Source organism: Coptis chinensis, unplaced genomic scaffold (assembly GCF_015680905.1).
Source record: "Coptis chinensis isolate HL-2020 unplaced genomic scaffold, ASM1568090v1 utg1407_pilon_pilon, whole genome shotgun sequence".
Classification (NCBI taxonomy): domain Eukaryota; kingdom Viridiplantae; phylum Streptophyta; class Magnoliopsida; order Ranunculales; family Ranunculaceae; genus Coptis; species Coptis chinensis.
In genome coordinates, this window is record NW_028238103.1 from 134,833 (window position 1) to 206,921 (window position 72,089).

At 36.4% G+C, this 72,089-nt stretch overlaps 1 protein-coding gene and 4 long non-coding RNA genes across 5 annotated transcripts; 2 read left to right on the plus strand and 3 right to left on the minus strand.

Moving 5' to 3' along the window:
• Window positions 1–7,388: 7,388 nt before the first annotated feature.
• On the plus strand, window positions 7,389–31,785 carry LOC147474001 (uncharacterized). The gene is made up of 4 exons (XR_015210185.1): window positions 7,389–7,485; window positions 7,592–7,694; window positions 29,925–29,988; window positions 31,430–31,785. It is a non-coding gene; the product is annotated as an uncharacterized LOC147474001 (long non-coding RNA).
• Window positions 13,773–14,660, minus strand: LOC147474002 (uncharacterized). Its single transcript, XR_015210179.1, has 3 exons — window positions 14,467–14,660; window positions 14,269–14,322; window positions 13,773–13,989 (listed from the first exon to the last, which is right to left on the minus strand). It is a non-coding gene; the product is annotated as an uncharacterized LOC147474002 (long non-coding RNA).
• Window positions 14,872–16,226, minus strand: LOC147474003 (uncharacterized). Its single transcript, XR_015210178.1, has 3 exons — window positions 16,094–16,226; window positions 15,826–15,878; window positions 14,872–15,011 (listed from the first exon to the last, which is right to left on the minus strand). It is a non-coding gene; the product is annotated as an uncharacterized LOC147474003 (long non-coding RNA).
• Window positions 31,786–47,398: 15,613 nt separating the features above from the next.
• LOC147474004 (putative F-box protein At5g55150) lies at window positions 47,399–48,825 on the plus strand. Its single transcript, XM_086586780.1, has 2 exons — window positions 47,399–47,792; window positions 47,858–48,825. The coding sequence occupies exons 1-2, from the start codon at window positions 47,399–47,401 to the stop codon at window positions 48,823–48,825; spliced, it is 1,362 nt and encodes a 453-aa protein (XP_086442906.1).
• Window positions 48,826–55,026: 6,201 nt separating this feature from the next.
• Window positions 55,027–55,706, minus strand: LOC147474005 (uncharacterized). The gene is made up of 3 exons (XR_015210180.1): window positions 55,596–55,706; window positions 55,191–55,480; window positions 55,027–55,099 (listed from the first exon to the last, which is right to left on the minus strand). It is a non-coding gene; the product is annotated as an uncharacterized LOC147474005 (long non-coding RNA).
• Window positions 55,707–72,089: the final 16,383 nt, after the last annotated feature.

The window sequence follows — 72,089 nt, forward strand, 5'->3', positions numbered from 1 at the left end:
AGCCGGACATATTATGGGCAGGTGGGTTTGCCAAACATGGTCGTGTAGCAAGTGTGGATGAACTAGCCTCTTCCCACACATGCAGCATACCCAAAAACACCATTGTTCATACTCAGCCGCAAAAGAGAGGGACTCCAAGATGAGCTGCAGGGCAGAATCGATGCCTAGCGTTTCGTAGTAATTTTTTAGGCAACCTAGGCCGACTTTCATTATTCGACTTGAACCTAGCCAGTAGTCCAAAGACTTGCTTCGCATCAGGTGTATGTGGGAAGTCGAAGTATCAATGATGTATGAGAGTTTAGCTTTCAAGAGATTGATTCTTTCTTGGGCATTTTGGTTCGGTTTTTGCGGGAAAAGCAGGTTTTCCTTAGACGGATCGTCACTCGCATCGCCAATGGCGAGGGCTGCTTTGGATAATTGAATAGAGAGTCGGTAGTCATTGAAAAGCATGGATTCTTGGGCAACTGCGAACTGAAGATGCGCAAGATACCAAGCGTACTCAATTGAGGATGGGGCAAGGACAGTGGCTCTTCTTGCACATTCCATGGCAAGTGTGAGACAATCTTTTTTTCCGCTCAATGGAAGTTGGAGACTCTTTCTACTCTGTTTCCAAGTCTCAATTCTTGCATACACCTCAGCCTCGACGCGGTGAACTAGAGCATTATTCGGATGATCCCTATGTAGTGAAGGAATGAATTCATAAAGAGAACTTCTATAGCTTTCTTTGTGGTCGGCCGCTTTAATAGCCCGGCTGATAGTTCCGATTGCTGGACTTGAAGTGGGTTTCTCTGATGATGATGATGAAGATGAAGCAGTGGTGTGTTTGGGGTGATTCTTGTTATAATCCATTAATGGAGTTGATGGCTATTTCTTGATTTTGATTGGTGAAGAAGAACTGAGGCAATGGATAGTTTCTTGGAGAAGAAGAAGAAGTTTGAAGTGAGTGAGAATTAGTTTTTGGTTATGTTCTTATGTCTCTGTTGAAGTTGAAGGTGAACAAGCATTGTTCTAGCTTGTTCTTGGGTGTGAGAGAGGAAAAGAGATGAAGTATTGTTATTTGGTGTGTGACGTGAGAGAGAAATAGAGAAAAGAGATGAAGTCTTGTTCTTCGTTGTGAGTGTCAGGTCGATCAGTTAGTTATTATGGTTATTGAGGCGGTTTTCTGTTTTTTTTTGTCTGTTTCTTGGAGTGGTGTGAGGTCTTTGAGTCTTTGGGAACTGGGACCCGACCCAAACATTTGACCCGGATTTTGTGACCCAAAACCAAACAAGGGTACGTATGTTTGTCAGTATGTGCCACTCTCGAGTCTGAAATACCGTTCCAATTGTTACTCTCAGCGTTCAGCTCCAATTCCCATTCTTAATGTGTCGGTCAAAATTGATTTGTTTTTTGGATTTGGGTGGTGTTATGTACACAACAACAACAAGAAGAATGTGGTTCCCAGGCCACGACCTCATAATACTTACCAAGAAATGAGGCTCAGCCCCTTAGTTCTAATTCGGTTGAGTAAAAACTCCCTCCCATCGACCCATACCACATAACCTCCCTATTATTTAGGTCTTGTTAAATAACCTCCCTGTTTTCCAAAAAAGAGATAAAATCTAGTCTGTTTTTATTTCCTATTTTATTTTCTTTTCTTTTTTACCCTTTTGGAATTGAAAATTTCTCAACTATATGTAAATGTATTTTTACATAGTCATATGTATATATATAAAACTCTATTTGTGTAGTCATTGGAGCAATAAAAACTTAAATTTACATAGTAACTTTTGGGATTGAAAATTTCTCCCGACACCTGATATAATATATATAAATGTATTTTTACATAGTTATATATATGTAAAACTATATAGTCATTGGAGCTATGAAAACTTAAATTTACATAGTAACTTTTGAAATTGAAATTTTTCCGACACCTGACAAAATATATATAAATATATTTTTACATAGTCATATATATGTAAAACCATATTTGCATAGTCACTAGAGCTATGAAAACTTATATTTACATAGTAACTTGATCTATGTAAATTTAAATTTATCTGATAACTTGACCTATGAAAAATTAAATTTTCATAGAGAAAACAGTCGATCATAACTTATGCAAAATTATTTGAAATGAACAAATGATTAAAAAAAAAGATTTCATTTTTGAATTGAAAAAACTTAACTTTCATATTCAAAATATTCAAAGAGATTTCATCTTTGAATTTAAAAAGTAGACAATTCTCAGATCCGATTTTGAGTGGAAGAAACAAAATTTCCAAATCTTGATATTGTTTCTCAAATCTAATTTGTTTGGTTGGAGAACAACAAATTTCAAGAGAAATTGATTGAGAGAAAGAAAAGAAGAATTTCGTATTTGAGAAAAATGAAAGAATGAGAGAGAGTAAGAAAGGAAGAATTTTGGTTGTTTTGTCATCTTATCTTCTATGTTAATTTGGTTTTGCAGGATATCTAGGGTTTACAAGAAGAGAGGATGCGGCAAGAAAAAAGAGAGAAGATAAATTTGAGATCTAGGGTTTTATGTGTGGGGGGTATTTTAGTCAGTTTGGGTATTTTAGAAAAATAGGGGGTTTTTATGCCGGATATATATCAACCAGGGAGATTAAACCCAAAATCTGTAATACTTACTGCTTTAGGTATACTTTTCTATCTATCTTATGTCTTCTACTTTATATGTGTTGTTTGTTTTCCAATTATTTATAACTAGTAAACGGGCACGTGTTACAAAGATAAAATCTAAGTATGTTCAGGAAAAATTTGAGCACAATCATATAATTTGCACTTGTTACCTAAAACACAGAGATCTACATAAAAATTAGAAATCCAATATGCTCAAGCAAGTTCCTAATTTGAGTTCTTATGCTTCAGTTATACATCCGTTACGTGTCAAAATTTTGTGGAAAGAGCTTATAGATTTGTAGGTAAGCATGGTTCTTTTACGTGCTTCTTACAATTTTTTGCACCAAAATTAGGGGTTAGCCGTGGCCAATATTTCATTGCACATTTTCATCTATATGTGTTCTTAGTCTCCAAAATGAATGCCTTCGAAACTAAAGGCTAACAACAACTGTATGCGAACCATCTTTGTAGCTTTTTCTAATTAATCTTTAGCTTATTCATCTCATTTGATGTCATTTGGCTTTTCAAAAGACATGGTTAGCGTGTCCGAAAGTTATGCTTCATTTGTTTCTTTTTTTAGCCTTTTAGAACATCTGAGGGCACTAATGCTTCTAAAATTCTTTAGCATGCCCTCTATTTAGGAAAGATTTTTGTGGTTAAACCTTTTTAGCCTATTGCACCAAAGCTAGGGATTGTAACAATTGCTGGGTGGGATTGATTCATGAACTAGTGTACCCAAAAAAAAAATATTAAAAAAAAATTACTTTAAACTAAAACGACGAGGAACAATGTCGTTAATTGACTCCCAAAAATGAAATGGCGACGGAAATGCATGTCCTAAGCTTAGGACACAAATTTACGACAGCTGGTTGAGTTCTAGTTTTGAAAATATGCAGTTCAAATGTAAAGGAAATTTACGACGGTTTTGAGTGTCCTAACTTTACCAACGACATAAACCGTCTCACACCCGTCGCAATTCTAATTCATCTTACCACGCTTTTTCTAGTCGTTAATATTAACGACGGACTCTGGGACATTATTTCCCATCGTAAATCTCGATTTAGGACGGATTTAATCGTTGTTTCCGGCCATTTCTGGTGTTGTGTTTATTTCTTTTTCGTGTGAAAGGAAATGCTGCTTTGAGATTGGCTTAGTGATTTCTAAGCCAAGTGTTTTGCTCTACACATCCTAAATTGTTGTGAGTCCTGGACAAAACTAAGATGGTTTTTGATTAATTTTCTAGGTTATCAAAAGATCGTGTTAAATAGATGATGCACGTTATTGGGTTTAATTCTGTAGATTTCTTTTTCTAATCCCTTTTCATTTAGCGGGTTACTTATGAAAGGGCTTTCGGCATAAGGGCTTGGATTAGAGTAAGTGCACAATAATGAAGATGGCCTGCCCTGCGAACTGAGCTTGATAGCTAGTACAAGACTTTATATTCCTTTATATCAAATCCTATTATAAAATGAGTAGAGGTAGGATTTCTTCAACGCCTACCTTTCTTGACAAATTTGTGTCCATATTCTTTCCATTTTCATTCTTTATGTCGTGCACCATGTTTCCTCAATCATGTTTTATTTTTTTATTTGTTTATTCTATAATTTTATTTTTTTTGTAGATCTTTCTGAGTTCTTGTAATGGCTAATTTGTCTTTATGATTTTTCTTTTTCATTGGTGTTGTTGATGTTTTTTTTTTTTTTAAAGAATATTGTTTATTTATTTTATTTTTCCTCTCTTTCGGATTGCAGGAGTACTACAACGTGAGACCCCAAATAACTCATTGTACCCTTTCTCTGGAAATCTTATATTCCAAAAGCAAAACACCTCCACTTTCACTATGTCAAGTTTTATGTACTTAAGGTATGCTTTGTCATTTTATTTTTGTTTTTTAATTTATTTTATCACTATATATATAGGGAAAACTTGCCTCCGTTTATTAGTTCCCGTATTTTCGGTTTTAACCCAATCTTTTGGTACAAAAGGGTACCCAAAAGTTTCACCCACGAAATTTTCTACACTTCACGTTCGAAGGGTAAATCAGCAATTTAAAATATTTCCAGAACTATAAAACTCAATGTCTTCAGAAAACAAGACACCATTTCGCAGTTTGCCAATTAAAAAAAAAGTAACCCGTTGGTTCGTGTTCTCCGTTCCTGATATTCCCAATACAAACTTTATTACCATTACCTGAGTTTATTGCCTCTAATTGTTTGTATGCATTTTCTCTCTCTCAAATCTCCGCTCATAATTAAAGCATTCCTCAAAAAACTTAAAAGGCATGGATAAGAGAAGCAATCAGGTATGGGTATTCACTTCCTCTTTCCTATCTCTTAGTTTAAATCAAATGATCTTTTTTTAAATTTTGCTATGGTGTTCGTGGCGGTGGTGCAAATGAGCAGTTTTCACGATTGAATCATGAATCCCCTGGAATAGTTATTGTTTAGCTTTTGTTGATGCATCTACACAACCTTTTCTTGCTTACCAAAAATCAACCAAGGTATGAATTCATGAGAGAGGTCATATATAGGCATAATATCATTGTCACGCACATTTGGAAAGAAAGGTAGGAAAAGAACACAAGGAAACAAGTTGTCCGATATTATCTCATCGGCCTCCCTAGCATCCTCCTAGCCTTAGGAGGTAGAATTGTTGAATAAGAAGTTGTAGGCCACAACCTCTCTCCATTCATAGGATGTAGGAAATGTCCATATGCTTTCTTGTATTTCTCAATGTCGAAAGTAATTCAAAACAAAAGTATCGAGGGATTCTCTTTTTGAAAGAAACATAGCTGATATGGCATGGGCACATGGAATGCCACTAAGTTCCCACATTCTAGGTGCAACTCCTCTTCTTTATATGAACAACATAATCATCACCATTACTCTTTCTCACTTCAAACTGTCCATCACCAACAAATAGGGGTTGCTTAACCTTGCTTCATCTTTGTTTTCCTCCAACTTCTTCCTAGCATAAGGAGTTATGGTGTTAACCCAAGTTGTGAACAACTCCCTTTTCTTATGCATTCTAACCATGTTTTTCACCCTTATTTCTTCTAGTATTCCAATAATTGACTTATGCCTTGCTTCAACAATGGTAGAGTTAACAGTCTCACACATATTGTTCTCCACAACATCACACCTACTCCAAAAACTAAAAAAACCCTACACCACCACATAGGATTTTGTTTGTTCTTTAGATGGTCAGCAGCCTCAGGACACAATACTTCTACCTCTTTCATGACTGTTTCAAACTCTTGAGGTGTAGAACTCTTGCTAGCTCTCCAAAACAAGGATTTTAGTTGGGTGCCTATACAATATATAATATAGTGAAATGAAGAAACAACGTGATTTTCAATTATAAACTAATGGAGCGAAAAAATTAAACTATACAGTATATATTTTTTTCTGAAATTTTCATAAATGTGTCTTGCACACATTTTATGCTCAGCATGAGGCAAAAGGTATTCCCTTGTAATAATAAGTCTTTTTCTCGATCTGAAATAATTGTCAAGCCAAGCCCATCGGTAATGTTAAGCTCACTTAGTAGAAAACCAAGGAACCACTTACAACTATTCTTGCTTTTCGGATTCTACAAGTTGCTTGAAGCAATTAGGAACATTTGATTGTTCCCATCTCTTTCCTACTGCAGTTAACAACTAACCTTTGCAAAATCCTTTCAAAAATACCTATCAAGACCTATCACAGTGTCTGCAACCAAATTTATACCCCCTTCTTGATTGCATCAAAACACAAATACATCCTCCTCTCAAACTTTACCTCAAAGATCATTTATAGGATTAGATTCTACTTCAAATTTGCATGTTGTTCCAGGATTTGACCTTAAGATCTCTGCTGCCTAACTCCTCAATTTAGCATAAACTTCTTTCAAAGTGCTCTCAACCTCACATAATGCCTTCTTCTTAGCCCTAGAACATGTCATTAAATTCACATGCAAAGAATAGTTATGCAACACATCTCTTTGGAAATCTGCTAACTTCCACTTAGGATTATCAAGTATTCTCTCATAATACATTTTTGCCAACCATACTGAATTAGCAATTATGATATTCCAATGTCTCACACATGTTTGTACAGTCTTGAGTGTCTTAATCTGAAAAGTGTGTTCATCTTTCATGTATGAAGCCCACAACCTGAATCCACAGTTAGGTGCACATCTAACTAATAGTTTATTGCAATTGTTCTTCTTAAATCTAAGTGGATATCCAAATGCCATAGCAAAATTCTTGATACACTGTTTTAGTTGTTCACAATTTGCAAACTTCAACCCTACCTCTAGTTCAATTTTTTTCATGTCAATCTTGGGATTAAATGTAGGATAGTTCTTCCGTAAGTTCACCACATTACTTGAACACCATCTTCATCTTCATCACTTGAATCAAATTCAAAGGGTATCATTATCATCTAACGCTAGATAGTATGACTCATACTCCAATCTAGTTGCAATTGATCTCCCTAGGGCATCTTCATATCCCTCACTACACCCACAATAGGGATTTTCCAACAATTGCAATTTTTAGTTTGTTTAACACATACATAGCCGTTAGTAAATTAATAGCAGTTAGCATTCCGTTACAAAACTAAGTAACTGTTAGTAAATTATCTAAATTATTTAGTGACGTATGTTAGATATATTAACTAACGGTTATACAAATGTTACGAGTGATAGAAAAATTAAATAGCAAAATTGGGAATAATTAAAAGAAAACATAAAACCGACTGGATTGTTTTCATTTCACACTCATTAGGTCTACTACCCCTCAAGTGAAAAAAAAAAAGTAAACAAAAAGAGGAAAATTTGGTGTTAGTTATTGTTGTTGCTGCTAATATTGTTGTCAATGTAAGTGTTCATCTTCCTCCTCGTTTCTTCTTTCATCCATTTCTTCCTCTTCTCTATCTTGCTCAATTCGCGACTACTAAGAATATTTTTTTGCTCGATCTCGTAGGGTTTTTAAAGTTAGTTGTTGTAGTGCCGAAAAGGACAAACCTTTATTCAATATTTTAGCACAAAACTGTTTGATCTATGGAAGGAAGCTTGCTTTGAAAATGGTAAGTAATAATTAGGGTACTTAGCTTCACTTATTTTGTTTTCGTCTGGTTATTAGTATAGTTATAAAAAGCACTTAAATTGTTTGATTGGGTTATGCTTATGAAGTTCGGAAGTGTTAATGAAGATGTTTGAACAAGAAATTGGGATTGAAAAAGATGAAATATTGGAACTGTTTTGCGTGATTTATCAGATCATTTGGGGTTTTGGGCAATAGCCATTTGCGTATTGATTCACACTATAACACTTTCTCTTTGTTTGCCTTTACTTTTTTTCTTTGAAGCTTTTCAAATTCTTTACGGTATTTGTCATTTGTGTTTTTCGTGCTAAGACTCTTGGTGCCTCTCTTTCTTTTTGGATTGTCATAAACACGCATTTATACACGTTTTGGTTTCAGTTACTTATTTTCTTTAAGTCCAGGGTCCACAGTCCAAAATCCGAAGTCCAAAGACCCAAGTACAAAGTCCAAAGTCAAAGTCCAACGTCCGGTATAATTAAATGCGTTTTAGTCAAGTTACCTTACTCACGTGGGTTTGGTAGGATAGGTCGAGTAAGGGTTCGTCCAAACCTTAGGGCTCGGATAGGTTCACAACTGGAATTACAATTTTTGGTGAGTAGGATTTTTAGGTTTTTTAATTGGTTAAATAAATTTTACGGTAATGCAATTAATGTAAATTGCTACGGTGATTTTTATGTAGGTAAACAAAGGTGGAGAAACAGGGAGAGAGTTAGTCATACTCATGCGAGAATCATTTTTCAACAGTTTATATTACCACATCACTACATCTCTAATTCGTCTAGTTTTCAGAGACGACGTCGAGTATTGATCCCTAGTGCATGCCCACATCTCTAGGTCACATTTCACTAGCATAGTTTCAATAATATCTCATCTACGGTATATTATTTCAGCTCTCGCTCGATTTCACATCACATTTGGACTAATTGGAGAGCTGTCGACACCAAAGAGTCGCTTGAGACATTTTTCGACGCGAGCCGATTCGGAGCATCAAGAAATCCAACTTTGTGCTGATCTCGATCATTTTGGGACCGGATGTCAAATCTAAGCCTAATTCCTAAGTAGTGACTCTAGAATATTAAAGAGTCAATCCGATTTTACACGAAGTAAAGATAACCCTCCCCGAGGGGGGATTAGCTTCATAGTCATAGAAGGAATAATAAAACTTCTTTGTATACATTAAGTAAATAAATGCGGGACATGAATTAAACTAGAAAAGAAATGACTATTATTAAGGGTAAAATAACTTACGATTATTTAATTTCTTTGGAATGGAAAATGAGAATGTAAATCTTGAAGAAATAAACTAACTAGGCGGAAGCTAAATCATTAATATCTTTGAAGGGAAATAATGAAAGCGACCCCTCATATATATATTGGCTGATGTCTCGTGAAGCCTTTAATTGGGTTTCGTCATTTTGCTAATTTAGACATTCAAAACTTTGTATTGTCTCCATGTAAATCAATTTGATTCAAAGTTTTGTTCTGAAACAAAACTTTCATTTAAGGTTTTGTCCTTTTGTGTTTTGGCTTTTGTCTTTTTTGCCCAATTCAATTCAAACATTGAATTGGTGCGTGTCTTTCCTCTTGCAAGGTGGCACCAAATTGAACCCATCACTTGCCACTGCCTATCTTGACTTCGTTATGCCTTTGGGCCTTGAGTGGGTCCACTTAGTGTGTCCAATCGATGGCGCCGATTTTGGCGTTTTACTTACTTTCGTCGCTTGCGAGTTAAATTCGCCGCGTTAAGCTATATGGCAGCTTTACTAGCCAACGCGTCGGCATCTAGATTTATCCGATTTGAGCCGGAAGTTTTTGCTTCTTTATATGTGGACCGTTTAGACCTTTGGTTTTGTTCTTTTGGAAACTTCGGCTCTAGTCGGGCTTTGTTGGGCTTCGGGGGGTTGAGTGGGAAACTCCAAATATTCCGTATTCCGTACTTCAATGCATGTTTTATCATTATATTCATTTTAATTGCGGAAACCCGCAAATAAAAAATATAATTATTACATGATTATTAAACACATAATCGACCAAAATGCTATGTCTCGGGGTTTAATATTACAGTTTTGGGTGCTTATCACACCACCCCCATAAACATCACTTTGCTTGTCCTCAAGCAAAAGGAGAGACATTAAAAGGATAAGTGGTCAAAATGTGTTGTCTAAGCTAAATCTCATTTAGCAGAGTGCGGTTGCATTGACCGTATGCAACAAGGCCTTGAACCACTAGGAATTCCCTAGTGGACGAGTTATAACCTCGTGAGAGTTTTTCGAGAGAAGATACTCACAAACTTCATTTATACTACAACGACTTAGTAAGCGAAGGCTTGTTTCCTTAATTAATCTCGGTATTTAGACATCTCACTAATGGGGAAACAAGGATTTTATTCTTCGAAATTCAAGTTAATATACATACAATAATCGAAACATCTACGCATTATGAGTATGCATCGCGATGATCTAATAATGAAATGTAACTGGCGGGGCCGTTTACGGATCCTTTGGATAAGCGTCCTTAAGTAGGTTCTCACAAGTATGTGTCGAAACACAATTTCTCTCTTATTTTTCCACTCAAGCTTTGCTATCTCCGGTGTCGCGGTGGGCACACGTTTCCTCACATACTCAATAGCGGTCGAGGAGTAGAGGTCGAGAAGTCACAACTACTACTTATTATCACACTATCCTATTCCTAATTGAGCTAGAGGTCTTTATTAAGTGTTATGGGGCTTAGGTAGTAGTGTAGAAGAAAATGTAATGGAAAATTCAAAAAATGATAAGTATGAGAGAATAAGGTCTTGAGATATTTATCTTAGAGAATCCTTATTTTCTTTCCTTCTCTAACATGGGTTTCCATACTTGAATTTTTTCAAGCTTTTGTATTCCCTTTTGATTTGATTTTTTTTGGGGAAATTCTAACCTTGATATTTTTTTGATTTTTGGAAGCATATTTCTATTTTTTTTCTTTTTCTTTTCTTCTAAAAAGCAGTGGCGATTTTGATTTGTGACAAGGTTTTTTCTCTTCATTTTTCTCGCAAGACTTCATCCTATTTTCATACTCATCATCTAGGTAGGCTTATTTATTTGTGGTTAATAGATGGGTAATTTTTTTTTTTTTTGGTGAAGTAGAAAGGATTAATGAAAGGTTTAGTGGAGCGATTAGCGGTAAATTTTTTACAGGTGTGAATTTTTGGCTATATCGATCCAAAGAAGGCCTAAATTTCGCCTAGGATTTGGGTAGTGATCAAGTAAGTAGGCGTGTGAACTTCTATTCGGAAGAACTCCTCTCCGTGTCATTACTCATATATCACACATTTTGAGGCTTTTGGTTAGATTCTTGCGGGATATGGAAACTAAGTTGTCTAACCGTGGGTCCTTAAACTTACTCATGTGTACATTTAATGATAGTCGGTCATGAATGCTCATGAAAAGATGTAAAACTATTGCATCACATTATTAAATTAAGTTTTAAGAACAAGTCCTAATTTTGATCTTTGGGTGAGATTTCTAAATATTTTTCATCATAGAAAGAGAAGCGAGAATTTGTCACTAAACACGTTTTATTTAGACATTAAGTAAACTATATACAACTATCGCATGCCTAATTTTTGCAAAAGGTTCTCACCACCCACAAACAAATTTGGACACTGTGTCCTCAAAGTGTTAAAGAAAGAAAGTATACCCGAGGAGGCTTTGAAAAGAAAAATAAAGTTCGACATCTTCCACGAAATTTATCAGAATACACTATATATTATACATCATAAAAGTAGAAGATTAATCGTTAGAGTAGAAGACACTACACTACTATAGAAAAATCTTAAGATAGCATCAAAAACGCTATGGTTAGTGTCCATAAGCGTTTTCCAAACTTATTATTAATGACGGTGCTATGCTTTTATTGATAGCGTTTTTTGAAAAACGTTATTGAATTAATAAGCGTTTATTAACAAATCTTTATGATATCTATAAGCGTTTTTCCTTAGCGCTATTACAGACCGATAGCGTTTACTATAGAAGTGCTATGCATTTCAATTGCGTTTTTCTTTAGCGCTATTCCTATTTCAATAGCGTTTTTTTTAAATGCTATACTTGTTTTGTGACGTTTTAGAGATCTATACACAGTTTCAGATTCCAGTTTTAATTGATTTCAGAATTATAAATATCCATTAAAAAGAAATTCAATTGAATCTAGATGGATTTGAACCATCAACCTCTCACTATCATTAAGTGAGCGCTCTTCCCATTTTGAGCTTATAGATCCACCGAAAAGAAAATAATCTCAATAGATTTGAATGAAAAAAATAATCACTACAATGCACGTACTACTAATATAAATATCTAGAATAGTATAAATAAATGACAGTACAATATAAGTTACCAAATATTTCGAAGGTGCTCCTCTTTACTCACTTATTGAATCCCAGCATTCGAAAAATAGTTAAAAATAGTTGAAGGCTCACCAACGAACGTCACATTTGCCCGAGGTATTAACTCTATGTATGACAAATAACTTAACAAAAGGTATAGCAGACTTAACTTTGAAAGATGGATCATCATTTCGTGACCTTAATTAACAAGTGTACATACATTGCTATGAATACTTTGTGAAATTCTAAGTACTTGTATTCTCCCTATCAATAGTATTGCACTCATATGACAAATTACATACTCCGTGAATGAATCCATAAAATGAAAAAATACCAGCAGTAAATTAAAGGTTGAGTGCAAGATCTATCTTTGCAAGAATTAAAGGTCGAGTGCTCCAACAGCAGTAACAAACATGTGTAAGAAAAAAAATACCAAAGGGAAGCAGGTCCATGGCAGCAGCACCAGCGGCAGCAGCAACACCCGGCAGCAGCACCAGTGGCAGCAGCACACACTCCACCCAGCAGCAACAGCACCACACCACACAACACCACACACACTCACCATACCAACAAGGCGCGAGCATCCTCAGTACCACTAAATTCTCAGAGGCAAAAAAATAAGGAGTAGCAAAGTTACAAAATCAGATGTTTTATATATTCCCTCATTGCATTCCGACTTGACAAAAGTTGCCAACATACTGGTTAAGTCGATAAATGCCTCAGCATCAGCCACCTATTCTCTAGGCATTTGAACCATAAACCAAATTTCGATAAATGAAAAAAGAAAGCACTCACCACCACCTACACACACTCACATACACACACACACCAGCTAGCAGTACACTCACATTACCACATCCACACACTCACACACTAGCTAGCAGCACACTCACATCACCACCTGCACACACTCATGCACTAGCTAGCAGTAGCAGCAGTACCCGCAGCACCAGTCCAGTACCACCACGTGTCACTCGGAACAAGATAACCATACAAATATACAGCTAAGTTAATGTGAAACTTTTATTCAATTTAATTATAAAGAACAAAAAACCTGAAATTTGAGAAAACAACCCATATACACTTGGGTCATGCATCCATATGCTAGGTTCTTAGACCAAGTAAACAACTCAAAACATATATGTTTAAGGTAATAGGTATCAAGAGTTCCAAGGGTGAAAGAAATGTAGTAACAAAGAAGCAACAGACATAAGAGCTATAGTTACTCGAAAAGAGCTATATAGATATTCTAATTGACCAGTCCAACTTGCATCTAATGTGTTTCACAATCCAATAGCTAAAACTAACTAGTGGGTGTGACATACATAATTGTGGCAAGAAAAATTATCATTATTATATGACATTTGGGCATAGTAGAAATGGGATCACCTATTGATAAATTGAAGATAGATTAGTAAGAAGAGTTACACAAACCTGTAAAATGTGTCATGAATAAAGGAATGCACAAAATAATATCTAGATGCATAAGACATTATAAAGGAATAAAAGACACGCATTAGTAGAGACTAATACAAGAACTACTTTTTCCAGACCTTCAGCGTTTTAGAAAAAACACTCAACAGCCAATACACCCCACTCACATACTGGCATTATGCATTCAGTGAGTAAAAACCGTTAATATATATATATATATATATATATTGTACTTTTGGTATGTGATATGCTAACCAACATTCATATTTTGGACAAGCAGCTAGGGAAGAACATCATGTCAATTTCTTACATAAGGTCTGCATCATCACAAAGTCCAAAAACAATACTGATACAAAGTTACAAACAAGGTGTCTAAAACAAGGAAAGCGAACCTCTTCAGGCGTTAACTATCACTTAACCATGCAAGTTTCCGCGAGTCATAACCTTCCTTTCCTTCAATTCTGTATTAATTGGCCCAACCCTTCAAAACCAGTAAAAATATATATACTTAAAAATCAGAAAATGAAAATGCTGCTTAAATTCAAAGAAGATGTCATTGTTATTTACATGGTGCCTAATCCCAATGTGTTCTTAAGAACTTTAGGTGCAAAACTACCATTGTACTTCCAAACCAACAAGGCGTGAGAGTACCACTAAATTCTCGGAGTAGCAAGCGAAAAAAAAGTAGTAAAGTTACAAAATCAGATGGTTTTATTCCCTCATTGCATTTCGACTTGACAAATAAAAGTTGCCAACATACCGGTTAAGTCGAGAAATGCCTCAGCATCAGCCACCTGTTCTCTAGGACTTTGAACTATAAACCAACAACAAAATTCAACATATTAGCCAAAAAAATGGCATAAGGTCACCACCCCCATCAAAGTGTGAACAACCATATGTAATTAGTTGGACAGTGTATTAATAACTCGTGTTTAGATGATCTAAGTGTCTAACTTACCATGTGCATTTCATAGAAACAACTAAACACCATAAACCATGTGTGCCTCGCATATATGCTTGGATTTGTAAGGTATTCCTACAAAATTCAACAACTTTTGGGCTATTCTCAATTTAAATAGCATAAGTCGTACTCTAGGTCAATCTGCCTTAGAAATCTTTTGCAAGCTTAGCATCGTCAATCTTTTTGCTTGCCTGCAATTAGATAGGGGAAAAAAATTCAGAACTAAGAACCACTCAGTTACGAAGAAAGCAAACTTTTGAAAACCATGTAAACCTAATCGGCAGTTAACATCAAAAGAATCAACCATGTCAGAGGTAAAAAATCAGTTTGAATAACTCAGCTCGCCACTGAATCTTCTTGACGACCTCATTGAATGAAACCATTATTCTTATAGACCCTTACATGTCTACCTGAGTCCTTGTTAAAACACCAAGGCAAAATTCAGTTGAGCGACTGACCACTTGAGCGTGCTTATCTTTTGTTAAAGAACAACCCATAATATAGCTAACAGAGTATCATCTGGTTAGTTAAACTTGAGCCACCTGAAAAATAAACCAACGCCAAAACTAAATAACAAACAAGTCACTTAAAATAGAACAAAGAAGTAAACAAAAATTGATCACACTATTGTGCACTTCATAAAATGATTACACTAATAAGAATCAGGCCTAACTTTTCTATGAAAAGAATCACTTGAACAAGTTCTTAAGTAACTCAATGAACTCAAGAAACCAGTAAAAAGTAACCTTAGTTCACATAAAAAATCACAAAGATGTAACATAGGCAGCAACATAGTTTTCAAGCCCACGGTCAATGCTCTTTCACAAAGCTTTTGAGCTAGCCTTGTACTGATTCTTTAAATGGCCCCACTGATAGTAGAAATTTTCACAGCAAACTATACAAGGACACATAATATTTGACAAAACGATATCAAGCCATAGCAATTAGCAACGCATGTATTGCCATGTGTCAACAACTATTCTAAAAATAACTGTCAGAACCAAAAGAATATAACTAAGCAATGGATCTACTAAAGTCACATAGAAGTTGTTCCTACGAATTATACAATGTTGCAAGCAGATGCAAATACTGAGACTTTAACAGTTGAATAGACAAAAAGGACTACAACTCTTACCCTAAAAAAAAGGATTACAACACTTAGTAATAGAAAGTGAACAGAAGGCATTGAAACTTAAACAAATAACTTACAATATTTGATGGCGAAAGTTTTTATTATATATCTTTACACAGGAATAACTACCCATCCAAATTACAAAATTATTGTTCAGATTCAAAGAGTTCAAATCATTGACAAGAGCGATGGGTACAAAAGATGAATCGATAACTATCACGTACCTTGTGCTCCTTCGTAGATCCTTTATACAGGAGTTCAACCAGTATAAAATAACCTACAAACACCCAAATTTTAACAAAAAAACTTAAATAAATTCCATAATTTTTTAACAGATTTCTCTTTACCCATTTTTCAGAAGGTGGAATTGGATCTAGAATTTAAAACAGAAATGTGAAACTTTGAAAAATGAGGCGTAGTTCGATTTGGAAATCTTGACATGGTCATGTATATAAATCTAAAATAGATAAGGGTTCGAAAAGAGATACGTACTTTTCTTGTAACAACAAGATTGATTCGTTGGTTTCAAAATTCAATCTCCAAAATATTCAAAGTTCCATTCTCAGATTTTGGACGTGGTGGTGGAGAGAGGGTTTTGCCGATAGAGATGGTGGTCGTTGTTTGGGGAAAGAGGGAAAAGAGAGAAAAAGAAGTGGGCCTCTTTCTGTTTTTGGGAATTTCAGTTGAAGTGGGCTGAAGTCCGACAAAGGCCTACCCTTTATAGCACTAACCAGAAAACGCAATTGATTTTATTGAATTTTCCGTGCAAACGCAATTGTTAGTCTTCCAGTTACAAACATACCATAGCACTAGATGGATAAACGTTATTCTTCAAAATGCATATCGTTTTTTTATAAGTACTATTAAATGAACGCTATTTTATTGCATTTTTGTAGTAGTGCTGTTAGGTTATTTATTTATTTCACATCAAAACGTAAAACAAATATGCATACGTCATCAACTCACATTGCCCCAACCTTGAACCTGGGGGATAGTCCCTCCTTGCCTCGTCCCCTGTAGAAATGTCATTCCTTTGCATCCCGCTAATCTATCATAGCTTTCCAAACTTCACTCCACTTCCTCTTCTTTGCATTGTCTAGATGAGCTATCATTTTATCATCATTAGGGAAAGAAAGAACTTTCTTAAGATACCTTGCGAGATGCGTGTCCATGTCCGAAATCGCAAAAAGAACGAATTATCTTGTTTGTTGGACACATAAAGTCGACCTTTTTACCCAAACGAAGGTGGCCTTAAACCGGCGAGGGAATGCGTCCTCACTATCCCGCATCTTTGTAATTGGCGGGGTGATATAGTATTAAAAAACCGAGCCTTCTTAAGATTCTCAATTACTAGTTTACGAATGTTGAAGGTGGTATGTTCTTTGGGCCAATGCATGGAATGTCTTCTGCCCGACTTTGATGCGGTGGAAAAATGCCAATCCCCATGATGTTGGAAGAATAAATAACATGGCGGTTCAACATTCATGGTCATACTAGCTAGTGGAATAGTGAATTAGGCCATCGGCCCGACCGCGTTCTTTGGCGTGGGCAAGGCCATCACCATACCGGGTAGCAAAATCTTCCCTAGAATAGTCATTAAGGTCATTCTCTATCATGTATTGAATGGGGAGATCCGGTGAAGAGGAGGAAGGTCTAGAGCCATAGCCTTTGTTGGCTCATAAAAGCGTGTCGGGTGTTACTAATCGTGAGTGTAAAACCATTCAAAGGGAAACCCACGGACGGTGGTAGATCTTCCATGTGATCATAAAATAAATTGCCAAACACAGGGGAGTATATGCGCTCGGGGTGTAGAATAAGAGAGTTCCAACCAAATTGAGTGATGTAGTCTCGAAAAGATGTTCATATCTTGGGAGAATTTAGCAACGAATGGAAAGATTGTTCGGAATCATCTTTGGAGCTTCCATTGTAGAAGATGTGTGAAAAAATGTGACTGTTTAGACAAGGATAAACAAATATTAGAGTATGATGAGAATAATTAAGTAAAAACAATTACCATACGAAAATTAAAAACTAAAAAAAAATGATAAATAATATAAAATTGCAAAATTTAAATGGTTTCATTGGCCCAAGTGCTTGGCGAGGATCCTTTTGTGGAAGGGATCGGTTTATAAGATTTTCTATCTTTGTCAATCGCGTGCAAATGACTGTTGCAACATTTTGCTTTAAATGCGGTAAAATCTCGCGTGGTTCTCCATTATGAGAGTGTGATTTGCCAAGAATTGGTTGTGGGCGTGCAAGAATTGTGCTTGTTCCTCTTCGTTTATTGTCCGCAGATCCTTAAATTCAAGAAGAAATTTGGTGATAATAATGTTACGACGTTTGAATAATGTCATCGGTCCTTGTTGAATTAAAGCGAAGCCCTTCCATGGGATTAAATACGTTGCATAATGCATTTTGGTAAAGATGTTGTCGGTGGAACAATCTTCGTTTGTTCCGCACCGACATGGTTCTTTGCAATGTCGGGGTTCGAGAATCCGTTCCTACATCTTGAGTGAATGGTAAGAATGTTAGCTGTTGAAGAGGTGTATGAGGAGAAGTACTAGAAAAACCCCAATGTATCATGATAAGTGTCACAATGGTTGGTAAAGGAGCTGCCTTTTTTCCGCATCGCGTCTTTCGCATTCAAAGAAATTTAATAATGCAAAAATCATTGCGGTTACTCTGCAAGACCCGAGTAAATGGAGGAGGGTTTGGTTATTTAGGAAGTCTTAGATGTGCCTAGGACATTATGAGCTATCCATTGGATCCGAGATAATTGGTTCTTTTGTAAGGATGCCGATAAACAATACGGTTTTCGGTTGTATTCGGCCGTGAAGGATAGTTGCAAACATCGGATCTTGGGATGATGAGTCGAAGACGCGGGTCGACCGAGGAGGAATGCCCGTGATCCCGGATAGCAACAGGTGTGACTTCGTGGCATTACACCCTCGACGGTGGTGACCAAAAATGGTCGCCATTAAAGCTCCCATTGTCGTAGAATTTCATCACCAAATCCTTGGAATAAAGCCCTCCATTGGCATATAACAAACTCTCCCATCCTCTAGAGTGAATTTTCGTGACAAAGAATGGAGCAAACATCCCGTTTTCAAACAAATTTCCAAAAAATTTCAACACAAATCCGCCTATTTCCGGCCATTCTTGGTCTTAGAGAGAGGATGGCTATTGATTCTTGATGAGGGGAAGAAATGGGATGTTACGACGGAAGGAAAACTTGGTAGGAGATGTGAGGGTCTCGCGAGACACGGTTTTAGTGTGGGCCTATCTCGATGCGAGACTATTTCGGAGAGGGGCAAGATCCGTTTTTTTAGGAAGAAGAATGGTGTGTTTGTGACGCGTGTTTTCCGGTTTTTTGTGTTTAAATGGACCGAGAAATCGGTATTTTGGTAGGGCCAAAAAATTTCCTGAAGCCCAAATCAAGCCTAAAGCCCGATTTAAACCTAAAAAAATCTAAATGCTTACTCACGACTTGTTTGGACTCGAATTGGACGAATGAGATACGAAACGATCGGCACGAAAAATGCTATCCAATTGTATGAGTCATTCTTAAAGGTCACAAGGTTTTTTTTTTTTTTTTTTTTTAAAAGAAGGTGAGTGTTTTATTTATAAACAAAGGTTTTTTTATATACAAAGGGAGATATCGTGAAAAACACTTTGGATGTCTAGGAGAGTCACCATCTATAATCATAGAGACAATGTTGTCATGTCGACTCTGAGGCGAACCCAATCCGACCCGGTTTGTGGCTTCACCTCTATGTATTATGGGATTAGAGGCGGGGGCGGTACCATCACGGGTGTGCGCCTTCTGACGGTCTAATAAAATTGCCCTTATTATATCGGCTATTCTCAAACCGCCCCAAAGGGACTCAAAGTAACCAATTCTAGGGTTGGTGCGGTGGAATCCATTGCCCGTTTGTGTTCCAAGTATGCAACATCCGAGGGTGGACCACGAATCTCATGTGCAAAACTTAATGCAAAGGGAAAAGGCAATAATATAAACATATCTACAAGGTGAGTCTTTTAACGTCGGATCCTCAAGGCGAATCCCAACCTCGTGGGAGAAACGCTTGGAAATGGCGATGAAGATTATCTTCGGTACTGGTGTCGTGCAAAAGTATACCTTAAAGCCGGCTAGTATCGGATAGGAAGTCGGGGCCTAGGCGAGGAAGGGTGTTTGGCAATGCATACACCAGCCCATCCTTGGCGCCGACGTTGTTTTACGAGCAAAAGAACTACGACCATTCCCTATTCGTGATGAGTGAGACTTACACCAAATGATTAGCTGAAGTTCGCGAGGTAGAGAGTAGAAAAGGAAGAGAAGAAGGAAGGAGGTGAAACTTTAGGTACCCATCGTTTACCAAAAATCACGTTTGCTCATGTTGCGAGAAGACATTTATACTCAATTCTGAAAAGAGTTTTTCGTGGACTAAGGTTCGGCTACTTGCAACCACACACTTCAAAAGAACTTTGGAGATCATAAGATAGAAGATGGCCCGGCTACCAAAATGGCATTACCCTCTATAGAAACAAGATTGAAATGCGCCAAGCGAAACATCTAGTCGGTGTATCTTGGATTACGAAGAAGAGTCCATTCAACATCGGTGGCGTAATTTCGTGGTAATGTTTTTAGGCGTTGTCCATTGACATGAAATTCAACTGTTATCTTTTGGATTAAGCAAAGAGATTGCCCCATAATGTTTCACGGTGACCACAATGAAAGAACCGGACCATCATGTTTTCAATTTACCGGGAAAGATGTGTAACGGAGTTGTACTGATAAAACTTTTGGCCAATTTTGAAATCCTTACGCAAAAAATGTGTTTGTGTGCCTTTGTTTTCATATTAGCTTTGTAGGATTTGAGAGATCATAAGCATCACTCGAATCTCCTCCGGCTTATTTAATTGCGGTTTTAAGCTTTCGCTTTGCCTCGATGATATTGTAATTAAGGCTTTTGATGGCCCAAAGCGGCACGATGCTCAAGTTCATTTGGCGGATGACAAGGTTTTCCAAAACAATGCGGTAAGGAGACATCCCTATAGGTGTCTTAAATCTTTATTCGGTATGCCCACAAGGCATCGATAAAGCGGAGAGACCGATCCTTTCTTGATGGGTTGATAGTTTTCTCCATAATAGACTTTATCTCTGTTGGAGACTTCTTCTTTGGCCACTCGTTTGTGGTGGTGGTATGGAGTAGCAACCTTGTGAGTAACTCCATATTTCTTCATTAAAACCCAAAAATTTTGTTACAAAAATGTGTACCCCCATCACTGATGATAGCTTTGGGAACACCAAAACGAGAGAAAATGTTTTCTTTTACAAATCTCACGATAGTCTTATGGTCATTTGAGCGACATGCGAGTGCCTCAATCCATTTGGACACATAGTCTACAGCGACTAAAATGTATAGAAAACCTTGAGAAATAGGGAAGGGTCCCATAAAATCAATGCCCCAAACATAAAAATTTCCACAATCAAGATAGGATTTAGGGGGGCATCATATTTCGTTTGGTAATTCGACCTAGGTGTCGACAACGAGAATGCAAGCTATGCAATGTTCGTGTGCATCATCGAAAAGGGTAGGCGATAAAAACCACATTGTAACACCTTAGCCGCAGTTTTCTTTCCATTTGAAATGACCTCCATAAAGATTGTTCATGGCAAAAGGATAATATCGTCGGTGTGTTCCCGGTCGGGAATGCAACGGTGACGAATGAGTTGGTTGGAACAATACTTAAAGAGGTAGGGTTCATCCGAAATAATATTTTTCTGATGGATAAATACTTTTATGATCGGGGCGTGACCAAAAGGAGGGACTTCCTCGAATAACTAGGTAGTTAACGATATCCGCGTACCATGGGGATGAGAAAATAGAGTACAAGTATTCGTCGGGAAGGAAGGAATCACCGATAAGCGGAATCACTATCGATGTCACCAACCGGCCTTGATAAATGGTCGGCTACAACATTTTCGGTTCCTTTCTTGTCTTTGATTTCCAGGGTGAATTCTTGTAAGAGGAGGATCCAGTGGAACAATCGTTGTTTTTTCGTCCTTTTCATGCGAAAGTAAGTACCGAATGCGGCATGGTCGATTATATCGATGGTCGATGTTTCAACTAGGTAGGGCTTAAACTTATCCAAAGCATAGACAACAGCTAGGAACTCTTTTCTCGGTTGTGGTATAATTACGTTGGCGTCATTAAAGAGTTTTACTAAGCGTAGTAAATGACAATGGGTTTGTCGTCCGTCGTTGGCCCTAGCACGGCACCAATAGCAAAGTCGCTAGCGTCACACATCGATTCGAATGGTTGAGACCAATCGAGGGGTTGAATGATAGGAGAGGTAGTCGAGGCGGTTTTAGAGTATCAAAAGCTTGTTTGCAATTGAAATTGAAGTCGAATCTGCATCCTTAAGCAAAGAGATTGATTAAAGGTCGAGCAACTTTAGAAAAATCTGAATGAATCTCTGTAAAACCCACGTGGCCTAAAAGGCACGGATATCCGAAGTATGCGTGGGAAAGGTAGCGAAGAAATTTTAACAATTTTAGCTTTATCAACCTCTATCCGTCTTTTGAAACAATATGACCTAGAACAAGTCCTTCGGTAACCATGAAATGACACTTCTCCCGATTGAGTACCAGATTTTTCTCTTCGCAACGCGTTAATACTTTAGAAAGGTTGGATAAGCGATCGTCAAAGGAATTTCCGTAAATGGAAAAGTCGTCCATGAAGATTTCCATATAACGCGTTCCACCATATCACTAAAAATGTGAAGCATGCAACGCGTTGGAAAGTGCACGGGGGCATTACAAAGGCCAAAAGGCATTCGATGCGTATGCAAAGATTCCAAAGGGACACGCGTGAAAGTTGTCTTTTCTTGATCGGTGGGATCGATGACAATTTGGAAGTATTCGAATAGCCATCAAAGAAAACAAGTAGTAAGCATGACCCGCTAAACGCGTTCTAGCATCCGGTCAATGAATGGGAGAGGAAGTGATCTTTACGGGTTCGGCATTAAGTTTTGCGATAGTCAATCAATGCAAATTCTCCATTTCAAAGGAATCGCGAGTGGAGATGCACTCACCATTTTCATTTTGCATAACTTGAATGCCGGACTTTTTGGGAACAACGTGGGACGGGACTAACCGATCACTATCGGAGATAGGGTATATGATACCGCATCAAGTAAACGTAAAACTTCCTCTCTAACTACTTCCTTCATGGCGGGATTAAAGGCGTTGTGGTTCTCGCGATGTCTTTGTGCCATCATCAAGATGTATGCGATGTGTGCATATGCTAGGGTCTATTCCTTGATATCATCTAAGGACCATCCAATAGCGGGCGGTGTTCACGAATGACATGAATCAAAGCGTGCCTCTTCTTCGGTAGTCAAGTGAGCGAAATTATTATAGGGTGACTACCATCTAGATCGAGATGCACGCATTTCCAACTCGAAGGTAGAGGTTTTAAATCCGGAGTTAGAGGATTAGGGATCAAGGATTCGTGAGGGATCATCTCTTCAATGGAAAAGAGCGAATCCGGTTCTTCGAATCGGTTTGCAACGCGGCATTAGTGGTCAAACGATTAATGCGACTCTAATAATGCATGGACATTCTTTATGTACGAAGTCATCGTCAAACTCGAATTATCAAAGAAAGAAATTGGTGTATCTCGTGCGGGGAAAAGAGTTTGTGAAATAATCATGTTCGGACTATCAATCAAGGGCTAATCTCACCCTCCATTATAGGATCGGAAAGCTGTTTCATTAATTTGAACACGTTGAGCTCGGCGAAAAGGTTCGAAAAGACAATGTCATTGAACCGTCCCGACAATTTATGAGAGCGTTAGCGATTGCAAGAAAAGGGCCCCAAGATGATAGGAATGGAGTCACATGCCACCACCTCGATTATCTAAAATGACAAAATCCATTTGGGTAGTAAAATCTTGGACCTTTACTATAACGTTCTCTACTATGCCTTTTGGGTACTTGATGGAGCGATCCGAGTTCGCGAGTCATATTGGTAGGTTTTAATTCATGAAGACCTAACTGCTTAAATAAGTAGTAGGAAGTAGGTTAACACCGGCACCTAGGTCTAAAAGTGCGATGGCGGTATACTTGTCTTGCCATGGCGATGCATGAATACGGTTAGTCGACCTAGGGTCTATACTTTACCACACCATTGGTAGTGGTAATCGAGGAAACCGCTTTCGATGAGGAACGCTTGTTGAGGTACATTTGTGCGTCGTTTGGTGGTGCACATGCCTTTCAAAAACTTGGCATGCTTGGGCAAATGCTTAAGCATCTAGGAAAGGTAAGTTTATGGTCAAATTTTTGAAGGTTTCACGGATCTCATCAAAATGTTCGTCATGTTTGTTCTTTACCAAATGGGCAGGAACGGAGCTTTTGGGCGGAATCGCGATATAAGGATCAGTGGTATCTTTTCCTAGGGACGTAGGTGTAGATTTTGAAGGTACAACTTCGATACGTTATAGGTTCTTGAGGTAGGAGTTAGAAGGGCGTCGGTCGTGACTTCCGTCGATTCCTCGTCGGCATCACGATATATTATTGTCGATGGTTCGGCCGAATGAAGAGTGGTAATGGCATTTACCTCACCCGGCTTGGATTACTAGGTCCTGGTGCATTGTTGAGTTCAAAGGCGGTGTTTGTAGGCTTAGGGTTGGGCTGCTTGGCGGGGAACACGCCTTTGACTTTTATCCTGAGCTAACGGTGAAGAGACCATTGGATAGAAGCTAGGATTTGATTACGTTGATTCATGTATGTCGGGGAAAGTTTTAGCCGTTTTATCGGTATGGATTATACCAAAGGAGTAGCGGGGAACTAGTTCACGGTTATTATTCACGGGTTGATTTTGGTAGCCATATCCTTGATTAGCGGGAACAAGGTTGCGGTTGTTTTGGTACCCTATATTTGCGTTGTTGGGAAAATTACTTTGCCCTTGCTGGAATTGTGGAGGATTTCCTTGACGATAGGAATTGTAGTTAGCGGGTGGTCGTGACTGAACGCGTTGTTGCCACGGAGGAGCTTGTTGTTGGATAGGGGTGCCCAAGCTAAATTCGGATGTTGTCGCCAAGGTGCATTAGGGATGTTGAAAGCACAAGCCTCTTGGAAGGTTGGGGAGGACACTTGTATACCAAAGGACAATAAGAATCGGCGTGCTTTCGAGGATTTAAGCAAAGAGGGCATGGGGAAGCGTTGGCACCACCATGACTGTTTGGGTTTTGTTCATTTACTTGTACCCGAAAGAGCATCGACCTTTTGTTTAAGGACTAGATTAGAGTTTTTAATTCGGATCGGGTTTGACCTCGATCATAGATGTAACCTTGGTAGGAGTGTCTTTAGAAGATCTAGAAGAATCGGTGTTTCCCCGATGGGTGCTTCGTGAAGCTGTTTCTCAAGAAAAAAGTGTATGCTTCATGAAGTGCCCTTGTCCATGAAACAACCGCCGTTCATGATATCTAATGTTTCCTTTTGATGGTGGAGGAGAGACCATTAAAGAATGAACGGACTAATCTGGTGGTGTCGAAGTTGATGATGGGGACATTAGAAGTAGATCGATAAATCGCTCCACGCTTACGAAAAAGGATTCACAGGGGAGTCTTTGGCAAAAGAATTGAATCTTTTGAAGCATTTACGTAGTTTTCTTCTTAGTATAAAACTTTATCATGAATGCTTGAACAAGTTTGCCCCCATGTGTCAATGGATTGCGGGCGCTTGTCCGGGCGAGCCAAACTGAAGCTTTATCGGCTAAGGTGAAGGGAAACAACCTAAGCAAGACTTGTTCGTTGGTAGCGGTCGGATGGCGGAAAGTGGTGACTACTTGTTGCATCCGACAAAGATGATTATCGGTTTTTCATGGTTTAACCCATGGTAAACATGTAACAAACCGAAAATATTTGGCGGAATCTGAAAATCACCTACAATCGCGATCGAGTTTAACAGGAAGAAGAGTCCTTCTGTAAGGCAAAGATAGAAATCCGAAAGGGGTTTTCATTTGTGAGATTTTCCTCGACCATAATTAAAAGGAGATAATGGCAACGGAGATGTTTGTGACGAGGTTGATTTCTGAGGAGGAGGGATTATGTCTAGGAGATAACATAAGCAGTTGTTTCTTGTATTTTCGACGATGATATATAAGTTCTAATTCCTTATGTTTACCGGACCGTAGTCTCATACAAATATAAATTTTAATTTAAGGCTCCTAAGGAACGAACAATGGATTTGGAGGTTTTAGAATTTAGGAAGGAGGAGTTGAAGCCACGTCTTTCTGGCATTGCTAACTTCGGCGCGGGAAGCTAGGATAGCGTGTGAATATTCAGCCAGTCAGGTCACCCGAGAGAATTGAGGGAGGTTGTTCGTGCTAGCACATTCCTTAATTAGGCAACCTCAATTTTTTCAAGTTTCCTAGGCAATCGATGGAATAGGATGATGATTTATGATGGTGTATTATGCGGGGTGTTATTAAGATGATTTAGATGAAATTTTTAATTACTATGATTTATTTTATTTTTTAAAAAATATATATATATATATATATATATATATATATATATATATATATATATATATATATATATATATATATATATATTTTTTTTTTTTTTTTTTTTTTACGTAATTAATGTATTATGGAGCGTGATTACGAAATATGCAATTAAAGCGATAGATGCCAAAATAGAAATTAACTAGCATATACTAGTTTACGCAGAAAAGTCTACCCATGCAAATCTATATTACCTATATGCAACTACTATATGTAAGTTATCGTGAGCTAAGGGAATGTCGAGAACGAACTCATGCAATTGAATCGTAATGCATTGAATTGATGTAACATACACATACAAAAATATTCTAAGCAGATGGTTTGGCCACGCATATATCAAAATATATTTGAATCATATTGTGTTAACGTGAATATGTAATGGCGAACCGACTTTACATGCAAGGAGTCCTCATGCCAACATACAACTATACAAGGTAAAAACAGGTTATAGCAAATAATATCCTCGACAAAGTTTGAAGAGTTTAAGAGTTTGAAACACAGGCCCGCGATTCCTCGAATAGCGATCGACTAACTCGAGCTTATGCTTACTAGAAAAAAGGACCGAGAGAGCCCAAAAGAGTACCGAAAAAGGAAAGTGGCTCAGACGAAAACCGGAGTGTTGATACTCGAGGTTAGTCTCGCGTGCTACTAATTGGTCTCGTCCGAGACTCTTTTGTCTGTTTCAAGACTTCAAATTCCTACGAATTACTTAGAGACGTGCTAATGAAAATAAACAAAACTTGGTTAACAAATATTTGTTAGTAGAAAAAATTAAGGTAAACCTGTTAAAGTAACTTCGTTAGTATTGTAAATGTGAAATGAAAATTAAAAAGATGAGGAGGTAGGGGAGGGGTTTTATGGATGTATTCCGGTTATTACGTTAAGTCCGAGTCCTTCGGTAGCTTGGCGCCATTTGATAAACACGCATTTATACATGTTTTGCTTTTAGGTTACTTATTTTCTTAAGTCCAGGAGGTCCAAATCCAAAGTCCGAACTCCAAAGACCCAAGTCCAAAGTCCAAAGTCCAACGTCCGTGATAGTTAAATGCGTTTTAGTCAAGTTACCTTACTCCGTGGGTTTGGTAGGATAGGTCGAGTAAAGGGATCGCCCAAACCTTAGGGCTCGGATAGGTTCACAACTGGAATTACAACTTTTGGTGAGTAGGATTTTTAGGTTTTTAATTGGTTAAATAAATTTTCACGGTAATGCAATTAATGTAAATTGCTACGGTGATTTTTATGTAGGTAAACAAAGGTGGAGAAACAGGGGAGAGAGTTAGTCATACTCATGCGAGAATCATTTTTCAACAGGTTTATATTACTACATCACTACATCTCTAATTCGCCTCGTTTTTGAGAGACGGCGTAGAAATATTGATCCCTAGTGCATGCCCACATCTCTAGGTCGCATTTCACTAGCATAAGGAGTTTCAATAATATCTCATCTACGGTATATTATTTCAGCTCTGGCTCGATTCACATCATTTGGACTAATTGGAGAGTTGTCGACACGCAGAGTCGCGCGAGACATTTTAGGTCGTAGCGAGATTGTTCTAGAGCATCGCCAGATCAACTTTATGCGGTCCTCGGTCATTTTGGGACCGGATGTCAAATCTAAGCCTAATTCCTAAGTAGTGACTCTAGAATATTAAAGAGTCAATCCGTTTTTTTACACGAAGCAAAGATAACCCTCCCCACGGGGGATTAGCTCATAGTCATAGAAGGAATAATAAAACTTCTTTGTATACATTAAGTAAATAAATGGAGGACAGGAATTAAACTAGAAAAAGAAATGACCGTTATTAAGGGTAAAATAACTTACAATATTTAATTTCTTTGGAATGGAAATGACAGAATGTAACTACTGAAGAAATAAACTAACTAGGCGGATGCTAAAGCATTAATATGCTGAAGGGGAAATAATGAAGGCGACACCCTCATATATATAGGCTGATGTCTCGTGAAGCCTTTAATTGGGTTTCGTCTGTTTGCTAATTTAGACATTCAAAACTTTTAATAGTTATGTCTCCATGTAAATCAATTTGATTCAAAGTTTTGTTCTGAAACAAAACTTTCATTTAAGGTTTTGTCCTTTTGTGTTTTGGTTTTGTCTTTTAGCCCAATTCAATTCAAACATTGAATTGGTGCGTGTCTTTCCCTTGCAAGGTGGCACCAAATTGAACCCATCACTTGCCACCTGCCTATCCGACTTCGTCATGCCTTTGGGCCCTTGAGTGGGTCCACTTAGTGTGTCTAGTGGTGGGCCCGATTTTGGCATTTTTTTACTACTTTCGTTCTCGCTTTGAGTTAAATTCGCCGGTCACTATTGCAGCGACTTCACTAGCCAACGTCGGCATCTAGATTTATCCGATTTGAGCGGAAGTTTCTTTGCTTCTTTATATGTGGACCGATTACTTGCTTTTGGTTTTGTTCTTTTGGAAACTTCGGCTCTAGTCAGGCTTTGTTGGGCTTCATGGGGGTTGAGTGGGAAACTCCAAATATTCTCATATTCCCGTACTTCAATGCATGTTTTATCATTATATTCATTTTAATTGCGGAAACCTGCAAAAGTACGAAAATATAATTATTACATGATTATTAAACACATAATCGACCAAAATGCTATGTCTCTCGGGGTTTAATATTACAGTTTTGGGTGCTTATCAGATTGGAAGGTCAGATTATTTTATTTTATATAATTTTATGTAATTATTATATTATTTAATGTCGTGTAATAATTGAGAAAGAAAAAAAAATGCTGAGTAATGTTAGCAAAATGAGTCAATATCTCTACTACTAGCATATCTATAATGATCGTGGCCTCTTAAATTCATACAGGACATTTTCTGACTCATAATACCCTTGATGAATAATAAAATCAGATGCCTAGCTATTTATTAATGAGGACTATTTTGTCTCTTTATGTGTTTATAAATTTTCAGTACCGATATTGTCCTTAAATAAAACAATTGCTTAACACCTTTAAATAGGGCCAATCAGTCTTTTCATGTGGGAGTATATTAGAAAACCAAATCCACACCATTTCTCATTTATGCATTACTATTAATGTCATTTAATTAGCAATAATTGCGTTATTTAATAAACTAAGACTTTAATTACCACAAATAAATACACGAAAACCTTTCCGTTTCAATCTCGACTCTAGGTCTCCCACCTCTTTTGCAAAAGAAAAGAGAGCTCGCCTCTAGATTTAAAACTTTCTCCCAACTCTTTGCTTGCAAATCCCCGAACCGCCACTCTCCTTGAAATCGATAAAATCAGTTTTTTCTTTACCAGATGGATGCGAATTGGGTGAGTGAATTCTGACCATCACTTTTATAGTATTGAATGGAATTTGTTAAATTTTTCACAAGCCATAATTACAACAACAAAAAAAAACTCTTTAATTTGGTAAATTTTGATTTGTTAACTTTGATTATTTTGGTGTGGGTTTTGAGGCAAATGTATTTGGGTATTGGAAAGACGCAAACTTGGTATTATGGATGATGTGAATTATATTGAGTTTTGTGCTTTTAGATTGGGTTTATTGAATTCAGTTATGGGGATTTCATTTGGTTGGCATAAATGATTATTTGGGGGTATTCTATGAATCATTTGATGCGGTATTCTATGAGTTCTGTCACTTTTCTTAAATTATGGGTATTAGTTTGATGACTCGGGGGATATGCATTGCAAATTTGGGTTTTGAGTGGTGGTGTCATGGTTTAATTTGGTTATCTTTTGCAGGACCCCTTTGCAGAATTAATGTTTGCAGATTGTAGAGTAACAAAGTGAAACCTGTACTAGCTAGGTATGGTTCATTGTTCAATTATTCATTTTTGTTGTTTGTAGTTATGACATTCAATTACATTTTCTGGGCAATTGCAACCTACTATACTGATTTTGGTATTGTGCTTTTTTTCATTATAATTAGTTGTTTTTTATTTGCGTGAATTATTTGATTTACAGAAACAAATGTATGGCAAGTATTAACAAATTTGAGGATCCAAGGGTTATTATTTATATTTTTTGCTATTTCATTGAATTTTGCTACTCATTAAACCTCAATGTGGCTCTTAAACTCATTATGATCTTTGGAAAGTTGTTTGGGGAGATAAGGCAAAAAGATAATCGTTAGTTGGAATTGATGATTTTTCGGGTATGCTCAACATGGGTTTGGTAGGAAGGCTCTTGGGCTGTTTGGTGAGATGAATAGGAGAAGAGTCAAGCCAATTGGATCACCTTTGTAGTGGTCTTATCGGCTTGTAACCATCTTTGGGTTAGTGGATCTTGGGGTTTAGTATTTCGGACAATATGGAAACCGAGTATGGGATTGAAGCTAGGCGGATCACTATGCATGTATAGTTGATCTTCTTGGTCGAAATGGTCCGCTAAACAAAGTGGTAGAAGTGATAAAGAGAATGCCTTTTAAACCACATTATGCAATATTTGGAACTCTTTTTAGGTGCTGTAGGACACACAAGAACTCAAAGGTGGTGAGTATGCAACTCAAAACTTGCTTGATCTAGATCCAACAAGTCTTTGCGAGGTTATGTTCAAATTTTGCTAATGTTTATCTGCCGCGATGAACAAATGGGACCAGTTGGCAGAGTTCGCAATTGATGAAGGACAATAAGGTGGTGAAAAGTCTCGGGTATAGTTAGATAGAAATAAAGAGTGTGGTTCATGAGTTCAGATCGAGAGACGAGGTTACATCCTGAATTAGCTTTAATACACCGAAGTTAAATGAGTTGGAGAAGAGTATGAAGCTGGCGGGTGGTACAAACCGGATCTTGATTTTTGCGTTAGACGATGTTGGGGAGGAACAAAAAGAGATGCTACTTATGAGGCACAGCGAGAAACCGGGCATTGCATTTGGATTGATCGGTTCACCTCCGGGGACCTTCGAATTGAGTGTTTAAGAATCTTAGAATCTGCGGGGACCGCCACAATGCCATAAAGTGCATCTCGGATATCGAAAAGACGGAAATCATTGTTAGAGATACGACAAGGTTCCATCATTTTAGGAATGGGAATTGTTCATGTGGAGATTACTGGTGAGTATAAGTAATAGTTAAACGTTTGGTCTCACGTGTTTGGTATCCGATATGAAGAATAACTTCCAAGAAAAAGGATGGGGCAAAGACGTCATAATTTTATCTAAAAGTCGGTATGGGTAGAGCTCCTCAATGACCTTCGGATACATGTTTAAAATCAGTATTTTGATTACCCTTTTATTATTATGTTTTCAGGTACTTAATCAGATAGAGCGGGGAGGCTACAGTGGTATAGAACATGAACCTACATGTGAAGATAAGCTGACGTTCCATAGACCATAGATTATGGTAAACACAAAGTTTCCTTTCAAGATTTGTTATTCAATGCTAGTGTTAATAATATTAGATGCAAATTGTAACTTACAACCTAATTTTTAGATTCATATAGTAAACTTTCCGAATAGTCTGCAAGACCAATTGATTGTAGGCTCTCAAATTTCAATGTTATGGTACATAATAGTGATGCAGAGGAGCTACTGCAATCCCATGTTTAAACTCCTGGCACTGTGTAGATGTTGATAGGCACACTATAGCATCTGTTTGAATGGTGTGAGTAAGTGTCTCTAATATTTGGCATCTTCTTATTTAGTGAGCACGGGGAGGTCAAAAAGTGTTCTGATCATGTTATGCTCGATCTTGGCAAAGACAAGAAAATATTACCTGTCCTAAACAGAAGGTTTCGGGTTACCTGAGGACATCAAATATTCAAGAAACAATCGTTTTCGGGTTTCTTTTTATTTTACTTTTTTCTTTTGATTTTTTTTTAGTGGCAACATGTGTTCGGACTTGCTAACTAAAAAAAAGCAAGAAGGAATATATTCAACTGGTATTTTTTGTTTACATTTTCACAAAGAGAAACAAATTGTAAAAATGGATATGTTTGGAATTTTTATTATTAGTATGTTCTTTACTTCCGACTTTATCTTCTCAAATAACATCTTTTAATATTCATCAAGATATTTATGATGTTGAAAACCTCTTTTCCATTGAAATGGTGTTGTCGCAGGAAAGTGGATGTATTGCAATCGAAGTTCATCTAACAGTTTTTTCTTAGTTATCCTTGGCCCTTTAGCAACCTTCCAAGTTTTACAGGCCCATTCAAACATGTGGAGCAAGATAACTTTCAAAACCAAACCTTAGAAACCCATACCTTGGAAAATTGAACAAAAAAATATACTAAGAAAATAAAGAACAAGTTCTTATTGTAATGGCTTTTGGCTACCAATTTCAAAGATTTCCACCCCCTATATTACTTAGAAAGTGGAGCATGTACTCTTAAATACCTTGAACCACGTGCAGAGCACATGCATTTTGGCTAGTTTTCATAATGTACATGTCTTGTTGTAGAGTTGAATAGAGGAGAGTGTTTTGGTCAATGACATAAACATTTCTAATTCAATGTACAAATAATGGTGAATGATAAGAGCCCAAAACTGTAGTTTTAACCCCTTAACAATCGTACTTTTAGACCAATTATGTGAATAATAAGTAAGAGTTAATACCGACACGTGTTTTTATGCATTTCGGGCTTCAAAGTCCATTATGTGCGAAATGTGCCACTTTTAGCGAGATAAAGGAGCAAAGGTCGGTTGCTAAGGAGTTCGTGATTAAAGGCCAATTTCAAGGAGACAAAGCCTCTGTAAAGCCCGGTCAAAAGATGAAAAGTCAAAGTCCACGCGGGCAGAAACAGTGCACAAAGTCAACAGAACTTCCGAAGACCATATCTTTGGACTCAGACCTCGGAATTGGGCCTACCTTACGTCAAAACGACCGGCTCGGAAAGAGCTTTCCAATGGTCCAAGCCTTGGCCCAATCAGAAAGCAGAAGTGGACAAAAAGTCTGTCGAAGTCAACTGCAGCTGAAGAGACCTTTTTGGACTAAAAGTATTGGGTTTTGGGCCTGATTCTCTGGCCCAAAACGTGGCTCCAAGCCCATGCACGATTTTTGGATCTGAACATATAAAAACAAAAGCTTAGCTCTTTGTTAATGGTAGATAGTTAGGTTAGAAAATAAATTAGGTTAGGAAGCTAATGTTAATGGAGTTTAGGGTTAGAAAAAGATAGATCTAGATCTAGTTTTGAGTTTTATCCTATTAATTAATTAGTTTTCATACCTTGTTTTAATATAGATTATTGAATCATTGTTACTTTTCATTAGATTAATAAAGTTAGTTGTTTTTGATAATCTAGCTTCATTTTCCATTAAACATCTATTGCAATTCATTGATTTAGTATTTGTCACTATTAGTTTAAATCAATTATTGCATGAGTAGTTTCGAATTGAGTTTAAACAAATAAAGTTCAAATCTTTATATTATGTCTTGTTTAGATTCAATTGTTGGGAATGGTAGAATAGAAATTTCACATCAAATCATTACTCTCACCATTGTTCCTTTTGAGTTTGATTAGTTGAATTTATTTAAGTCTTGAGGTTTAAGAGTGGAACGAATCCTTACTCATTATATTGCATGATTATGTTTTGAGAGTAAGAATAATTGATTTAAACGTAAGAAGGTAGGATTTCGTATTAGTATTGTTAACATGATATTAGGATTCTACTATTTTCCATCCTACTTTACTAGTACGGTGTTACAAAAAAGATTTGGCAACTGTTTTCAGCTTTTGATGTTACAAAATATTTTCTTTCAATTTTGGCTTCTCCATCGTCTATTCGTGTTTCAAAGTCTTCCAAAGAGTAAATGCTTTGATATTTTTGTCACTAGGTATAACCCGTGCCTATGGCAAGGTTGGTTATTAGGCACTAAATATATCGAATGGAGTTGCTTATTATGTTTTAAAGACAAGTACACCTTGTGATCCCATGTAAAAAAGTGTCCTTTGACTTGCCATACTGGAATAAGAACTGACAACCATAATTGACTTACTAAAAGCTCTCAATAGAAAGAAGTTCTTCCCAAAAAAAAAAAAAACCAAATTGAACCTAACATAGTGTAATATTCTACTATGAATAATAGAACCTATATTTCTTTGAATATCTGCGTAAGAAATTATTTTTTTTGCCCGATTTTAAATCCTCAATGCTTCATACGCAAACCCGATGACTTTTTTCAGACAATTTTGAAACATAGATTAATTAGACTGATGTTTCGTTTTGCAATTCTAAGCTTTTGTCTTTTTTCTACCAGTTCTTCATAGTTGTAATCTTTTACTTCAAACATATACACATGACGCAATAAGTCAATTGCTCCTCGGCGACTAAATGTTTCGATCCTTCTTGTATTGTCAATGGTGTCCCTTTAAATTTGTATATCGGTGGTTTGTATTCCAAATGTTTCACTTATATTATCGGAATAGTTGTAATGAGAATAGAAAAAGCAAACTTAGGAAAATGTAAATACAACATGCTTAGTAAAGGACATATCATTTAACATATGAAAAAGCATACTGTGTTAGTTCCGAAAAAATTATATTTTTTTCACCCAAGTCTAATGGATAATCATTACCTTAGAATCAAGCATTACAAATTCAATGCTAATGGTGCAATTCTTCTTCAAATTAATTGGTTTCCACATTCGTGTGACTCGAACCCTAATCTTCCACCGGTTCGTTCGAGTGTGAAGTTTGTCGAGATCGGTGAATTGTTGATTCGACATTTTCTCCAGAAGCTATTATTTAGAAAATTCAATACGTTAAACTGGGAAAATGGGAAATGTGTCAAAATGCCTTAAAATTCAAAAGGAAAAATATCCGTCTCGGTTTTATAAACGATTAGCATAAGGCGCAATAAAAACTCATAACTATTTGGCAAACTGATCAAACATAAATCAAATACATACACCATAAACATTACAAAGAAACTAACTAAACATGGCATGCACTTATAAGAGTCACAACGTAAATTTAAAACATTAAAACCAGGAGGAACAAAGTGAAAAAATGGAAAACCACCATAATGTTGGTTTTAATGCGCTCGACTCCACAATGGTGTTTCAATATCCACCATACACTTGTCTACCCACTAACAAAATCTCAACCTAATCCGACCTTGCCTTAACAACCTGATGTCTAAAAAATTGCAATTTACAACTCAATATCATTTGAAAGCATAGGAAATGTATATGTAGTTTAAATATATATTACACGGTGAACAAGTAGTAAGCATTGTCTTTTTTGATATTCACAATCCTATATTCATGGGAAAAATATGAAAAAGACGGCGTCTCTAACCTACATCCAGGACCAAAAAATTGTAATGAACCAAGGTGCAATAAAACCTCACAACAATTCGGCAAGTTGAGTAAGCATAAGGTACCCAACTACAACGAATATACTTGTACTTTTTTTTACTTAACTTTTACTCTAATAGGACGAACATGAACTGAAAAGATAGAGGAGGATGCAGGCTAATAGGGAGTTTGCTAGGAGGTCAAGATTAAAGAGCTACAATTAATTAAAGATAACTATTGGGATTCCAAATGTAATAATTCATTTACAAAACATTTAATTCATTAAATAAATCTTAACGGTGTCAATGAGAATTAGCCTCAAAGGGGTTTCAAAACGATATCTACCGTACACATGTCCCCCATTCATTGAATTTCTTGATTTACACTAATGGTTAAAAAAACAAATATAGTAGAAAAATGAATTCTATGAAATTAAATTGATCTACAATTGTTTTTCTCTTAATTAAAAGTTGCATATTAGTAAAAGAGTATAAGAACAAAAAATTATATGATGAGGAAGTACGTGCACTTATTCACCTCCTCATTTGCTTGAAAAACTGAGTGACTATTGGCGAGCATTCGTTAGTGTGGCTGACAGTTTGTAAACTTGGTCTTGGTATTGTAAAAGTTTCAAGAATAGGAAAAACAGTTACTCTAAAGGGTCTTAAGTATAGTAGCATGCATCATTATAAAGATTAGGAAGCTCTTGTACTAACTCTGTTACGCTACTTCTAATAACATAACAGTTGGAAGGCGTAGCAAAGCATGTTTTGTGGCCCATTCACAACTTTTATGTAAGAGCTCGTGAAACAAAGCTCATCCTATAAGGGACCAATCTAAATTAGAACAAACAAACAAAGAACATGAATTGGGAAAACAACAGTTAGAAAAGATGGAAAACTAAGCTACTTCAATTAGGTATTTTAACATGTTGTTGCTGAAGTATATACTACTCCACTTTCAAGAAAGATGCTTCTTCACTTGCCAGTGGTAGAATCATGATCATTAGGAGGGTCATCAATTATGTAGTTTTTTTTTTTAACATAAATTAGAGATACCAATTTAATACTTGGTTAAATATAAACAGATAGCTTTTTACGGGGTTTTTTAGCAACAAAAATGGCATTTGTTTTATAAGCAGCTATGTCTTAAAACATGCTCAGTACGTATTAGTTCAACTTCGACCCATTTAGTTTGAAGACCATGCTCCAGGACTCTTTCCTAATTAACTCTTGTGCAAATTCAAAGAAATACTAAAAAGACCTTAATGGGTGAGACACACAGAAAAATCAGGCAGCAGGTGTAACACCAATATTCCAATATCACTAAACGACTATACTAAACGTTGAATGCATATAAAGCTTCTGAGTGGAGTGAGAAATCCCGAATGAGCATGTTATGAACTGAAGTAAAGAAATATAGAATGTAAGTTTAAACCGCTTAAGTCTTCTAAATTGAGACCAAATATTTATGTCACAACCGTAATATTTTCTAAAGAAATAGATGATACATTACCACTGAAAAGATTCATTCCAGGCTAAGATTTTGAGGTTTGTGAGATATACTGTAAAGCCTAACCCATAAAATTAGATATTCTCATTAATGTGAAATAATAAATGATTAAATACACTTTTTTCGGTCAATCTGAAGCAACTATGGATATTGATCATGGGCTTGGAATAGAAATTGTGAAGGTATCAAAGGAAGACGGAAAAATCTGCGTGGAGTTTTTACGTGGGTGATATCATATAGGATTCAAGGCCTAACACTCGTCAACATAAGACTGCATAAAAACATTAATGAACCGCAACTATGCAATACTTACTGAGTCAATTTTTTCGGTCATAATATCAGGAAAGGTAAGTTCTTTCCTATTGAGAATAATATTGATTAGTGTAGCATTACAATAGGTAGAATGGCTTTTTCCTTAACCAAAATAATGGTAGAAACATAACAGCAGATACTTTGCAGAAACATAACGCCGTAGAGACTTTTCTCTGTCTCAGTGCTTGCTCATTACTTCAAAAAAAAATCTTCCTAGTGGTCAAGCAAATTGGATCAATCAAATTTCAACGAAAGTGGCATCAACTACCATATTGTCATTTTCTATAGATATTTCGCAACACTGGACTAACACCGAATTCGTTTACTGGATCAAAGTTTCACGACGACAATCATTATTGGACATGGGAAAAAATGGACTAACAACATCAATCAACATAAAGGAAAACAGTAAGAAAGAAAGCAAAACTTCATTTCTTCAAGCGTGGCCGACGAAGAAGGCCATGGGATACGTAATAAGTAAACTGTAATATAAAACTTACCTGAGACTTTGCTGGTTAGAGACGGAGAAGAGATGCCTGACTAAAGTCGATCACTGACGGTTCAAACACCTAGCTTTGACCAAAAATCTTAAACAAACACTGAGAAAATACGTTAATAAAGCAGGTAAACAGAATTTCTTAACTAGATGATAAAGATGTTAAATATAATATGAACATTCCACTAAAGAAATACAGATAGGGTATGTTATTTCGCATTACTTTTGAAGTTTTTTCTAAAAGGTTCCAAACAAACAATTTAAAGGGAATTTATACCAAATGGAAAGGAGGGAAGAAGTTATCGATAATTTGGAATGAAAGATTTAAGGAGAATGGATAGTTTAAGAAGTTAATGAAGTGGTAGATGCAAATGAAGTGACAAAGTATCTAGCCGTTTTGCTTTTGGCAGAAAAACCCTAATAACCAAATGGTAACGGAAATTTATAGTGTAAATTTATATTAAATCCCCAAGGGTCAAAAAAACATTTTCATTTAAAATTTTTTAATTTAAAAAAATAACAACCGTAAGTAAACGAAAATGGGATTTTAAGTACTTATTAAGAAAAAGAACTGCTTAAGTGGTTCTTGTCTCTTTGGTAGTCAAAAGTTGGCTCGAGCAATAAAACGTTTGCATGTGGTAATTTGAATGACTAACATTTAACTCAGGGTTGAGGATAGTCATTTTCTGTTTTGATTTTAACTGCTTCCGTTTCTTTGAGAGCTTGGAAGGTGGGAATGAAGGAGGAGAGAGGCGAGCAGAGACGGTGCAATTTCGCGTAGCAAATTTGGGGCGTTTCACAGCCCAGGTCCACAAATATTTATTAATTTGGTAAATATTGATTAATTTGGTATATTTAGTATGGAATAGGTATAAATGTCCATTAAATCAATGATTAAAGCTCCAAAGAGATCACACAGATCCCGACGCACACCTAACTCAGATCCCCAAGGATAGAACGAACATGAACTACCAAGGCGTACGTGTTCCACTGGTTGTTCTTAGATTATTGAATTAAGTAATGAGTATAGACTTGTCTTCTCTAGCAACCACTTAAGTAGGTTTCATAATTCGTTTGATAAAATTATGGAACTGAAGTTGCATGGTTTATTCCAATTGTGTTTCATTCAATACGCAGTAAATGTTAATCAAGGCTAAAGAACCTTTATGAATGGGAGTAGCTAGATAGTGCATGCATATTTAGATTGAACCTTAGAAGGGCAGGTTGTTGACCTTTTAATATAATTTAAACTTGCCAAGCAAAAAAATATATATGCAGTAAATGTTTTGTTTCTGTTGTGATGCCATTTCTATTTACAAAATGGTGTGCATGGTGGCATGTAGCACTTTAAGTTCCTTTTGTACGTGTAGCATTACAGATAAATACCTTGCATTAGCCACAAAAAAAGATCTGTTAATTTAACTTGGAAGCAAATGTCGACAAAACCGACCGGGCTAACTGAATTATATCTTGGTGTAGAGCAGGGGCAGAAATTGCTTCTCGCCTTCAAAGACATGCTCGGCTCTCTTGGGTTAGAATTCCACTCTTCATCACATCTGCAATCTACTTAACAAAATCACCAAGTTCTTCTATGGAATACATTTGCAAGTCTTGTACGCCATTAACTCCGAGCATAAAAGGGGAAAAAAAATGTGCAAATATTGTAACAAATTTCAAGTCGTTATTAAACAATAAGAAGTCAAGATGAATTTATTCAAATTCATTTAGGCTATATTTGGTTTGAGGAATTGAAATTCCTCAAAATTGGTGAAGAATACTGAGAAGATGAAGAGCGTGGTAGCCGTAAAGTTGGCTTCACACCGGTACTTGACAGAAAAGAGAATTCTAGCAATCTATAACACTTTAACCATTTAGGCTTAACTAACTACAAGAGCCTGAAAATCCATATGCCATCACAAGAGTAGCCCACGAGTTTTATTCCACCCATAGTCTCCTCGCACCCTTTCAGGACGTGCTCCTCGATGCACTTCAAAATCGCCAAACACTCAGCCACGAACAGAGTTTGTGTTAATACCAATATTCATGCATAGCACCTGAAGTATGGCAATCACGATCTCTATATATCACTTCTAAACCTGCTACGCCATAATTGTCATTTGTTGTTGGTTAGGTGGCTCCCATTTAATCTCCTTGACCTTGACTATGGTACACGCACACAAATGAGCAGTAAACAAATCTATTATTGGCAAACTCTTCATAGAATAAAGAACAAAAAAGGAGAAGTGAGAGAGATTTACCATAGCCTGGCAACGCAATCATTGCTCGATTAATCCGATCCCCTAGTCTGAATATACTCAAGGCACTTAACAACACCAAAATTTGTTTAGTGTGTATAACCAACGATTAGAGATGAAATAACTGACCAAATTTTGAAATTTAACATCCAATATCCAAAAGGATCACAACCGCATTCCAATAACTACCTAATTTCTCATCCAAATGATAGTTCAAATAAAATTTTAATAGAAAAATATATTAATGAAAGATAAATAAGGGGTTTCAAAGTCGCACTGAAAATCCACCAACACCGGACATTCAACGTTTTGGTGTTCCCTGTAAGGAAGCTTGAAGTAATATAGATCGTTAAACATTTCTAGCTATCTAAACAAATCAACAACCCACAAAAATTAGGGCAAATAAAGTTAGATAAGCACATTAGTTCTTGAACCAAATAACACGTCTTATGCAATTAAATAGCCAGCCATCAAAAAAAAAGGTTGTTGGGAGTCCTATAATAATGTGCCATTGAATGCACATTTTATTATATCTATTATAATAAAATGGCTTGAGTATGCCATTTTGTTTTATTAAAATGAAAAAATAAATTAATAATGTAATAAATAAGACAATATAATAAATAAGGCAATTAGAATTGATCGAATTGATAGTGGAATTGAAATTTGACTTTCTTTTGTGTGTATTTAGGGGAGGCCCTAATTTCCCATCTAGTGGGGAGGAAATCCTAATTGGCTCATCTAATGGGGGGTAATACTCGTTAACCCTCAAATTAATATATAAGAGCAAGTTGAATAATAGTGTAATATAGAAGATCTGAGAATTAAAGACTTTAAAAAATCAGACCAAATTAGGATTGCCATTGGTATGCAAGTCTTACCTTACTGATCTTTGACGAAGTATCGACATCAACTGTTGAAATGTCAATGTAGCATTTTCCCTCTCCTATTTGCTCAAGCACACCATCTTTGTCAAAAACCACCTGCAAATCTTCCAAATGTTGCAACTTGGTGACACGTACAAAAACATTTGATATGATGTGACAAAAAGTAGAAAACAAATAATTTCTCACTAACCGAGATAGACACATATGGATCAGAGAGCATTCCAATGGTGTACTTACACTTCTTGACTACTTCTGCAGGGGTTGTTCCAACAGAAGCGCCATGCTCGAGAGGCTCATCGCACTGCAAAAGTTATTTAAAGTTGTGAAAATGATTTGATGAAAGAAGGAAAAATGACTCCATAAAAATATAAACAATGATATTTGGGTACGTACATATAAGCGGACATTCTACTGACGGTAACATTGCTTAAGATGTACTTCAAGCAAAAAAAAACTAAAGTAACACATTGGTCATTATATTGAATAGCATACTATTCCTTCAATATTTTTACATTTCGGACATGAAAACGCACAACTTTTAGTATTTCATATATGACCTCTGAGATCGGCTGCTCATTGAATCCCCCATCCCTCTCCGACACATGTTTAAGATAACCACCATTGCAACTCGGATCTGTGACATGATAGACTAAATTATTGGTGACTTACAACTGCACAAAGAGTTACCTATCCTACATTCTTTGAGAATTATTATTCTAGCATATCTCTTTAGAAATTACCTTTTTTTTTTTTAATCCTTAGGAGTTACAACTTTGACACATAATTAATACTTTTGTCCACTTGGTCAAGTTCACTTTAAATAGATAAGTAGAGACTATGGATAGTCCAACATGTTCCACTTTGACACATAACGATCGCTTTGTTAAAAAGCATTTAATTAACACACGTACATATTATGTTCTGTCCTTTAAGGTTGTTACGGTGCCGTCTTGGTATATATCCATACAACTACAACATCATAACATGAAGTAGATTAACACCAAATTCCATCAAAATCATGTATATGCAAACTTTTGGTTCATACCAAAGGTATGCTACAATTTCTTATGCATGCTCATAAATCACACAAAGTATATACATAACAAGGGTAGTTCTCTAAATAAGTTTTTTAAAAAATTAATTCAATGTCTCAATGACCAGAGTAAGCAAAATTTAACTTAAACCAAAAGCTGATAGCACAACATACTATCTGATTCGGATACAACCAACGCCATTAAATTACAGTATATATACAATGTAAAGAGCAAGTCTTAGGGAATGAATCACCCCTTGATCTTTCCACGTAATTCTATTGGAAAAATGAAGGTTTCAAATTTCTCAATTGCAAACGCACATACCTAATATTCATTCTTTATTTTGTTGTGGTTGGGTCCTCCTTATAATTGTTTCTCCTTCTAATTGATATTCGTCATCACAAATCAGAATAGAATGCTTTCTTTTTTTCTTTTTTGGTTATAAGGTTTGGTAGGTTATATATTTATCACATTCTTGCCTTTGGGTCCTCCTTATAATTGTTCTCCTTCTAATTGATATTCGTCATCACAAATCAGAATAGAATGCTTTCTTTTTTTCTTTTTTGGTTATAAGGTTTGGTAGGTTATATATTTCTCACATTCTTGCCAAAGGCATGCATTGACACGCTAAGTAAATGTTAAGAAGGCGTGCAATGCTGATGGTTGGGCAGTTATTGTTTGTAGTTCAATTAATGCTGCAAACTAATTTACTTTTCTATTAATTATATATGAAATGAAATGTGAAGTCATTGTCAACATGAATTAATTAAGTGCTTACCCGACGGTGCAATTTCAAACACCTACGCATAAATCAAAATAAATCAAACACCTAACGCACCTTATGATGGGCAAAAAAAATCATTGGAAATTGATTGCACATATGTCAAGATCTTACTGTGATACCACGTAAAAGAGAACGCTGTCTGCCATTGTCCATTGAGAAGATAATCGTAGACTAAAAGCAACTCATCCTGTAGGCATGAAAATTCGTAACTATTAGTGGCAGTTAACCATTAGCAAACGAAACTTCAAAAATGTTAATTGTCAAAACTATAATGAGTAATTATATACTAATAACAATATATAGTAATAATGCAAACAAACAAAAAGTATGTAATGCTCTGAACAACAAATCCTATCGTATCCATAAAGTAATATTTATTCTATTTGTCAAAAAATAAACAAAAGCATAAAAGGGTGAAAGATAGAAGTATAGAACCGGTAGCTGTTATGGAAGAAGCTAGCCAAAATATTGAAATTTATAGTTAGAGAAGAAGCACCATAAAAGGAAATCTATCATGATGGGAAAGAATGAGGGAGTAACGGATGGGAACTTTAAGATGTAATTTGTGGAGTTTGGGAAGGAGGGTTTAAGGGAGGAAAGGGGTTTAAGGGAGAGTAAGAAATGGGTAGGCGTTAATGCCATTTAAGATGAAGAAGGCGTCGGTTTAGCAAATCTTTAAAGAGGACTCGCCATTTAAAACACCCATTTGTCATTTGCTTTATTACTAAAGCCCAGCCCACCTCCTTTTGAACGTTTTTATGATTTAAATGAATTTATGTCGATAATTTAATGGTTTTACTAATTTAGAAATTAAATGAAGCAATCCGCCCCCTATGTTTAATGAACTCCTAAAATTTCTCAATTTGTTTAGGTGTATGATATTTTTTTTCTCAAACCCAAGCATAATATTTTTAAATGGCATTGAAAAGGAGTTTCAAAATGCTCTAGATCGCACATCTGCCCCAATCTAACTCAGATCACCAGACAATCCCGACCACCCTTTGTTTTGCCATTGTGTTTTATTATAATAGATAAAATAAACCAAAAGTATAAGAAATCGAAGATAGTTGTGGTTTTGGGATTCAGGTTGCACCATAATCTGAGTTCGGATTAGCTGAGGAAGTTTCATCCAAATATGGATATAAGTAGATCCAACACGGGTTCAACCCACTCATTGTCTAGTGTATACATCAGGGAGTCATTGATTGATAATGCTCTCTATTGTTATCTTTAAAATACTTACATGTTGTGTTGTTTCTTAATAAAAATGTTATATTTTTTTCGCTTCTTCAGGGACTATTGCAGAAGGTGCAGAGCTCTTGCATAAAGAGGGAGCCAGGGAAGTTTATGCTTGCAGTACACAAAAGTTTGTTTTTAGGTACCATCATCCGACCCGAGTATATTTTCATTAGGTTCATTTGGATATGTTTTGTTTTCACTTTTTTCTTAAAATCTTTGCTTGATTTTCTTGTTATTTTTATTTCTTTGGGGATTACCATTCTTGGGGATTGGGAAGTTACTTTGCTTGCTTTTCATGTCTTTGTCCTAGAAAATGTTTCGTAATTTTCATTTGAAATTCCTAGTTGTTTTAAATGCGGATGATAATGGCAATGACTACTAGAGCAAGAGATTTTTTAGATCTAGTGAGATTCTTAGAATATTATTTAACGTAAAAAAAAAAAAACACATCAGATTCAGAAAAAATAATAATATCAGATTTGGAAAGGAGTCTCTAAGTATGTTCAGATGTTAAGTATCAAAATGTAATTATTTTCTTTACATTAAATGGAACTACAAACAGTATTAAGTGGCAAACTCGAGAAACAATATGTTATGACTTATGACAAAGACACACCCAATGAGAACAAACAACTTTATTTTGGTAAAGTCCAATCGGGAGACATAGACAGGTTCTCCTTCGTTTGTCAAGTTCTCCTTTTAAGATAAGGAACCGTAGAAGCTATACGCATATACTCTTCATGAGAATCAACTTTTTTATTTATAAGGATCATCTCCTTATTTGTAGTTAAATTTTTTCAATATACATGATTATACTTATGTCAAATCCTTCTAGGCATAATTAAGTACAAGAGCAACTTGAATTTGTTGTGGAATTTGAGTTCCATTACCTATATTGATCTAACATTGGTGGGAGCCATGGTGTGCTATTTGTATTGTTGGATCGGTTTGCACCGAGGATCACGAGACTCAAGTCTCACGGTCTCACCACATAGGCCGGATCAATCTAGCCTATTATAGGATTGAGACCGTTGTTTTCTTCAAATCTTTTTTCTATTATAGCCTTTGTTGTTCAATGGGTTTCAGCCAAGTCGACGAAGAAAAATGGGAACCTTGAAAAGAAACATGTTCGAGTCCATATGACCGAAACCCAAAAGTTAGATGCTTATAGTTATGTTTTGATACTTATTCCAAAATAACAAGTATTGTCACAATAAACTAACATCATCACTTAAATGGGTGGTAGAAATGCTGATGTGGTATGCTGAGTGGAAAATACAAATAAAACGAAATTGAAAAAAAACAGACACATCATCACTTAACTAACGGATGCTAACAGATTGCTATTTTTGTGAAATCGGACATAATACATTGATACGTTTGTTAAAATAAATTGTATGTTGATACAAGTGTTAAATGGACCTAAGGATGTCCATTCTGCCCGAAACCCGTTAAAAGGGTTAAAAAGCCCGAAACCATATCTAGACCGAACCCGAACCCAAAACCTGGTTATTGAGGGTAAAAATGTCCGACCAAAACCCGGACCTGAACCAAACCATAATTCCCAACAGCTCTATTTTCATTTATTATCTATTTATTTTCAACAAACTTTTGGTCTTTTTGCTCATTATTATATATACTTTTTGGTCTTCAAGACAAATTACCTTTGATCGTACCTTTACTACTATTCTCCCTCTTCCCTCCAACAACTCCCCAAGAACAAGACAACCCGATCACACGCGTTCGATGAAGAGATTGGTGGGTTTGATGGTGCTGCTAAGTTTGTATTCACTCAGAAAATTTGCAGCACCTCCTCAAATATCTCTTTCTAAATGTGGTCACCAAGGCTGAGCAAATCAACAGGTCGGATTCACACCACCACAAGAAGCCAAAACTCTCAAAAAGCCATCAATCTTATTGAGTTATTGTCTTGGAATTGCTTGCCTTGCTTGGTTTTCTTTTGTCTTCTTCTGTTTTTCAAAAAATGCAATCCTGTGTGCTTTGAATCTTTGATGACTATTGGGTGGCTTTACGATATTAAAGTTAAACAGATCAAATCCAATAAAAGAAGATGGCTTTTGATTAATTAGATGAAAAAGAGGTTTTTCTTGAGATCTTGAGATCTTATAGCTGAAAATGACGTTCCTGATGAAGAGATCTAATATTCTTTTATTTCATATATTTCGGGTTTTATCATACCCAAAACCCAAACCCGAGCCCGACGGATACCCAAAATATAGGGTTAGGGTAGGGTTTAGGGTAGGGTTACATGTATCCAACAAATACCCAAACCTGAACCCGAACAGGGCCGGTCCTGGGTAACCTAATACCCGTTCAAAACCCAAAAAATCAGGTTCGGGCCGGGTCGGGTACCCGTTTGGACATCTCTTAATGGACCTAAGTACATTGTATATTTATGTAATTAAGCCTAGTTTGATGCCCAGAAATTCATTTTTTCCCTTTCTCTTATAATAGGAAACACATATCTATAGTTTGATCCATAAACTTCATTCGGAGAATGGGCCGGGGCCCTTTTTCAAGTGGAGCCCTATCTAGGGGGACTGGGCTCCTTTTTCAAGTGGGGCCTACCTGGGGGGGGATGCGCAGTACGGTTTCATACTTGTTTTCTAATTCTACTAGTTAACCCAAAAAGTAATACCAAATTATCAATAAGGAAGGTAAAGGTTAAGAAAATGATAGACATAGGGGTGAAATAGTACCAATTTGATATACATGTCTAGCAATCATTTTCTACAAGTATGTGAACCATACTACGCATTGGTTTTTTCAAATCTTTAAAACCGCCACTCTAACATTTTAAAAACAATATAAAACATTAGGAGGGGTTGATTCTAATTTCATTGAACGCTAATTCTAATTTCAATGAGGTGATGGAGTTTTTTGTAAATTATTTAAAATGGAGGGAGCTTATTAGAATAATTGAGGGAGGTGTTTCTAAATTGTAAAACATGAGAGATTAGAAATAGCTTATTCGGTTGAGAAGTGTGGTTCCTCGTAACCAGGCTATCATATAGTGTAGAGATAAAAATTAGATAGTTCTGACCGAGCTGTAGGTATTTTTCTTTAATGGACCATGAGATTATTTTCTTAATGGGAAGCCCACAAGGCCTAGTGTGTTTAAGTCCAACCAAGGGATCAATCAAGATTCAAGAGGATCCGTTTCCTCGGTCTTTTGAGGTAGGCTTGCTTATTGTCTTCTCGTATGCCGGTATATGTGGGTTACACTTTATTCGGGATGTAAGTATCATAGTTTTGTTATTAGAATACAATTAGGGAATTAGTGTCTGTGCATGATTAGGGAACTTCTTCTTAGCTTCACCTAGCTATATATATTATGCCTTGTGATACTGTAGAAGAACGTACGTCCTCTTTTCTTTCTAATAATAATATATCTTAGTAGTATTATCAGAACATATATATTCCGATCTTCTCGACTTAATGGATCAGATTAAGGATGGAGAGGCAACATGCTTTGGAAGTGCGGCTCTTTTCCTGCCCAATACCCCATGTGATGATGTTGTTACAGTGGTTGACTGGTTCGAACTTCCTGACCATATTTTCTATGAAATTGGGCGTAAATTGGTCGATGCCAAGGATTACATCAGGTTTGGTGCGGTTTGTAAGTTATGGCAATCTGTTTATCACGACATTCGTCGCTATATACCCCGCCAAGTTCCTATGCTCATGCTTCCTACTCAACTCGACGACATTAAAACACAAAGTTTGTTCAACATTAATGAGAAAAGAGTCTACAATTCCAAGTTACATGTACCCCGTAATTTGCACATCTGTGGTTCTAGCCGTGGATGGTTGGTAACTGTTGACAACCACGGTAATGTTTGTCTACTCAATCCGTTGATAATGAGATCCATCTCCCTTCTATTGAAACTTTGACAGACTGTCTTGAAAAAGCTTTTTTGTCTGCCAACCCAGCATCAGATCCCAACTTTCTAGTCATGGCAATCGGTGGTCTCGAAGGCAGATTAATCTTCTGCAGGCCAGGTGACAATGCTTGGACCCACGTAAACTTGGATTATGAACCAGTGAAAGACATTATTTGTTATCGAGATCAGTTTTACTTTGTCGGTCATAAAGGACATGTTTTTTCTTGTGACCTAAACAATTCCAGCGAGCCCATGCTGGCAACCGTCGCACCATGCCCTTTTAGCTGTGAGACTTTTACCCCCAAGTATCTTGTAGAGTCTGCTGGGGATCTGATACTAATTACAAGGGCTATGGAAAATCGTTACTGTGACTTGGATCGGTTCCTATTCAAAAGGGCTAGGGATATGGGCATAAACAATGACAATAACGATGACAATGACTATAACAGAGACGACAGTGATTTTACTCCTGAATTTCTTGTCTTCAAGCTGGACCTCGTTGAGCTTAAGTGGGTTGAGATGAAAAGCCTTTGCAATCGTATGGTGTTTGTTGGTGATACGTACTCCTTCTCCCTATCAGCTTCAGACTTCCCAGGATGGAAACCGAATTGCATCCATTTGGTCGCATCCTTCTCCACGTATGGATATGGAAATATGAATCATGAATTGGGAGTTTTCAACATGGATATCAAACGATATGAACCACTTATCCTATTGGAGTCCGAAGGCTTCGTGAATACTGAATTTAAATTGAATGACGAAACTGAATTTAATTTGATGGACAAAATTGAATTTAATTTGATGGACAAAATTGAATACGACGAAGTGAAAGCCATTACGAAGTGGTGTCCCCCAATTTTGATTGAGCCGACCATTGCAAAGTTTGCAACCACTTTGGAATTGAATAATCTGCCTTTCAAAGGATATCGATCTGCACTGTCTACCCGTTTGTGTGCTCAGAATTCAGATTTACCCCAGTAACTGTCTACCACTCTACCCTATACTCTATACTAGCTTGTAGGTTTGAAAACTTGCTTAAGAACATATACAAATTTCGTGACAAAATCGTTTAACCGTCCTTTAAAAACCCACACTTTTAATTGGGAAGAGATCTGGTTGTAATAGTTTACCTAATTTAGAATTGTGATTCTCATTTTAGTAGGAGAAAGATTCCCGTTTTAGTTTTGCTTGAATTTTTCTATTTAATAGGGAAAGAAATTCCCATTTTAATAACGATGACATGGAACAACTGCTTCAAGCATAAAGTGATTAGATAGCACAAAATATGCACTCTTTACCGTATAAAGACAACTCTTAATTATTGGGTTTGTTTAGGTTTTGGTCCTCCTAAATAATGGATATTTGGGGTTTGCTCCACACTAATCAACTTATTAAGCTTTGGTTGACTGTTAGTTAAGATGATTTAGGAGCAAAGCCTAATAAATCGATTAGTGCGGACCTAATAATTATTTGGTGCCCAGTAAATGAAATTTGGGGGTGAGTTTATAATTAATGGAAGTGATATATATATATACTATCTTCATTGAGTTCATTCTAGCATCGAGCCACAGGGACAATAAAGGCGGAGACCATATCCAAATGACAGTCTAGAGTATGGGGCAGCGAAGGTATTGATAAAGGCACGCATATCAAGAACCCACAAGTCACGCCATGCCATTGCAAGCAAAAAGATTATGTAAAGATTTTCAAACCAAAGAAGCAGTTGTTGAAATTCTAAAGTTCATGAAAGTACCATAGCAACGTACACTTTGTCTTCATATTCATAGTAGAAGCCCATAAGAGCATTCCCAATGCAAACAACAATTTGTTACCTCCACATACGCGCCACATAGGACTATTTTCCCTCATAGCTATCTTGTTGGTGAAAAGCTACCAGACATTGCGCAACGCAAATGCGACTTTAAAAGTCAAACGGGATGTTTTATTCCATCTGATTGTATTTTGAGACCGAGGACGGAATAAAACATCCCGTTTGAATGTAAAAATGAAAAAATATCGAAAACGCGGCGTGCGAGATGGAATGAAACATCACGTCCAAAAAAAATGTGGAAAAACACGAGGGACGGAATGAAACATCTCGTCTGAAGAAAAAAAAATGCGAGGAAAGGTTCCGTCCGAAGTTCACAACAAAGTAACTATCTCAGTAGCAAATGCTACGAGTACTACAGAAAAGTGCATAGATAGCATGCCCAAAACACTATGAATTTTATTTTATAGCATTTACAAAACGCTATTAAAGGCTATGCTATCCTTTTATTAGTAGCGTTTCTCCGAACCACGCAATGTATTTGATAACATTTTGTTGTAAACGCTATGCTTTTAATTGCGTTTGTTTTTGGCGCTGTGAACGTATCTATAACGTTTTCTTATAAGTGCTATAAATATGATAGCGCTTTATTTTAGCGCAATGAAAATTTCAATAGCGTTTTCTTATTAGTGCTATAAATATGATAGTGCTTTATTTTAGCTCAATGAAAATTCGATTGCGTTTTTTATATAAGCGTTATGCATTTCAATAGCGTTTTTCTTTAGGCTATCCCTATTTCCGTGTTTTTTTTTTTTTTTTTTTTTTAATTATAAATTTTGGAGACCTATGTAACCACCACCTATGCAAATATACATTTTCAGTGGCGCTGAATTATTGTTGTAACCAACTGTGCAAATATAATTTAAAACCTAATACACAATAAACAAAAATAACTTCATTCATTAATAGCTAAAATATAGTATTCAATTCCACTTTACAAGGACAAAACAACAAAAAAAGATATAGTATTCAATTCCATTGTACAAGGACAAAAAAAAACAAAAAACGTGATTCAAGTTTTCACAAAAGTTTCTTTTGGTAAGAAAAGAAAATGCTACAGTCGGCTTACTTCGCGTGGTAATCAGTAAATATTATGTGCTTTCAAGGCCTGCAATTGCGGTCCCTTTAGCATCTCCCACTGTTTGCAATTCAAAATTTTTTCTCCAAAGACGTGGTTTTGCGTTCACAACTTTCTCTACCCAAACTTTGGAGGCATTATCTCCAAGAGGTACACCATATACCGGTTTAAAAGGATCGTCACTCTCCCAACGTCCTTTAGCAACTAATTCATGTGGAGCCGCCCAATTCAACAATTTGCACTGTTGTCCATGTGACTACATTTCCAAAACAAAAGAATAGTCTTAGGCACACATTACATTACACCATTATACATTAAACCTCTAGATGGGACTCGACTTATGAAGTTTAACTAATTTCAATATACAAACCATAAGTTAATATCAAATATGCCAAACTCTTGCGAGAAAAGAAATATTTTACTGTAGAAGAGTGGTTGAATGAATAGTTTGTATACCCGATCATTACTCCCCTATGCCTTGACCCTACCCAAACAAAAGAAAGTAAGTATAATAACAAAGTATAATAACTCCTTATGTCCTCTCATGTTTCAAGTTTTGCATGCGGGTGGAGATAATCATATGGTTCTGGAGACACTGCTTGTGGATTATTGCGAGAGTTCAACTGAAGCAAAGGTTAGGGATATATATATTTACGTGGAAGAGTAGATGGAGGATTACTTTGTATTCCATGATGCCTCCCTATGTCTTGACCCTACAAATTAAAAAATATATCCATAAGCGAGCAGCCTTTTGAAGTGCACAATGAGTTTGCTGATCAGACCCATACACAACCAACTTGCATATATTCTCCCTACCAATCTTCTTAAGCATTCGATCTCTAGCTAGCCGCCGTTAGTTCGCACAAAATGGCCTCACAAGCATGAACGAATTAACATTGCCAAGGAAACAGTAGACATTACACAAAATGAACGAATTAACATTACACCACGTACCTCTCGTGTTCGGGTTATACTTCCATATGCAGGAACGATTGGGGCTTTCTGGATTTTATTAAAACACAAGTACTTCATCAATGTTAAATGAAATATGGAGAATAGTGAACTAAATAATGCAATACATCATGCAATGGCCAACAAGGGAGCTAACTAACACGGGGTTTCCATCCAAACTCATCAGGCAACGGAAAGTAGCTTCATTTCTTTTTGCTGTTGCTCTAATGCAAACCTTGTTGCACCTCTATTAACTCCAAAGTGAACCTCGAAGAAAATATATAAGAGAAATGGAAAGTAGTAGTACAAGAATGGAAAACAAAATAATTTCAAACCGAGCTCTATGTTTCAAACGTAGTCAATAGGTCATCAATAATATCCAATCTATTAATCATCCTACACTAGAATAATACTACTTAATAAAATCTACTTGCAAAAGAATATTCTAACCGAAACCACAATCTAAGAAATAACTAAAGAAACAAACATACCTAAATAACCCGCTCGAACTCAATGGATCGAGTCTATACCGATCCACGGTGATTAAGTCAGCTCATGAAGTATGGAGTAGGATCATTTGGAGAGATTTAGGAGAAGGCTAGACCTAACGTAAATCGTGACTCGATGAGAGTTGGGCAACCAACAAAGAAGACCGAAAAGATCGAGGTCTTTGGAAATTGTCTTAGGATGTATGAAGGTCAAGAGAATGAGCGAGAAGGACCGAGAGTCTGAACTTCGAGAAACATTACATCCGTGAAACAAGAACATTACTTTGGAAATGCGCAGAGAAAACAACAACCAACCAACAAATAAGAGCTCTTGGGTCGATGATATCGGGCAAGCCGGGAAGATAGTTAGGGAACCGCAAGTTCAAGTGAAGAACAAGCATTAGAAGCCCAGCAAAACTATCGGATCAAAGGAGGAGAAGGTGGAGGGAAGAACACAAACACAAACACAAACACAAACACAAACACATGATTATACCGGACTTCGGCAAAGTGTTCCCCAACAAGCAACGGCGTTGACGCTTGAAAGCCGTTAGCTTAACGCCGCCGTTTTCTTCTTTGGGTAGAGTTCATCTTTAGCTATTTGTTCTTTTAGGTGTAGTTCCATCAAGGGAGTAAACTCCTCTCTAGTGAGTTCCGGTTTGTCACCGGTGTGTTAGTATAGCTGTGTTACCGGTGAGTTAGTAGCCGTTAGCCGGTGTGAGTAGATGTTAGTCGTTGTATCAGTCTTATGCATAGGAAGTCTTTGTGCAAGAAGCTGCTGTAAAAGCTCTCTCCTTGCTAGCTAGTGGTTGATGAATTCTTGCCGGGTAGCTCGCCTCACGCTTAGTCGGTATTCCTCTATCCGGTTGTGTAGTTAGCTCCTAGGTGCGCTTTGAGTTATCGAGAGAGTTGGCTGCTAAGTGTTAAATCGATGGAGTGTAGCGAAGGAGCTCTCCCTAAAAGAGAGGCCGGAACGTAATAGCTTAAGTGATTGTGCATGGCTGCCTTCGCTCAAGGAGTTCTTTGCAAGTGTTTTCTTCTTGCCACCGCTAGCGATTGAGTTCCTCAACGGCTAGCTCCACTATGCCTACTCTTTAGGCGACGAAGACATTGGAGAGTAATCGGACTTTAGATGATCTAGAGGCATGCTATCAAAGTCAGTATACTCAGTATTTAGGACTTTGAGGCCTCGAAGATCGACTTTCTACACGATGATCCGGTCCGGGAGGAGGAGGTGGCGAAAGGCGAACAATGACTATTCCAAATGAATTATGGTTTTAGCGGAGGCTAGCGGAAGGTTTCGAGGGCGGGGCTTCACTAGAAGCGGCGGGGGCTTTCGTCCGACGTCGATTGATGATCTTCATGTCGCTAGAGCTGAATGGATGAGTTTGAATACATGCCTTATGTTTCGCAAAACAAGTCCCTACTTGTACTCTATGTACTAACCGACCGCTTGAAAGGGGCATTAACTCAATCCCTTTCTTTTTAGGCTTACCCTTATTGCCCCTCGGTCTCGAAGTTTTCCCGAGAAGAACCGAGGGTCCAAGTCAATCCTATCGCTAATTTGATTGCTCGTCGAAATCCCACTCGAAATAGGTGGGTTTGCTATGGGGAGGCAGTCTAATGGGCGGAAGTGATTGGCCGCAAGGCAGTAGGTAAGGAGAACTTGGAATATATCAAGCCAACAATGGTGGATGGGCAAAGCAGCGATCCATATCAAGTCCAATCGGTTTGACAAATGTTAAGAAGAAATATGAGAAGTTGGTAGTTGGAAGTTTCATCGGGGAAGAAACCAGGTTTGGTTGAAGAAGGATCGGGATCATGGCAAGCAAAGGAAAGGGCAAAACGAACACAAGGTGCGACAAGAGAAAGGCTCATTGGAGGTACGGGTAATGAGAGTGAAGGATGGCGGTCACCTATACGGAGACACATGGTGAGGGCGAGACACGAACACAAGATTTCGAATGTGGAATCGCAAAAAAAACACCTTGGAATTGCGAATGTGGACTGTGGAGCGAGATGGGCGATGCCTATCCATCAAGGCATAACAATAGGCGGGAGCATACTTGAATCCTCTGATGAAAATGATACTGAATAGGCAGCATCTGCTACTAGTACAAGTGGGAAGGAAGGGGTTAGATCCAACTCAGAGACAGAATTGCGGGTAAGTAAAGATAAACAAGTTATTAACCCAAGAACTATAAATTAAAGGATTGGCGCACACCCTTACAACACAGCATACTTATAAGTGCGCGCCCCCTCGAAGTTTCTGCTGAAGATGATCATGAACGAGCAGTATTTTCTCCTGGTACAAGTGGGAAAGGAGTGGTGAGGGCCACGCCTAATAACCTTAAATGAGTAATGTGGCATGTTGGAACATTAGAGTGCTGGGTATGAGATACCTAAGGCAAGCAAAGAAATGGAGGAAGAGCATACAAGACATGCAAGCATAACTTGTTTTTCTTTCCTTAATACATGTGTATAGGGAAACCATAACAAGAGCAGAGGCACTGGCCACAAATGTACCTACTATGAGCTTCATTGATATTATACCTAGTTCATAATTTCACCAACACCTTAAGAACACTAACTCTAATCTTATAGCCCTAGTGCATCATAATGACCTTTTTAACTCGATAAAATATCACGCCATACCAAGTAAGCCACAAATTACCTCTGCTTGCAAAAATAAATATTTTACCTGTGGAGTAGTTTGTATCCCTTGATCACCACTACCTATATCTTGACCCTAACCAGAAAAATAGAACCATTAGTTAGTTGTTAGTCTACTAATTAAGATATGCAGTACTTTTCTTTAAAGATTCTAAAAAAAAATACCTATGAAAGTGAAATAATTGGAGCACTAGTTGACTGTATCACTTGCTCAGTCACAACTTTTTGACTTTCACCCTACACAGATATATTAAGATTGTCAGGTCGAGTACACTACCGAGACAACAAATATCAAATCAGCTATTGCATTTGTACATCAGTCACTTGCCTTTTGAGTATTCACAGCAGCAAGTAAGTTTCTTATAAGTTCACTTTGAGTATTCACCAAATTGGCCATTTGAACCAAATCCTTCTTGACCGTTAGTACCTCCTCTTGAAGTTGAGTGACCATTTGTTTGTCTTGTGACACCACACCTAATTTTGAAGGAGTTACTCCAGCTCCTTTACCTCTCACATGACTATACGATCAGGTCCAAGTATTTGTGAAAGGGCATCATTTTGTATGGAGTGGTTAAAAGAATCTGATGCTGCTGAATCTCTAATTTCTTTCATCTTTTTCTACACCAATCACATTTGATACGTTAATATATAGAATTTACCAAAGCTCAACAAATAGGTATCATTGATATATATTATGGCTATAATTCTAGTTAGAAAATTTAACTATTCTTACCATTCGTTCTGCAACGATACTATTTGATGGTTCGCCACTTTTCTTAGTGTGTCCTTTGCACCAAACATCAACTCTAGTTATAGAGGAAGGATTTGGACTCTCCTTTTTCATCTAATTAATCAAAAGCCATCTTCTTTTATTGGATTTGATCTGTTTAACTTTAATATCGTAAAGCCACCCAATAGTCATCAAAGATTCAAAGCACACAGGATTGCATTTTTTGAAAAACAGAAGAAGACAAAAGTAAACCAAGCAAGGCAAGCAATTCCAAGACAATAACTCAATAAGATTGTTGGCTTTTTGAGAGTTTCGGCTTCTTGTGGTGGTGTGAATCCGACCTGTTGATTTGCTCAGCCTTGGTGACCACATTTAGAAAGAGATATTTGAGGAGGTGCTGCAAATTTTCTGAGTGAATACAAACTTAGCAGCACCATCAAACCCACCAATCTCTTCATTAGGAACGTGTGATCGGGTTGTCTTGTTCTTGGGGAGTTGTTGGAGGGAAGAGGGAGAATAGTAGTAAGGGTATGATCAAAGGTAATTTATCTTGAAGACCAAAAGTAAATAATAATGAGCAAAAGACCAAAAGTTTGTTGAAAATAAATAGATAATAAATGAAAATAGAGCTGTTGGGAATTATGGTTTGGTTCAAGTTCGGGTTTTGGTCGGGCATTTTTACCCTCTATAACCAGGTTTTGGGTTCGGGTTCGGTCTGGATATGGTTTCAGGCTTTTTAACCCTTTTAACGGGTTTAGGGCCAAATTATCTGGTTGGGTTCGGGTCGGTCCGGGTTTAGATAGTGTGACCAAACCCAACCCCTATGTATTTCGGTCTGGGTTCAGGTTCGGATTTTTGTCGGGCTTGGACAGGATTAGGTCTTGATTTTTTTTCGGTTTTAGGGCGCAGAATGGACATCCTTAGGTCCATTTAACACTTGTATCAACATACAATTTTTTAACAAACGTATCAATGTATTATGTCCGATTTCACAAAAATAGCAATCTGTTAGTATCCCTTAGTTAAGTGATGATGTGTAGTCTGTTTTTTTTCAATTTCGTTTTATTTGTATTTTCCACTCAGCATACCACATCAGCATTTCTACCACCCATTTAAGTGATGATGTTAGTTTATTGTGACAATACTTGTTATTTTGGAATAAGTATCAAAACATAACTATAAGCATCTAACTTTTGGGTTTCGGTCATATGGACTCGAACATGTTTCTTTCAGGTTCCCATTTTTCTTCATCGACTTGGCTGAAACCCATTGAACAATAGTGGCTATAATAGAAAAAAGATTTCGAAGAAAACAACGAAGTCTCAATCCTATAATAGGCTAGATTGATCTCACATATGTGGTGAGACCGTGAGACTTGAGTCTCGTGATCCTCAGTGCAAACCGATCCAACAATACACCTAGCACACCATGGCTCCCACCAATGTTAGATTAATATAGGTAATGGAACTCAAATTCCACAACAAATTCAAGTTGCTCTTGTACTCAATTATGCCTAGAAGGATTTGACATAAGTATAATCATGTATATTGAAAAAATTTAACTACAAATAAGGAGATGATCCTTATAAATAAAAAAGTTGATTCTCATGAAGAGTATATGCGTATAGCTTCTACGGTTCCTTATCTTAAAAGGAGAACTTGACAAATGAAGGAGAACATGTCTATGTCTCCCGATTGGACTTTAGCAAAATAAAGTTGTTTGTTCTCATTGGGTGTGTCTTTGTCATAAGTCATAACATACTGTTTCGAGTTTGCCACTTAATACTATTTGTAGTTCCATTTAATGTAAAGAAAATAATTACATTTTGATACTTAACATCTGAACATACTTAGAGACTCCTTTCCAAATCTGATATTATTATTTTTTCTGAATCTGATGTGTTTCTTTTTTCTGGTTAAATAATATTCTGAGAATCTCACTAGATCTAAAAAATCTCTTGCTCTAGTAGTCATTGCCATTATCATCCGCACGAAAACAACTAGGAATTTCAAATGAAAATTACAGAAACGTTTTCTAGGACAGCACATGAAAGCAAGCAAAGTAACTTCCCAATCCCCAAGAATGGTAATCCCCAAAGAAATAAAAATAACAAGAAAATCAAGCAAAGATTTTAAGAAAAAGTGAAAACAAAACATATCCAAATGAACCTAATGAAAATATACTCGGTAGGATGATGGTACCTAAAAACAAAGCATGTGTCTTGCAAGCATAAACTTCCCGGCTCCCTCTTTTATGCAAGAGCTCTCAGACCTACGCATAGTCCCCTCGAAGAAGCGAAAAAAATATAACATTTTTATTAAGAAACAACACAATGGTAAGTATTTTAAAGATAACAATAGAGAGCATTATCAATCAATGACTCCACGATGTATACACTAGACAATGAGTGGGTTGAACCCGTGTTGGATCTACTTATATCCATATTTGGATGAAACTTCCTCAGCTAATCCGAACTCAGATTATGGTGCAACCTGAATCCCAAAACCACAACTATCTTCGATTTCTTATACTTTTGGTTTATTTTATCTATTATAATAAAACACAATGGCAAAACAAAGGGTGGTCGGGATTGTCTGGTGATCTGAGTTAGATTGGGGCAGATGTGCGATCTAGAGCATTTTGAAACTCCTTTTCAATGCCATTTAAAAATATTATGCTTGGGTTTGAGAAAAAATATCATACACGAAACAAATTGAGAAATTTTAGGAGTTCATTAAACATAGGGGACGGGATTGCTTCATTTAATATCTAAATTAGTAAAACCATTAAATTACTGACATAAATTCATTTAAATCATAAAAACGTTCAAAAGGAGGTGGGCTGGGCTTTAGTAATAAAGTAAATGACAAATGGGTGTTTTAAATGGCGAGTCCTCTTTAAAGATTTGCTAAACCAACGCCCTTCTTCATCTTAAATGGCATTAACGCCTACCCATTTCTTACTCTCCCTTAAACCCCCTTTCCTCCCTTAAACCATCCTTCCCAAACTCCACAAATTACATCTTAAAGTTCCCATCCGTTACTCCCTCATTCTTTCCCATCATGATAGATTTCCTTTTATGGTGCTTCTTCTCTAACTATAAATTTCAATATTTTGGCTAGCTTCTTCCATAACAGCTACCGGTTCTATACTTCTATCTTTCACCCTTTTATGCTTTTGTTTATTTTTTGACAAATAGAATAAATATTACTTTATGGATAATGATAGGATTTGTTGTTGAGCATTACATATTTTTGTTTGTTTGCATTATTACTATATATTGTTATTAGTATATAATTACTCATTATAGTTTTGACAATTAACATTTTTGAAGTTTCGTTTGCTAATGGTTAACCGCCACTAATAGTTCTGAATTTTCATGCCTACTGGGATGAGTTGCTTTTAGTCTACGATTATCTTCTCAATGGACAATGGCGGACGTTCTCTTTTACATGGTATCACAAGAAGATCTTGACATATGTGCAATCAATTTCCAATGATTTTTTTTTTTGCCCATCATAAGGTGCGTTAGGTGTTTGATTTATTTTGATTTATGCGTAGGTGTTTGAAATTGCACCGTCGGGTAAGCACTTAATTAATTCATGTTGACAATGACTTCACATTTCATTTCATATATAATTAATGGAAAAGTAAATTAGTTTGCAGCATTAATTGAACTACAAACAATAAGCGCCCTTAACCATCGGCATTGCACCTTCTTAACATTTACTCGGTGATGTCAATGCATGCCTTTGGCAAGAATGTGAGAAATATATAACCTACCAAACCTTATAACCAAAAAAAAAAAGAAAGCATTCTATTCTGATTTGTGATGTGAATATCAATTAGAAGGAGAACAATTATAAGGAGGACCCAAAGGCAAGAATGTGATAAATATATAACCTACCAAACCTTATAACCAAAAAGAAAAAAAAGAAAGCATTCTATTCTGATTTGTGATGACGAATATCAATTAGAAGGAGAAACAATTATAAGGAGGACCCAACCACAACAAAAGAATGAATGAATATTAGGTATGTGCGTTTGCAATTGAGAAATTTGAAACCTTCATTTTTCCAATAGAATTACGTGGAAAGATCAGGGGTGATTCATTCCCTAAGACTTGCTCTTTACATTGTATATATACTGTAATTTAATGGCGTTGGTTGTATCTGAACTGTATAGTATGTTGTGCTATCAGCTTTTGGTTTAAGTTAAATTTTGCTTACTCTGGTCATTGAGACATTGAATTAATTTTTTAAAAAACTTATTTAGAGAACTACCCTTGTTATGTATATACTTTGTGTGATTTATGAGCATGCATAAGAAATTGTAGCATACCTTTGGTATGAACCAAAAGTTTGCATATACATGATTTTGATGGAATTTGGTGTTAATCTACTTCATGTTATGATGTTGTAGTTGTATGGATATATACTAAGACGGCACCGTAACAACCTTAAAGGATGAGAACATAATATGTATGCGTGTGTTAATTAAATGCTTTTAACAACAAGATCATTATGTGTCAAAGTGGAACATGTTGGACTATCCATGGTCTCTACTTATCTATTTCGTGAACTTGACCAAGTGGACAAAAGTATTAATTATGTGTCAAAGTTGTAACTCCTAAGGATTAGCAAAAAAAAAGGTAATTTCTAAAGAGATATGCTAGAATAATAATTCTCAAAGAATGTAGGATAGGTAACTCTTTGTGCAGTTGTAAGTCACCAATAATTTAGTCTATCATGTCACAGTCCTGGAGTTGCAATGGTGGTTATCTTAAACATGTGTCGGAGAGGGATGGGGGGATTCAATGAGCAGGTGATCTGTAGGTCATACATGAAATACTAAAAGTTGTGCAGTTTCATGTCTGAGCTGTAAAAATATTGAAGGAATAGTATGCTATTCAATATAATGACCAATGTGTTACTTTATATATTTTTTTTTGCTTGAAGTACATCTTAAGCAATGTTACCGTCAGCAGAATGTCCGCTTATATGTATGCACCCAAATATCATTGTTTATATTTTTATGGAGTCATTTTTCCTTCTTTCATCAAATCATTTTCACAACTTTATATAACTTTTGCAGTGCGACGAGCCTCTCGAGCATGGCGCTTCTGTTGGAACAACCCCTGCAGAAGTAGTCAAGAAGTGTAAGTACACCATTGGAATGCTCTCTGATCCATCTGTGTCTATCTCGGTTAGTGAGAAATTATTTGTTTTCTACTTTTTGTCACATCATATCAAATGTTTTTGTACGTGTCACCAAGTTGCAACATTTGGAAGATTTGCAGGTGGTTTTTGACAAAGATGGTGTGCTTGAGCAAATAGGAGAGGGAAAATGCTACATTGACATTTCAAATGAGTTGATGCCGATACTTCATCAAAGATCGGTGAGGTAAGACTTGCATACCAATGGCAATCCTAATTTGGTCTGATTTTTAAAGTCTTTAATTCTCAGATCTTCTATATTACACTATTATTCAACTTGCTCTTATATATTAATTTGAGGGTTAACGAGTATTACCCCCCATTAGATGAGCCAATTAGGATTTCCTCCCCACTAGATGGGTAATTAGGGCCTCCCCCCCTAAATACACACAAAAAGAAAGTCAAATTTCAATTCCACTATCAGTCGATCAATTCTACTGTCTTATTTATTATATTGTCTTATTTATTACATTATTAATTTATTTTTTCATTTTAATAAAACAAAATGGCATACTCAAGCCATTTTATTATAATAGATATAATAAAATGTGCATTCAATGGCACATTATTATAGGACTCCCAACAATTGATTTTTTTGACGTGATGGCTATTTAATTGCATATGACATTGTTATTTGGTTCAATTAACTAATGTGCTTATCTAACTTTATTTGCCCTAATTTTTGTGGGTTGTTGATTTGTTTAGATAGCTAGAAATGTTTAACGATATCTATGTTGTTGCCCCAAGCTTCTTTACAGGGAACACCAAAACGTTGAATGTCCGGTGTTGGTGGATTTTCAGGTAGTACGACTTTGAAACCCCTTATTTATCTTTCATTAATATATTTTTCTATTAAAATTTTATTTGAACTATCATTTGGATGAGAAATTAGGTAGTTATTGGAATGCGGTTGTGATCCTTTTTGGATCTTGGATGTTAAATTTCAAAATTTGGTCAGTTATTTCATCTCTAATCGTTGGTTATACACACTAAACAAATTTTGGTGTTGTTATTTAAGTGCCTTGAGTATATTCAGAATAGGGGATCGTTCACTGAGCAATGATTGCGTTGCCAGGCTATGGTAAATCTCTCTCACTTCTCCTTTTTTGTTCTTTATTCTATGAAGAGTTTGCCAATAATAGATTTGTTTACTGCTCATTTGTGTGCGTGTACCATAGTCAAGGTCAAGGAGATTAAATGGGAGCCACCTAACCAACAGCAAATGACAATTCTGGCGTAGCAGGTTTAGAATTGATATATAGAGATCATGATTGCCATACTTCAGGTGCTATGCATGAATATTGGTATTAACACAAACTCTGTTCGTGGCTGAGTGTTTGGCGATTTTGAAGTGCATCGAGGAGCACGTCCTGAAAGGGTGCAGGAGACTATGGGTGGAATAAAACTCTGTGGCTACTGTGATGGCATATGGATTTTCAGGCTACTGTAGTTAGTTAAGCCTAAATGGTTAAAGTGTTATAGATTGCTAGAATTCTCTTTTCTGTCAAGTACTTGGTGTGAAGCCAACTTTATGGCTACCACGCTCTTCATCTTCTGTATTCTTCACCAATTTTGAGGAATTTCAATTCCTCAAACCAAATATAGCCTAAATGAATTTGAATAAATTCATCTTGACTTCTTATTGTTTAATAACGACTTGAAATTTGTTACAATATTTGCACATTTTTTCCCCTTTTTTATGCGGAGTTAATGCATGCACAAGACTTGCAAATGTATTCCATAGAAGAACTTGGTGATTTTGTTAAGTAGATTGCAGATGTGATGAAGAGTGGAATTCTAACCCAAAGAGGCGATAGCATGTCTTTGAAGGCGATAGAAGCAATTTCTGCCCCTGCTCTACACCAGTATATAATTCAGTTAGCTAGTCAGTTTTGTCAGACATTTGCTTCCAAGTTAAATTAATAGATCTTTTTTTGTGGCTAATGCAAGGTATTTATCTGTAATGTTACACGTACAAAAGGAACTTAAAGAGCTACATGCCACCATGCACACCATTTTGTAAATAGAAATAGCATCACAACAGAAACAAAACATTTACTGCATATATATTTTTTTGCTTGGCAAGTTTAAATTATATTAAAAGGTCAACAACCTGCGCCCTTCTAAGGTTCAATCTAAATATGCACTATCTAGCTACTCCCATTCATAAAGGTTCTTTAGCCTTGATTAACATTTACTGCGTATTGAATGAAACACAATTGGAATAAACCATGCAACTTCAGTTCCATAATTTTATCAAACGAATTATGAAACCTATTGAAGTGGTTGCTAGAGAAGACAAGTCTATACTCATTACTTAATTCAATAATCTAAGAACAACCAGCGGAACACGTACGCCTTGGTAGTTCATGTTCGTTCTATCCTTGGGGATCTGAGTTAGGTGTGCGTCGGGATCTGTGTGATCTCTTTGGAGCTTTAATCATTGATTTAATGCACATTTATACATATTCTATACTAAATATACCAAATTAATCAATATTTACCAAATTAATAAATATTTGTGGACCTGGGCTGTGAAACGCCCCAAATTTGCTACGCGAAATTGCACCCTCTCTGCTCGCCTCTCTCCTCCTTCATTTCCACCTTCCAAGCTCTCAAAGAAACGGAAGCAGTTAAAATCAAAACAGAAAATGACTATCCTCAACCCTGAGTTAAATGTTAGTCATTCAAATTACCACATGCAAACGTTTTATTGCTCGAGCCAACTTTTGACTACCAAAGAGACAAGAACCACTTAAGTACTTCTTTTTCTTAATAAGTACTTCAAATCCCATTTTCGTTGCTACGGTTGTTATTTTTTTAAATTAAAAAATTTTAAATGAAAATGTTTTTTGACCCTTGGGGATTTAATATAAATTTACACTATAAATTTCCGTTACCATTTGGTTATTAGGGTTTTTCTGCCAAAGCAAAACGGCTAGATACTTTGTCACTTCCACTGCATCTACCACTTCATTAACTTCTTAAACTATCCATTCTCCTTAAATCTTTCATTCCAAATTATCTTATAACTTCTTCCCTCCTTTCCATTTGGTATAAATTCCCTTTAAATTGTTTGCTGGAACCTTTTAGAAAAAACTTCAAAAGGTACGAAATAACATACCCCTATCTATATTTCTTTAGTGGAATGTTCATATTATATTTAACATCTTTATCATCTAGTTAAGAAATTCTGTTTACCTGCTTTATTAACGCATTTTCTCAGTGTTTATTTAAGATTTTTGGTCAAAGCTAGGTGTTTGAACCGTCAGTGATCGACTTTAGTCAGGCATCTCTTCTCCGTCTCTAACCAGCAAAGTCTCAGGTAAGTTTTATATTACAGATTACTTATTACGTATCCCATGGCCTTCGGGCGGGCCACGCTTTGAAGAAATGAAGTTTTGCTTTGTTTCTTACTGTTTTCCTTTATGTTGATGTTCGATGTTGTTAGTCCATTTTTTCCCATGTCCAATAATGATTGTCGTCGTGAAACTTTGATCCAGTAAACAAATCCGATGTTAGTCCAGTGTTGCGAAATATCTATAGAAAATGACAATATGGTAGTTGATGCCACTTTCGTTGAAATTTGATTGATCCAATTTGCTTGACCACTAGGAAGATTTTTTTTTTGAAGTAATGAGCAAGCACTGAGACAGAGAAAAGTCTCTGCGGCGTTATGTTTCTGCAAAGTATCTGCTGTCATAGTACAAAATATCGCGATATATATCGAGAAATTAGATATGGGTATCGAAATATCGCGATATGTAATTGGATAAATATAAATGCAAATATCGACGATATATGTGGATCTATCGCGAAATTTCGACGATACAGTGGGTATATCGTGATTCGAAAGAAAGGGTTGAGTTGATTGCAAACTGACGGCGAGAACAGTATCTTCCTACCCTCTCCCACGCACTTGCCAAAATAATTGCAAACGAATTCAGCACCATCACTAGCTGCTCTTGTTTTTTCATTTTTCCGTTCATGGGAGTGGAGAGTAAACTCTTTCTGAAAATTATTTTTCATCATGGAAGAAATTGATCATAACCATCTCAGAGGTATGAGCCGATCAATGCTTGTCGCATATTACTGTTTCTATCAAGTGTTATGCTGCTTCGATTCCGTCTTTAAATTCCAATTTTTTAAATTGTTTCCTAATTTCAAGTTATGATGCATGCATGAGCTTAATTTAAGCTACAACATTTGAAAATCTGTTCTTTGATTCTTTTAATGCATGTATTGTTATCAATCTGCATTTAAGCAGCTCTTTTATTAAATTAGATTGTCTCTTATCGAAATGTTGGACATTTTAGGAATTTTTCAGATTATTTGGGTAAAACAAGTGCTTGAGATAGATCACCAATGGTTTATCATGTTTTGTACATCTCAGGTATAGTAGTGTTGAAGTCTTATTGATGCAACAATTGTTGCATGCATTACGTTCTCATGTCCTACATCAGAGCTCTTAGAGTCTAAATGCTCATTAAGGAAATCAAAAGGATAACTTGGTTATGTTTGGACATTTTTTTTTTTTTTTTTTTTTTTAATATTTTTTTTTGTGGAGATGAAATCTGAAATATATAAAGCTCATAATATTGTTCATTACCTTTTCAAACTATGGAAACAATTATGTATACATATTATTTTTGAGATTCGTATAACTTTTAGTTATATATTGGGATTTATGGAAATTTTCAGGTCACAAAACTCAAGGAAGATATGGACACAGGTATCAATCAAGCTGAAGAATTGGAATCAATAACAACGACAGTTGAGCCTCTTACCTCTTCTGCTGAAGGTAACTATTATTTAGATATATGGGAAAGAAACTGTTAGTATGGCATCTTTAGTTGTTCTCTTTTGGGTTTGCTTGATTGACAAAGAGATATTGCAAAGTCAAGATGTGAATGGTTTCCCCATGCTCAAGGCTGGGGCTCTTAAATTCTTCACAATGTTCCGGAACCAGATCCCTAAACATTTTGCCATTACTTTGATCCCGTCTTCAACCATTATCTGTTTGAAGCAATGGCAGGCCTCGTCAGGCGGGCATGTGAGAAGGACGTCTCTCTGATATCGGCTTTTGAGGCAAGCCTTTTCCCCATCATCCAGGATATCTTGGCAAAGGAGGTAACCGAAGTTTTGGCCATATGCATTCCAGCTCCTAGCCCGGCTTATTGAGCTCGATGTAGACCACCCATTCATCTGAACTACATGCACTCTTTACATCCGAACTACATGTACTCTTCACACGACTACAAAATCACCGCCACGGTGAAGTTTTGAACTCTTTTGTGATATTTATTTCACTTTTTCTCATCAAGCACGGGCCAACTAGGCTTGTGGATTCCATTAATTCAGTTCAGCCAAATGGTAATTTGTTTGTTACCATTCTTGAGACTTTCGGATACCTACTCTTAGGTGATCACGGGATCCAGCGAGTTGAAGTTGACTTCGGTTGCTTCAACCAAACTTATTTGTGAGTCCCACTTCTCTTGGATGCTTCAGCTGCAACTATTTGTGGCGAATCTTTGGATAGTATTGTCACTCTTCTTTCGGGCGAGAACAAGAAAGAGTTGATGAGGAGCGAAATGCCGGATATAGGGGAGGCCGTGGGGTATCTTGCCACTTTTGTCCCGCTCCACAATCTTTGGAAAAAAGATGAGAATCTGTTAAGGAAATTAAAGATCCAAAAGAGTTCTTGGTGAAATCAGCGGCAAGACTTGCATGCACATCTCCGGGAGGTATCCGGCAATTATCCAAGAGTATCTTGACCCGACTAATCAAGCGGCGTTGATCCGGCTTTTGCCAAGTACAATTGCTCCATTGTTTAAGTAAGAGACTCTATCCCGACATTTATTCTTTATTATGACTATCGCGTAGTATTTCACTTTGGGCTTTACGGTTCACTCATTGAATATTTCGTACTTTTGTTTTGCTACTTTTACTACACTCAAATTATTACAATGGATTAGGGTCTGTTTTTAGGTTCATTCAAGATTTAAGCGTCCTCTGTTTCTTTACTAGATGGGTATGTCCTCTTCCTAGGCTTGGAAGTTATCTGCATATGAATCTGTAGAAGAAATATGCAACTTTCTTTGACAAGTCATCTTTAGTCAGCAGTAGTAGTAAGGTGTAGGGGTGAGCCTAGAGCTTGAGAAAAGGCTAAGGCACATTTTTTGATTTGCTTAGTTTACTTTAGGTGTGTCAATCACGCCATCTACTATCCGGAAAGCGGACTTCCGAGAGCAGATTAGATGCAAGGAGGGAGCAACCTAAGGTATGTGACATACGCTTAGACTAGAATAGATACACTTAGTCTAGAATGGTGTAATGCCAAATTTGTGAATCTGAAAAATATTTTAATTTCTTTATGTTGGGTAATATTAGATGCCCCTATGGTGCACCAACCAAAGATCACATGAAATATAACGTTGTTTTGGTAATAGGTATGGGAATTGGTGCTACCCCAAAGATCACCATTGTGAAGGACACAAGAAGGGGCACTAATACAACTACCATCTTGTTTACGGTTTTCTGTAAGTCTTCAATATTTCAACTCCTATCAAGTGCTCTTATGCTTATTGGATATTTTAGAAGTGTGATTTGATAATACTAATCTGGAGAAGCAATCAAGTTCTACAAACAATCGGGCCGATTCTCGTGAAATCTTGATGGAAGTCCCTTGTATTGCTAAACGGTGTTCAATATGAACTTAAAACAAGTTTTGCTGGTTCGGTGCCATCCCATGGGGGATGATGGCCATTTTGGGTTACATTGCAGGTGTTGCCTCGGATGCCTTGATCAAGAAAGGTCATCAACCGATCACTTTTGTGCGGACAATCATGCAGGTAACTTCCTATGCAAGTATTTAATTACTTTAGCAAACAAACATGTCTAGATCAGTTCCTTCCAACCGTAGGTTACTAAGTATTGAAGTCCGGGTCTATGAAGGAAGTTAAACTTGAAGCCTCAACAATCGATAGCTGATAAAAAGCGAGTCTCCATTGGAACTAAATACTTATAAGCAATGAGTTTAAAGTCGTACAACACAACAATGTTTTTGCTTCACCTTATGTTTCATGACTTTCACCCCTATATTTAACATAATTAAACTCAACAAACTTTCTATATTTGGCGGTCAATTGGTTTCATTGACTGGGACCGACACCGCTTTGCTTAAATTATGTGAAGACACTGCCTGGCGGTTTGTGCTTTATCTTGCAGCCACGAAGTTTTAGCTCATTCAACCGGGCCGGGTTTTCTCCTCAAAGCATGCAAGTAAGTTATCATCTTCATCTACTTAGTTTTGTACAACACGGTATTCGACCGTGTGTAATGTGTTCTTGACCACGTCCACTTTCTGACTTCCTTGATACACCTTGAATTTTACTTAATTATCATAAAGTTGGTGTGTTTTTTTTGTGAGACAAATGGCTTGAAGTCTGTACTAGCTACTATTATATGTTGGCTTTCTTATTATCAGGATATAGCTACTCGGTGTGTTGGATTTCTTCATTGTCTGTTTATTTAAACATTCCACCAAACTTTATACTTTAGAACATACATGCTTACAATTGTAGGATAATATACTAAAACAAATTTTGCAATTCTTGGCTGTTCTCATGGCAACAGGAATCACAAATACAGTTGGTACATTTGTTGCAATATGGTTAGATTCAATTAATGCCTTCTTTGCTATGTTGCTTGTTAGCCTTTTGTTTTGTCTGTTATGTCTTTGATCTTTGATTCATTGTTTCTGGCTTTAATTTGGCTTGGCATTTTGACCCTTGCAATATATATATAAATATCTTTGGAAGCATTGATGTTAAAAGAGTATCTTGATTTAAGGAAGAACAAAAGAAAGGAGTTGACGTTAAAGAGTGGTGAGTATGAAGGAAATAAAGTTGTCGGTTTTTATTTGTTACTTTGATTGAATTAGTACTACTTTTTTTTTTTGGTTTTCCCATTCTTGGCACTCCTCGGTTCATTAAAAGAGGTTGTCTGAGTGAATTTATGATCACTTGCTTTGTTTATCACCTACCAACTCAGCTTTCAAGGGGAATTACTGTCATCAATCAATACCTCTTACTTTGTTTTATAGATCTTATGGGAAAAACTCCTCCATCTAGAACTGAATTGAAAAGAGAAAAAAATAAGTAACAAGAGAGCTTAAAAGCCTATCATAAGAGAGAGGATGAGAGACTAAGAGAGAGGGTGAGAGCTTAAAATAAGTAACAAGAGAGCTTAAGTTGTTTTGTAAGAATTTATTATTTCTTTATTGTCTTTAATAATAAATCCACATTAGAATGCATCTATTTGTTAGAAATGATGATGTTGATTAGCGTTCAGGGGTGAAATACCGATCTTGGGTAAGAGATCAGTTTTGGGGAGCTACAACCTATTACGCGTATTTTATAGTTTCTTAATGTTTTGTTTTTATGAATCTAACTTAACACAAATTTTACTTACTATTGATTCTCTCTATTTTCTTAATTTTGTTTCGGTGCCATTGGTCTGGTTGCAAGTGTTGATGACTTTTATGATTGCTAGAGGAAGGACAATATGAGAGATCAAAAGGTTTCGTTTTAGAGCTATTAGGACTTATTCTATCTATGTATTTTGTTTACAAAAGACTTAATGAGTTTACTGATTGTTATTGTATTTTTGGTTATTATCTCATTGTTGAATACAATGTAAACAAAGTTAAGACTTGCGACTTATGAATGAATTATGGAGTATGTTTGGTTTAAGTGTTTTCTTTCTCGCTATTGTACCCAAGTGTATGTTTAAGTTTTTAGTGGGATGGATAGGTTTTGTATAATATGTGGGATATATGTATGCTAGAAGCAGGTGGCAGGAACAATTGGGGCTAGAATATTTAATTATTTTTTTTTCCAGATGCTTCCAAATTTAGCAACGGTTGCGTATCCGTTACTAATGGAATCATAAGTAACGGTTACGTATCCGTTAGAAATGAAAATTGCTAACACTTTTATTTGTTGAAAATGAATTAAGAACAAAATTAATAACCGTTACTAATAATTTACTAACGGTTGATAAGTGTTGTTGAAATTAATTTTAGTAACATTTGTTAACCGATGGTAAATTTGCTAACACCTTATAACCGTTACTAATATTTGTCACGCTTTTGTGTCGACGGAAAATAACCGTTACTAATATTTTTAGTAGCGGATGTTACAAATAAGCTGTTATGGTGTAGTATATGGCAGTGATGGGGAGAATACTAGTGGGAGCATGGTTTTGGCAGGTGATGTAATTGAACACATCCTATTGACAACTGATGAAGTGGATTGGAGTTGTGTTGGTCGTCTCCTGAAGACGTTAGAGTGTTGGATAGACTCTATAGGCGAGGCATCTATGGACATTAGGGTTGCAGGTCTTCACGCTCTCATCATGGATTCAATCACAACAGAAGATCTAATAGATTCGCTATATGATTGAACGCTCAGTGCAAGTGCAACAAGTATTGTAATATGTAGAAAAAAAATTCAAGATTCATTGTTAAAGAATGAAAAGTCAATGTAATATGTAGGAATTCTGAGGTGTATTTTTTAGTATTAGAGAGTAATTTATATTAAAAGTATGACTGTGAGGGAATAATATATTTATATATATTATGCACATGTCCAACACGAATCAGGAAAACTCATGGAAGATCGTTATAACATAACACCTTGCCTAGAACGAGGTGATAACCTCCAGGACTCATGATAGATCGTTACAACATAACACCTTGTCGAGCGAGGTGACAACCCGCACATGCCTTAACGGGCGAGAACGCTCAACATAGCTGTGTTAGTTAAAGTCGTAGCATCAGTCGCGCTTATAAATACACTGTCTAAAAGCTCATTTATTCTCATCAAGACAAGGACTTGAGCTGACAGAGGAAAGGGGGGAACAATGTCTGACTTGATTCAAGTTCATCACAAAATCTTGATATGTAGGCAGCTCGTTCCAAAGCGAGCTCAGTCAAAACTCGACCCATCACAATCTTCTCCATTATTCACACTTGTAAGGACGGATCAAATTCAACCTTTATAATGACCACATTCAAAGAAAATATACATATTTGTCGATATTTGTCGATATTTATCGATATTTGTCGATATATCGCGATATATCTACGATATTTGCAGTCAGAAATACCCACACATAGTCTGTGGATATTTGTCGATATATCCACGATATTTACAGATGCCCAAATGTAATATATCCCCACATAGGGGGATATATCCACGATACATATCCATAAATCAGAGGTCGATATTTTGCCATATCCCGATATTTTGTACTATGTGCTGTTATGTTTCTACCATTATTTTGGTTAAGGAAAAAGCCATTCTACCTATTGTAATGCTACACTAATCAATATTATTTTCAATAGGAAAGAACTTACCTTTCCTGATATTATGACCGAAAAAATTGACTCAGTAAGTATTGCATAGTTGCGGTTCATTAATGTTTTTATGTAGTCTTATGTTGACGAGTGTTAGGCCTTGAATCCTATATGATATCACCCACGTAAAAACTCCACGCATATTTTTCCGTCTTCCTTTGATACCTTCACAATTTCTATTCCAAGCCCATGATCAATATCCATAGTTGCTTCAGATTGACCGAAAAAAGTGTATTTAATCATTTCTTATTTCACATTAATGAGAATATCTAATTTTATGGGTTAGGCTTTCTGATTATATCTCACAAACCTCAAAATCTTAGCCTGGAATGAATCTTTTCAGTGGTAATGTATCATCTATTTCTTTAGAAAATATTACGGTGTGACATAAATATTTGGTCTCAATTTCTAAAGACTTAAGCAGTTTACGCTTGCATTCTATATTTTTTTACTTCAGTTCATAACATGCTCATTCGGGATTTCTCACTCCACTCAGAAGCTTTATATGCATTCAACGTTTAGTATAGTCGTTTAGTGATATTGGAATATTGGTGTTACACCTGCCTGATTTTTCTGTGTGTCTCACCCATTAAGGTCTTTTTAGTATTTCTTTGAATTTGCACAAGAGTTAATTAGGAAAGAGTCCTGGAGCATGGTCTTCAAACTAAATGGGTGAAGTTGAACTAATACGTCTTGAGCATGTTTTAAGACATAGCTGCTTATAAAACAAATGCCATTTTGTTGCTAAAAAACCCGTAAAAAGCTATCTGTTTATATTTAACCAAGTATTAAATTGGTATCTCTAATTTATGTTAAAAAACTACACAATTGGTGACCCTCCTAATGATCATGATTCTACTG

Coding starts and splice junctions, on each gene's coding strand:
- LOC147474004 (XM_086586780.1), top strand. CDS start 47,399: ATGGATCAGATTAAGGATGGAGAGGCAACATGCTTTGGAAGTGCGGCT. Junction 47,793..47,857: donor GGTAACTGTTGACAACCACG/GTAATGTTTGTC, acceptor AAACTTTGACAG/ACTGTCTTGAAAAAGCTTTT.